General features: G+C 51.9%; 6 protein-coding genes across 7 annotated transcripts; 3 read left to right on the plus strand and 3 right to left on the minus strand.

Annotated features, from left to right (window-relative positions):
• The first annotated feature begins 974 nt into the window (after nt 1–974).
• Prap1 (proline rich acidic protein 1) lies at nt 975–3,983 on the plus strand. The gene is made up of 5 exons (XM_026381403.1): nt 975–982; nt 2,192–2,252; nt 3,117–3,160; nt 3,523–3,629; nt 3,760–3,983. The coding sequence occupies exons 1-5, from the start codon at nt 975–977 to the stop codon at nt 3,981–3,983; spliced, it is 444 nt and encodes a 147-aa protein (XP_026237188.1).
• A 5,861-nt stretch (nt 3,984–9,844) lies between these two features.
• Nucleotides 9,845–17,856, minus strand: Echs1 (enoyl-CoA hydratase, short chain 1). Its single transcript, XM_026381409.2, has 8 exons — nt 17,702–17,856; nt 16,038–16,235; nt 15,492–15,619; nt 14,831–14,930; nt 13,731–13,835; nt 13,227–13,346; nt 12,013–12,080; nt 9,845–10,338 (listed from the first exon to the last, which is right to left on the minus strand). Exons 1-8 carry the CDS (start codon nt 17,787–17,789, stop codon nt 10,273–10,275), a joined length of 873 nt encoding a protein of 290 aa, XP_026237194.2. The 5' UTR covers nt 17,790–17,856; the 3' UTR covers nt 9,845–10,272.
• Nucleotides 17,857–24,298: 6,442 nt separating this feature from the next.
• Nucleotides 24,299–32,797, plus strand: Paox (polyamine oxidase). 2 transcript variants are annotated; one of them, XM_026381411.2, is made up of 7 exons: nt 24,299–24,518; nt 24,998–25,484; nt 26,177–26,376; nt 28,235–28,487; nt 30,188–30,303; nt 31,024–31,181; nt 32,428–32,797. In XM_026381411.2, the coding sequence occupies exons 1-7, from the start codon at nt 24,338–24,340 to the stop codon at nt 32,569–32,571; spliced, it is 1,539 nt and encodes a 512-aa protein (XP_026237196.1). In that variant the 5' UTR covers nt 24,299–24,337; the 3' UTR covers nt 32,572–32,797. The 2 variants fall into 2 exon arrangements, with proteins under 2 accessions (XP_026237196.1, XP_026237197.1); XM_026381412.2 differs by having other exon boundaries at nt 30,191–30,303.
• A 2,106-nt stretch (nt 32,798–34,903) lies between these two features.
• Mtg1 (mitochondrial ribosome associated GTPase 1) lies at nt 34,904–45,150 on the plus strand. The gene is made up of 11 exons (XM_026381408.2): nt 34,904–35,112; nt 35,416–35,480; nt 37,243–37,347; nt 38,717–38,797; nt 39,160–39,216; nt 39,436–39,526; nt 40,831–40,892; nt 41,301–41,397; nt 41,767–41,848; nt 44,096–44,208; nt 44,565–45,150. Exons 1-11 carry the CDS (start codon nt 35,004–35,006, stop codon nt 44,753–44,755), a joined length of 1,053 nt encoding a protein of 350 aa, XP_026237193.2. The 5' UTR covers nt 34,904–35,003; the 3' UTR covers nt 44,756–45,150.
• A 2,447-nt stretch (nt 45,151–47,597) lies between these two features.
• Sprn (shadow of prion protein) lies at nt 47,598–49,096 on the minus strand. The gene is made up of 2 exons (XM_026381401.2): nt 49,071–49,096; nt 47,598–48,097 (listed from the first exon to the last, which is right to left on the minus strand). The coding sequence occupies exon 2, from the start codon at nt 48,066–48,068 to the stop codon at nt 47,598–47,600; it is 471 nt and encodes a 156-aa protein (XP_026237186.1). The 5' UTR covers nt 48,069–48,097; nt 49,071–49,096.
• A 5,504-nt stretch (nt 49,097–54,600) lies between these two features.
• On the minus strand, nt 54,601–55,536 carry LOC113176854 (olfactory receptor 226-like). Its single transcript, XM_026381404.1, has one exon. It carries the CDS (start codon nt 55,534–55,536, stop codon nt 54,601–54,603), a length of 936 nt encoding a protein of 311 aa, XP_026237189.1.
• Between the last annotated feature and the right edge of the window lie 12,250 nt (nt 55,537–67,786).

Consider the following 67,786-nt stretch of genomic DNA (forward strand, 5'->3'; position numbering starts at 1 on the left):
AGCAGGCCAGGTCAGAGTGGAAATTAGAAGTTTATTAAAGGACAGCAGAAAAGACTTCTCCCGGAGGAAGAAGGGGATCCAAGAGGTGGAATCCGTGGAAGTGCGGTTGTCTCCCCTTTTTATAGTTCTGGTGATGGAATGTAGGTGGGAAGGCCCGAGGGGTGGGACACAGGTGGGCCAAAGAAGTAATCTGGGCAGGAAGGACTTCTGAGTCAGCACCTTCAAGTTTGCTGGGGGCAGTTCATTAACACTTTTTTGGGATGGGCTCTGGCCTTGGGCTTTTCCTGGACTTCATTAACATTCCATGAGTTGTCCTGCATTTCCCTGAGTCATTCCCAGCATGGCCTCCATTTTAGATTTCACTTGGTATTAGACCCGATTTACCTAACTACACCGACTACCTAACTTTAAATCTGGCTTCGGCAGCTCAACCCCATGGCCACACTGCCCCAACGCTGTCCTGGCAGGCTGGACAGGGGCAATTTGAGGGCAGGGCTGGGACAATCCTCAGGTTGAAAGCTCCATCCAGCCACACTCTATCAGCTTGGGGTCCGTGCTTCTGGCCAGTACCCTCTCCTCCGGGTCACAAGGCCAAGGCCTGCCCATGCAGGACACCTTCCTGGTGTGTCCCAAGGAGAGAAGAGTGAGTGGGGGGATGAGGGCACTGGGTGGGATGACAAGGGTGCTCTAGCAGGCCATGCAGTGGGGGGGCCAGGTGGGTGACCTGGAGGTTTCTCAGGGAGTCATTTCCTTGGGAACACCTGGGTTCCAGGTTGGGGTGGGGCTGGGCAGCCAGGGGCCCAGCCCCTGGGGCAGTGAGATTGGGGGACCCTGACCTCTGGCCAGACACGCCCCGGCTGAGGAAGACATAGGCAATAAAGCTGCCTGTGTGGGAAGGGACCAGGAGGTGCCTGGACCTGTGGATCTGTGACTGCGGCTCCTCAGAGCACTCTACCCTGAGAAGGAGGCCCGGCATGAGGAGGTGAGGCTGCCCCTGAGCCCCAGCTGCTCTGCCCACCCACTCTGGCAGTGGCAGGTCTGGGCATGTGGTCAGGGCCATGGTGGCTGCAGGTTTTAGAAGCCCAGCTCAGAGACTGCCTGACTCTGAGGAAGGCCAGGGAGGGAGGGCCAGGGAGGGAGTCTCTGTCCACAGACTGTGGGGTGGGGCCATGTTGGGTGGCAGTTCTGAGAGGGCTGGCTCTTCCCAGATGGATGGGAACGGGCAGAGCCCTTCCCTAGGGCCCCCTGGACTTTGTCCATCTGATGCCCCCAGATGTTTACAAGAGTGCCTTGTCCCCTGGGGCCCCGACCCTGGGGAAAATCACCACAGGCGCCTTGGAAGGAAGGGTGACCTGAGGCTGTAAAGGCCCAAAAGAAGGGATGGGGTTCGAGAAGACCAGAGGCAGCTAGAGCTCAGGGCAGCAGGCCGCAGGGCCAGGGTCAGCCTGCAGGGGTCTGGTGCTGAGGACACGGTGCGTGTTCCTCCCACACTCAGCACAGGAATGGGCCTCTGTGTGTGTGTGTGTGTGGGGGGGGTCTTAGGAGTGGGCAGGGCAGCTGAACCCCACCAGGCCAGGTCCCAACCCTAAAGTGTTGAGTCACCCTGGGAGGAGAGCAAAGGTGTCTGGGAGGCTGCCATTCACACACACCACACAACACACAGACACACTTCACATGCAAACTGCACTCATGCAAACCACACACCATGCACACTGCCCACACCCTAAGCTCTCCTTCCTGCCTGGGGAGGGGGCTGTCTGCCCAGTGGCACAGCTGCAGGGCTGTAGCTGTGTGCTGGGGTCTCTGCATCTTATCAGCCAGGTTGTAGCCCTCATGGGTACTGGGAGCTTTCGATGCTCCTCTCACTCCCGATGTGTGTGTGTGTGCATATGTGTGTGTGCACGTGTGTGTGCAGGGTCCCTCTGAAGTTCTCAGTACTGCCCCTCTGCCCCACTGGTTGCATCCAGGGGTGGCCACCCTGGCCCAGGGCAAGCCTAGTGCCTGACTTCTCCAGCCCTTCTCTGTGAGATGGGACCCTACTTGTGGACCACTCCAGGACGCCAGCCAGTCCTCCTGAAGGCAGAAACCATCAGCCCCATTAGCTGCTCAGTAGGGTCCTGCCAGGGTGGGCTGAGGGCTTCCTGGTGGGCAGGTGCAGCCCTCTGCCTCACACTTTTTCCCTGGCCCCCAGGCTCTTCCTGGTCACCTGCCTGGTGCTGCTGCAGGAGGTCCTTGCAAACCCAGCACCCCAGGTACACATGCCTGCCCCCACCCACTGTCACCTCCTGCTCCCTACCAACCAGGATGTTGGCAAAGGCCCCCCCAAGCCCATGGGCACTGAGTAGGGCCTCAGGATGCAGAGGGTCAGGCACCTTCCACTGGGATATGACAGGCCATCCTCCATGACACCCAGTGTCTCCAGCTGGGGACGTGAACCTCCGTGGCACCTAGGAAGACCCCCCCCCCAGAGGCGGGCCCCTTTGGTGCTCACCTGGGTGGGGGCCAAGCTGCACTGTTCATGCTGATAACATGGTGGCCTGGGCTGGAAGTCATAGGCCTGCCCTGGGTCCAGGCCACTCAGCTTGTGTCCCAGAGCCATCAGGATGAGGGAGGCCCGCCCTTCCCGCCACTGCACGGCTGCCTTGGCCAGTCCCCCCTGGGTTCCCCTCTGCTTTGCTCTTCTCTCCCCACTTTGCCCCTCTGGGTGCTGGACCCAGGGGGCTGCCCCACAACCAGCCAAGGAGTGGGGTGTAGGATGAGCCCTAACTTGCCTTTGCAGAAATAGCCAGTGCCCCCAGGGCTGGTGGGTGAGTGGGACTGCTGAGCCAGGGTGAGGCTCACATCCCTGCCAGGTCATTTGTGGACAGGGAAGCTGGTCAGTCTAGGTGGACTGGTCATCTGGGGACAGGCTGGTGACTTCACTTCCCTTGCCCATAACCCTGAGATCCCAGGTGGCCGTGCTCTGGCTTTTAGTCCTCAGAGACGCTCACAGAGGGTGTTGAGCTGGCCGGCCTTTCCTGTAGCCCCAGGTGGACCTTGGAGCAGCCTCTGCACCATGTGTCCTTCAACCCAGCCCCCTGAATAGCAGTGCTCACACCTGTGACTCACTCTCTCAGGTCCCTATCAGGACCAAAGGCAAACATGAGCAGGACGTGGAGAGGTAAGAGTCCCCAGAAGCCCTACTCACTCACCCCTGAAGCCTGGACCTGTTGGACCCGGGGTGCACATGGTGGGTTGAGAGGAGTCCTGTCCTGGAGTTCTCCATGGGAGGCAATTCTCAGGGCCAAAAGGTATCCATCCATCAGCAACAAGCTCTGTGCCAGGAGCAGGGGACCCTGGGGGCTCTGGCCAGCTCCCCAACCCACTGGCCCCAGGCTGGCTCAGTCTTGGAACAGGATGGCTTCTCACCTCCCTGGCCCTTGAGGACCCAATGAGAGAGGGTTGACCAGCATCTTGGGGCTGGTGAGCACTCTCTTTGGTGGGCTGGCTACCTGCATGTGTACTGACTTAGCTTGTGGGCAGGGCCTGGGGCATCCAAGCTGTAGAGCCTCTGAAGAAGGATGGTCAGTTGGTGGGGCTGCCCTCAATGCCGAAGCTGAAGCTTGCAGCCTCCGAGGAGAAGCACCCAGGTAATCTGGGGCCAAGACCACACAGGGGGACCCCAAAGGGATAAGCTGGAGAACTTGCCAGTGGACAGGCCTGTGGAGGGAGGGCCTGGAGATAGGAACTGAGGCTACACCTCCATTGATCTGTCTCTAGGCCCCAAAGCATGGGTGCAGACTGAGGACATCCTGGGCCGTTTTCGGATCCCACAGCAGGGTCCTGAGCTGGATCTTGACAGTCTGTACCACCCTCCAGTGGAGGAGGTCCAGGGCAAAGAAAGGCCCTGGTCCCCAGTGCTGCTGCCTCGCCAGGTGCTCGAGGGACCAGAGGAAGACCTAGACCACATCCACCACCCTATGGAGGACTCCAGGGAACCCTGACTGCTCTCCCACCTCTGCCTGAAGTCCACCTGCTGCCTCTGCTAATCCTTCCCAGCTAGAAAAATAAATGCCTGCAAACAGAGGTGGAAGGCCACCTGTGTCCTTAGACCAGTGACGAGGGGGCCTGTTCCTTCCAGGAGGAGTGAGCTGTGTCTGCCCCTTCTGTGGCACATCAAGAGCCTTCCAGGCTGCACAACGGCCAGCTGACCCTGGCTCTGACTACTCTGGTCCCCCAGGCTCACCCCGTGCATGTGTGGTCGGGGTGAGGGGTATGACGGTAGTGAGTGGTGGGAACCAGCGGGGAGCACTGGACCAGCCTCAGCAGAAAAATGGAGTTTAATCTGAGCTCCCCACAGAAGGGGTCAGAAAGGAGAGGACTGGGGAGCAAGAAGATGGCATCAGTGGGCACTCAGGTGAACAGGTGCAGAAGCATGCTGGTGCACCAGTGGACAGATGGGCTCAGGAGTTAGGTGCACAGGTGCACAGGTACACAAGATACAGGGGCTCAGGTGAGTGGAGCAGGACACACTTTCTGACCAGATTTTCTGGGCAGCTGCCTAGCTGTATCTTGGGGGCCAATCCTCCTCAGGTCCTTGCTCAACAGACCAATGCTTGGCACGGGCACAGGCCACTTGGGTTCTCACGCACTGGATGCGTTGCGGTCTGGCAACCCTGCCCTGCAGGGAGAGGGAAGGACCAGGGCAAAGTCCCAAGTCACATTCTTGCTGGCTCTGGCAGCTAAGATGGAACTGAGGCAGCTCTCAGTCCTGGGTGCCCATCCTGCACACAGGGCAGTAGTTTGTCCAGGTGACCTCATGTGCCCTCAAGTTCTGTGTCTCCTCGCAGGTCTCTCCTCCCTTGAGGATACAAATGGTAGCCCTGAGGGCTCATGCCCACGCCTTGGCCTCAAACCCTGTGAGCAAGAGCCAGCCTCCCCACCTTGCGGATGAGCTGGCCATGGTGGAACAGTGAGCGAGCTTCAGGGTCTTGCCTGATAGGGCCGAGCAGGTCCTGCTTCGCCTTGGCGCACCTTCCCTGTTATCCTGGTACCCATTCAGTGGGGCACTCTGAATCCGCCTGTCCCTCCTCCTGGACCACTCCTGGCAGGACAGCATTCACAGAGGCTCCAAAGTCCTGCCTGAGTCTCAGGTGGGCAGAATTCCTGGGGCATGTGAGGGCTCAAGGCCCCAGGCTGACCCACGTCAGGCACAGGTGGTCAGTGGCCCTGAGGTCTGGTCTCCCCATGTTGACCGCTTCACCCTCCCTGGGTCTCATGGGTTACTGGGGCTGTCAGGCTCGAAGGCTGCCACTGGCCTAGGATGGTGTTGGTGGCTCAGTCTCTCTGTGGTCTTGCCTGAGCCAGGACCCCTTGTGGACACTTCTTTAAACTCCTGAGTGTGACCAGGAGACTCAGGATTGTGCTGTCATGGTGGGCAGGCCAGGTAGGCAGAAGGAAGCAACTGGCCAGCTCAATCCTGCAATTTTAGAGCCTGCGGGGAAGGTCAACCACCCCAATCAGGTGTGGCTCCTTGGGAGGTGCTCATCTTAGGTCACTTTCCTCTGTTCTCCAGATGTGGCTGGTCAACACATCTGGAGAACAGAGGAAGTGGTGGAGGGCTGAATTCTAGGAGGCACAGCTTGGGCTTCACTGAGTGCAATGGCCTAGTGGGGACCTGGGACACTGCCTATGGAACTGTGACCAGAGATGCTGCACAGGGGATCTGGCCTCAGCCAGCGGTGCCCTTCACTCATCCTCACACACCTGAGCTGATCCCCAGCCTGGGAGCCACATCCTGGTTCAACATCTTCGCTGAGTGGACTTGTGGCAGGGTGGCCTCTGCTCTCATGTGCCTCTGAAGTTTAGCTGGGCCCAACAGACAGCTGGTGGGCATAGGTACTCCCCAGAAGAGAATGGACCCAGACTTAAGTCTGATGTTAGTGGAAATCGGACACGAGAGTTGAGTATTGGCATCAGCCAAGACAATCCGTACATGAGAAACAGACCCAGAAAAGATGCTCCATACCAGTAACTGTCGGGGAATGCAAATTAGAACCTAAGGGATACAGAATTCATTTGTTCAACAGGATGGAACAAAGTCAGGCCACAATGAGCACCCAGGAAATGGAGCTGGATGCCCCCTCATGGTGGGAATGTGAACTAGCACAGCTACTGATGAATAGGGGTCCGGTAGGGGACATTGCTTGTAATCTGTTTTAGTCAGCTTTTTCCACTGCTGTGACTAAGGGGACCCAACCAGAACAATTGTAGGGGAGAAAAAGTTTATTTAGGGACTCATGGTTTCAGAGGTCTCAGTGCATAGACAGGGATCGAGGTGAGGCAGAACATCATGGCAGAAGAATAGTAGAGGGAATCAGAGAGACTCCACTCACCTGTTACAGATATATACCCCAAAGCCATGCCCCAATGCCCCCTCCTCCAGTCACACCCGACCTGCCTCAGTTTCCACTCAATTAATACCATCAGGTGATTAATTCACTTATTATGTTAAGACTCTCATAATCCAGTCACTTCTCCTCCAAATCTTCTTCCATTGTCTCACACGTGAGCTTTTGGAGGATACCTTACATCAAAACCCTAACACCAGGCCTCTCTACTCTATACCACCCTCACTGGCATCTGACATGATCACTTTTGGCCATCTTCCCTGCCAAGTGTCCAGGCCAGCCCTGACACTTGTCCTCCTGCTTAGGGACGAGCAAGGGGTCCTGGTCAAGAACCACCTGTGTCTGCAGCTTGGGGCTGGTGCAGAAGCCTCCACCCTACTCAAGTCACCCAGAGCCACTGAACCCACCTCCATCCTCCTGCTGGCCCTCTGCCAGCCCCCAGCCCCAGACCTCATTTCCCACTTCACAGCTGAGTCTGCATCAAGGGTGGGCAGGGGCCTGTTCTTTGGGGATCCAGTAGCTGCCTTGAGCTCAGGGGTAAGTCAGTGAGAAAGAGCAGAGTCTTCTGAAGGCTGACACTGACTGCACTTCCCCATCATTTTCATAAATCAGGGGAATTCTGGTCATCAGAGCCCCCCAGGTCTGCCAGACCCTTGATCCCTGGCTGGGGCCTGGTCTGGCTCTGCCCTAGAAAGGGCTGTTGGCGGGGCTCAGGGCACCGTCCACTCTCTGTCCCTGGAGTGGTCTTCACCAGGCTTACCGCACGGAGCTGAGGATGAGGATGCCATCTCCCTCAGGAGGAGCCCAGCCGAGCTGGGGCAGGAGCAGAGGCCAGGGTCCCTGAACCAGGGTGAACTCCAGACACAGAATGGACCCCATTTGCTTCCATCCCCTGAACTGAAGGTCCAGACACCAGCAGCCTTGGGCAAACAGGGACCCTGTCCACCCAAATGCCCCCTTTGTGTGACCTCAAGTCTCAACTGGACATGAGCTCAGCAGGGGTAGGGGTAGGGGTCTCCTCAGGAGCACGAACAGGGGCACACCTGGGCCGACTAGAACATACCCAGTTGCAACAACAGCAGAGGCCTTTTTCATAAAACTCAAATCTCTTATCTTTGCCAGGGCTTTCTATGCAGCGTACTTCAGGATTGGACATGATGGAGGGATGGGATCTGATGGAAGGGCGGAGCGGACTTGCCTAGCATGGACGAAGCCTGGGATTCTATCCTAGCACTGCAAAAAGCAACAACACTTAGGGTTCAAACGCTAAAAGTCAGATTGTGGAGCTGAACGCCCAGCATGTGTGAAAAATTAAATATTGGGGCTGGGGCTGGGGCTGGGCAGTAGCACACTTGCCTGGCATATGTGAGATACTGAGTTCGATTCTCAGCACCACGTATAAATAAATAAAGGTCTATCAACAACTAAAAAAATATTTAAAAAAAGAAAAATTAAACTATTATACTGTGAAACTGGAGTTCTCCCCAAAGTCTCATTGGTGAGGGGTGGAAATGCTGGAAGGAGGGGCCTAGAAAAAGGTCTTTGGAGAATTCGGTTGGAACCCTGACCTCTCCTGCTGCCTTTGCTTCCCAGCCGCATGAGGTGAGCAGCTGTGTTCCACCATGAGCTCCCCACCACGATGTACTGCCTGGCCATAGGCCCAAAGCAATGGGGTCAAGTGACCATGGACTGAAACCTCTGAAACCATGGACCAAAACAACCTTTTCCTGCTTACAAGTTGATCTCATGTATTTCGTCATAGCTATAAAAACCTAACACACAAATGAATGGATTTTCTCAGTTTTAAGGTTTTCCTGCTTGGATACTTCAAACTGATGTCTCCTCTACACACTTATTCCAGACTCTAGGATTGATGGTGGCCCAGCACAAACCTCCAGGTGTGTTCAGCTTTAGTCAATGAGCAAGTCCACATCCGGTGTCACCAGGGCCAATCTCCCTGGCTCCCTGCCCTCAGGGAAAGTCTGCTCTGCCCTGTTGGCCTGAATCAAATTCCCTTTGGCCCTATTTCTGTAAGTAAGCACATGCCAAAGAATTCAAGATCCTGAGGCTTATCAGCAACACATTATTCCTGTGTGAAGGGGGAACTGTGTGAGAATTCAGTGCTGCTGTGGGTGCGTCAACAGAACCCATGATGTGCTCCTTCCTCCTACATCAATTCCTGGTTGCAGCACACAAGAATACAGGCAGATGTGGGGGGATTGCAGAACTGATACCTGCAAGGGACATGGTCCCCACAGTGCATGCAGACATGCTGAGCTGAATAAATGAAGTTGAACAAGAGCTGTCATCTGAGGTGTGCGAAAGTTTAGTTCTCAGTGTGGGCGATCCTCCCCTTGTCCAACTTGGTCCTCACAGGCTCCTGGCTTATGCCAGCCCAAAACCATGACCATACTTCAGACCACCTTCCTACTCCTAGCCGTGGGCCAGTATATGGTGCTCTGACATGGTCACCAAGCTGGAGGGCATGTGCTTTCCCATGAAATGAGGGGCCCGAGGCCTAGTTCCCAATAGGACAGGCATCATTTGCTTTGGCCTAGATGCACACTGTGATGACCATGCTGGCCCCTGTGGCCTGGGGTGCATACTGGCTATTCAATAAACTGCAAGTGCTCCTTACCCTAGAGTCCCAGGCAGGTTTAGACCCCCTTCTCTTAGGCAAAGTCCTGTCCGGTGCATAGCCAGCACAGCCAGGCACCGAAGGGGTACCTGTGGGGGCTCATAACAGCACCAGCCTACATTGATTTTCCCTCAAAAGCCAAAGTCAGTGTGCATCAGCAGAGATGCAGATTTCTCAGCCTCTCCTTAGCAGGTCTCAGGATTCCCTAAGGCTTATGAGCCCCTGACCTGGGACAGCCGGTGTCATCTTAGGCCTCAGACCATATAGGATGGGAGGTCATCCAGGATGGTCAACTCTCAGAGACACTTGCTTGAGAACAGTTTGGAGAGCTTAGTGTTCCGGGAATAAAGAGGATGCTTGGCGGCAGGGGCAGCGGTTTCTAAAAACCAGGTCACCACACTGAGCTCTACTGGGTGCCAGAGACTGCACAGCAATTCAGGCCAAGGTCAATCCTCCCAGAATGTGCAGCCACCAGAGGAACCTTGATAGAAGCCCATCCCTCAGGGTAGCTCTCCCACCCCTGTGGACTAGGTCTCCATGCCTTGCATGGCAAGCAGCACCAAGCATGACAATACTTCCTAGATCAGCTTCTCTGTGCTTCAGGAACCAGCAGGTACTGGGCACAGAAAAATCTAAAGGAGGCTACAAACCCAAGTGTTCACAGAAGTCAGACACCTGGGATGTGGTATGGGGATTGCTTGCCTTATGGACTTCTGTTTTGTTTGAATGCTTTCATTTACAATGAAGAAAGTTAAAAACAAAACAAAACACTAATTTATAGAATATTCACCTTCTAGAGATTATTACAAGGCAGAACTAATTTGAAATAGTCACTTTAATCATGATTCTTTTCAAAAGTAGCAACAGCAGCACCTCCTTCTGAGCAGCCACATCCAGCAGCTGCAGGCACAGGACAGACGGTGCCTGCCTCCACCCCAACATAGCACAGTGCTGGCCAAGCAAGCACCTCAGCTCCTGAGGTGAAGAAAAGGCTGAACGTGTTGGAAGTTCCTCAACAGGACCTCTGACTTAGAAAATGTGCTCCAGTCAGAACACAGGTGACTGATCCTGCTAATCACTGGCTGGCTGTGCTGCGAAGGCTTGAGCAATGACCACAGTTCCATAGCCATCAGCAAGAACTCTATGTGGTCTCTGCTACCTTTTCAAGGAGGTGATCTATTTGCTTCTAAGCTGACAGCCTGCAGTTCCCTCTCCATGAAGATTGAGGCCCAGGAAGCTGGTTTCTCAGTGGTCTTTGAAACTGGCCTTCCTCTTCTCCACAAAGGCAGCCATGCCTTCTCTCCGGTCATCCTGCAAGAAAGGGAGGTCAGCAGAGGTGGTGCATGCACCTGTATCACCTGGCACCTGTGGGGGTCTCAGGGCTGCTCTTGCTGCTCTCTCCCTGTCTGCTGTCCATGCTCATGAGGCAGGGAGGGCGATTCTGCAGCAGGCCCACCTGCAGCCTGGGAAGAACAGAATTCCTTACCAACAGGCCTAGGCCTGGAGAGGAGGTTTATACCCCAGGCAACAGTCACTCAGGAACTGCCCATGTGAGTGTAGAGTAGTCACACCTCAGAAAGCCTCAGAGGTAACCTCTGGCCACCTTGGCCCACAAATAGCAGAGGCAGGGTCGGCAGGGTCTGTGTCCGCAGCATACGTGGGGCATTAAGCAGGACCACAGTGGAGCCCTGCACCTGTCTCTTCCTTTGCTGTGTGTACACACACACACACACACACACACACACACACACACACACACGTGCACCCACAGACACGCAAACACCTTCACTTTTTCCGTAAAAAAAGCCATTTCCAATCTAGTAGAAAGGAGACCATAGTCGATTCCGATGTGCCTGATTCACCTCTCCATGCTGAAAACCAAGCAACTGGCTCTGGCTCTGTGTTTGCACCTTTCCCTCCAGTCAGAGGTGCCTTGTTTCCAGTTGACCCAAGGAGTCAGTTCATGAGAAGAGGACCTTTTTTCCCTCCACCTCTCCCAGGAAACTGGTATGGAGAACCTGGAGATTATTTTCCACCGGCCCCACCACCCATTCCATTTCCAATGCAAAATGTCTATGCAGGGAGGGGTTTTCCTCATGACCTTCCCCCACGAGCTGGAATTCATCCCCCCACCCCCGCATTCTGAAAGTACAATGAGTTCCCTGAAGGTTCCTTCCACCTGCAAATAAGACTGTTACTCAACATCCAGAACCAAACAAGAAACCTGGTGTTGTTGCTCTCTCTTCAAAAGTAATTTGACTAATCTCTCATTTTTAGTTTTTAAGTAACTGATTTTACTTCAGTAATTGACTATACTTTGGCTCCAATTGAAGCTCAATGGAACTATAATTCTTAAGATAGTATTTTGTAAATAAAGATGGTTTAAGTAGGAATGGAAAAAAAGCCATTTCCAAAACCATTCTAAATCTTTCATAAAACACCTCGATATGACTTTCTGTTAACAAAAGAGGTGAATTACAATGGTAATTAGAAGACATTTTCCTTTAAATTACTGGCAAAAATCCTAGAAATGTTGCTTGAAAGTGCAGGATTAGAGTTATTACAATACATTTGAATCACATTCCAAATAAGTGGAATGATCCAGGGAAAATATGGGTGAAGTGAACTATATTTAATTTTTTAAACTTCCATTTCTTTTTGAGAAGGGGTCTCACTATATTGCCCAGCACTCCAGTGATCCTCCTGAGTAGCTGGGATGCAGGTGCCACCACCCACCTAGCTAGGAACTGCTGCTTAAGCTGTGCAACAGGAAGTGGCCTTGGAGCATTCCCATTCTTCTAACCTCCATACACTCTACTTTCTTGCTAAAAACATGGCCCAGTGATAGAACGAGTCTGGTCCAGCCAGAGGGTTCTAACAGTTCCGATCGAAAGGAAATGGTAATTAATCATAGAATCTGAAGAATTCCCAGCAGCTCCTGTAAGTGGAATACGCTCAACTCTCAGCAGAACACGGTTTACTCACGGTGGCGAAGGTCGAATAGAAGAGTTTCTTCTCCAACTTATTTCCTTCTGTTAATGTCATTTCAAAGGCTAGAAGAGAAACCCAGTGGTCATGAACTCAGAAGCTACATGTGGGAACACAGAGTGTCCATGGAGTGCTCGTGGACCCAATAGAAACCTGACTCAGTAGTGCCAGGAGGCCCAGCTCTGCGCAGGCCTCCCCTAGTACAGCTCATGCCTCCCTGTGCACATATGGCCCCAGCTGAACAAACTGCTCTCCCAGGTCTTTTGAATGTCTCTCAATGGTGGCAGAAGAAACTGAAGGAAAGCCAAAAGGACAAGTTGTCCAACTGTGGGCATCTGAGTGGCCGAGGAACCCAAAGCACAGAGACACGATGAGGAGGAAAACCAGGAGAGCGTGAGCAGACACCAGCAGTGTCGTATGCTCTGGGCCTCATCCAGGCCTTTCTTTTCAGTGGAGGACACAGGTGTGCTGCTGTCTAAACACCTGGAGAAAAGTGCCTTCAGCTGTGATCCTGCCCAAGGTCTCAGCTCCCCCAGACCCTCACATGGCTGCTCCTTGAACTAGCACATCTGCCTAAGGATAACAGCAACCCTGGAGGCGAGTTCTCTCTGGAGGTGGTATCAGGTTCCCAGAGGCTGGGGGACTTCCTGGGCCACATCTCCTGCGATGGGCTGACTCTAACAAGCCACTATAGTGAGCAGAGGCCATCTCACTCTGAATGCCAAGATGGACTGTCACATTCAGTTCAAGCAGTTCTGTGGAGGGCAGTCAGACTGCTTTGCCAGCAGAGACAGAACCAAGTGTCCAGACCAAGGAGAGTGTGAAGTCTGCCTGAGGCTCACATGGATGCTCTTGGGGTCAGCCTGTGCTGAGAGGAACCGTGCAGCCTGGGCTCAGGAGAAAACAGGACTTCCCAAAAGCCACAGACCAGCTGAGCATGGGGACCAGGCTCCTTTCTTGGCCTCTTCCTTCCATATCTGGCACTGTGTCACCATCACCTTCCAGGCCTGGCCCAGTTCTCGAGCCCTGGTACAAGGTACACTCAGAACATCTCCACAGCCTGAGAGACTAGGAGTCAGCACTCTAATGGCAGAATCACTGTCCTGAAACCCTTCTACTGCTGCCCAGGACAGGCTGATCTGTGCTGTGTGGAGCCTTACATCTGCGTTGCTACGGTCTGGGACCTTCCACTCTCTTCCTGCAGAACCTACCTGCATTCACAGATTCCTTGGCCATGGCTGCTATAATTTTGGAATTGCTGGCAATTTTTTCTGCACATTGGATGGCTTCTTCAACCAGTGTCTCAACAGGAAAAATCTTGCTCACAAGACCTACAACAAAAAAGGAGGTAAGTGAAGTGCAGATCTGGCACAAGGCCACTCTTCGAGTCCACAGATGCCCAGTCAGGCTGCCTATAGCATCAAACAGTAGAGAGAGGAGGAAGGTGAACTGTGGCCACCAATGGCAGGGAAAGGGCTGGCCTGCAAGGGTCTAGATTCCCACAGCCTACTTGGTTCTATAGGAAATGGGATGCTGTGCTATTCCTCCTCAACCTGAGAGTATGTTGTCACTCTCTCGAACATAGAATATTTCAAGATCTAAACCCCAAAATAGTCAACCTCCCAGATTCTCAGGATCTAAAAGCTCTGGTGCCAATTACCCCCAGGACACCTGGGCCAGTCTCTACCCAGCTCCCGAGGGTAGACCTGCATCACCTGCTTGCTTGGCATCCTGAGCTGAGATGCGGTCACCAGTGAGGACCATCTCCATTGCCAGGGACTTGCCGACTGCACGGGTAAGTCTTTGAGTGCCCCCTGCACCTGCAGGGATACAGACTGCGTATTGTTGCTGGCTACATGACACATGAGGTCAAAAAAAAAAGAGAGAGAGAAGAAACCACAGACGTGCTGCTTACCAGTTTATGCTGAAGATAAGGCCTAAGATGAGTTCTAGCCAGGGGTCAGGGAGAACCAAGTGGTCAGCAGGTGGAACAAAAAGGGCTCAGAACCTCAGGGCAGGCCCCTTTCCAAGCTCAGGCCCCCAATTTTAGGACAGTGTTGCAAAGCATATGTGGATTCTCCTCAGGTTTTCACCAACATTCTAGGAACTTCCAGCTTTCCCTCACTCCATGTGCTAGATCCTTAGCAATTGCTGCCCTATCCAAGACAGACCCTGAATATTCACGAACCTTGTAGCACAAAACCTCAGAAACTGCCTGGCTGAACCCAAAGGGCAGTGGAAGGCTCTTGGGAGTATGCCTGATCCCCCTGAGGTCTGCTCCCACCCCAGGTCCAGCAGTGGACCCCTGCACATAGACAGAGTTGCTCTTGGCCCAATACCCCAGCTCCCTCCTAGGCAGGGGACGATGGGGATCTAGACACCTGCATGTGCTGAACTTGGTAAAGCCACGTGACCTGCCTCAACCAATGACATGGGAATGGACAGGCTGGGGTCACACTGGTCAGACCTCCTGGCATCAGTGCAAGATCACGGTTTTCTCTCCAAGGTTTCTGACCTATAGGGATCCGCCTCAAGTATGGATCATAAGCAGGAAAGAATCACTGTGGCTGGGAGCCAGAGTCACGTGATCTGATGTCACCAGAAGTGGGATATGGTTGTAACCACAGGAACCAAGCTGTGTTCTGAGCTGTTATGTCCACTCTGTTCTTCATGTGCTGGTCCACAAATAGAGCACGAATCAGACCTGGGGCTGTCTTTCTGGGGCTTTTGGTTGGATGCAAGCTGTAGGCCCAAAGGCATGGCTATCCTTGAAGAATTACCTTCAGAGTGCCTGCTAAAGCTACTGTGTTCTCACCTGGGATGGTCCCCAGAAGGATTTCCGGCTGTCCAAACTGGGCTTTCTCGCCAGCGTAGATGATATCACACATCATAGCAAGCTCACAGCCCCCACCAAGCTGCAAGATAGTGTTCAGCAGTTTTTCCAGGGAAGTTCAGGCCGAAAACCAAAGTCTGCTTGCTCTGCTCATTGGGAGGGCAAACTCTTCTGCAAAGTGTGGACAGTAAGTATTCTCAGTTCTGAGGACACTGAGCTCTGCCATAGTGGCTCAAAAGCAGCCACAGAGGATGTGGATGTGGAGGATGTGGCACACATGGAAGGGGACTTCATTAAATTAACATCATGTGAAATGACCGTATGGCTTCCCCAATCCACGCCAGGGGCCCTGATACATCCAATAGAGGATGTGATGCCTTCGCAGGTACAGCATAAGTCTGATAACATTATATTAATACAGAAAAGTCCATTAACCCATTTGGAAAGAACCAGAAGCTGAGCATTCACAAAATGAAGTGGATGCAAAAGATTCCTATTCCTCATTCAGCATTACCAGCAGAAAGGGATTGCTAGCCTGCAAGCCACACACAAGGCCTTTCTAAGATAAGGATCCTGCATGCTCCCTCTCACAAGCAGAACCCATCAACCACCCCAGGAGCAGATCCTTGATGTCCACACTCACAGCATAACCATTGACAGCAGCAATGACTGGCTTCTTGACCCGAGTTAGATGGTCCCAGTGGCTCAAGAACTTGCTAGAGTAACAGTCCTGGAATGTCCGGCTCTGCATTTCCTTGATGTCAGCTCCAGCTAGGAGTGGAAAAGAGGCAGCAGAGATCCCACCAGTCCTATAAACCCCAAACCCACAAGTAGTTATCCCATGGACTATGTCAGGCTCTGGGAACAGCAAGGAGCAGCCAATACTGAGATGCCTATTGTGACCAGATAATGCAGAAAGGTCACAGAGCAGGCAACAGATGCCTGGTGGACTCAAGAGAAGGCAGTCTTGTTTATCAGCACTTAATCTGGCTGGTAAAGACCTGAGTTGCTCTGAATATGCTGCCTTCTGCTGATGAAACACACTTGAACGTCCAAGAGTACTGTTCATCTAAGCAGCTCATTTGGGTAGATCCTAAGACACCTGCCAACACCAAGAGGCCAGTCTGTCTTGCCATTTTCCACAGGCCATAGGCACCCCTCCCATCTGCCACCACTGCTGCCAGCACACCTGCAAATGCCTTATCTCCACCAGTGAGCACGATGGCGCCCACGGTGGGGTCTTCCTCAAAGGTCTCTAGTGCCTGGTTGAGTTCCTTCATCAAGCCGTCGCAAAGGGCGTTGAGTGCTTTGGGGCGGTTCAATCGGATCAACCCCACGTTGGTATTCTTCCCCTTTTTTTCTGTGATGATGTACTCAAAGTTAGCCCCTAGGGCAAGAGAGGAAAAGGAGATCTCTGTCACACAGGTGTCAAAGGTAGGGACACAGAGGTACTCAGCCTGCAGCCCCCACCACTCTGCTTGAATCCTTGAGTTAAAGAAAATCCCCAGCACAGAACACTGCTGTCCCCTCTGATATGCCTGGTCAGTCTTCCCTGGCATCAAGGAGAGGAAAATGCCTTTTCACAACGAATGCCCACCGGAGGACAGCAGGACAGGGCTCTGGTCATACAGGGTAGACAGGCTGGCAGGAGGAAGACAGAGACAAAGGACAGAGGGGCAGCTAGCTCAGACTTGGAGGGAGCAGTCAGGGACTCGAGAGGAAGGACAGCCTGATAAGGGGCATCTATATGTTGAGTGGTCAATCCTCTTACACAGAACCTGTCCCATGAACATGCAGGTGAATGACTAAAATATCATGGAGTAAGTGTCCTTTTGTGTGTGTGGTGCTGGGGATGGAAGCCAGGGTCTTGTGCATCTAAGTAAGTACTTAACTACTGAGCTGCACCTAGTCCTTGGGTGTGAATGTTGAGCAGCAATGTGTCTGCCATTAAGAAACACAGGAATTTCTGCCAACCGCAGGCTGGGGTGCTGAAGTGAACAGGCAAGAACTGGGGGTGCAGCCAACTACTATCCACCACTGGATAGTTAGTTGGACCCACAGGGTATGGGAGGAGCCCAGCATGGGGTATGGCCAAGAATTCCTTGCAATACTGGAGCAATGGTGTATGCAGGAGAGCACAGCCAAGGTGAAGGAGCAGGAGTAAAGGACAGGACTGTTCTTTCTACAGCCGGCTGTAGGAGGAACCTGAGTGTAAGCATGAGCCTTTCTGAGTGGATGAGATGAAGGGCAGGCTCAGGGAGGAATGGGTACTGAGACAAGCGAAGCCTGCATTTTCAAATTCCAGGCTGACCTGTTCAACAGGTGCTCTTAAGGCTACCTAAACACATGTGGAATTTCACAACCGACATTCAGGTGCCCAGTAGGCCACAGGTCTTGGTCTTCGGTCTAGGTACAGGAGTTGAGAAAACAGTATTGACCCACCCAGAGTCTGGACATGACCTGCAGGCACCGGGATCAGGAAAGTTAGGGTGAGGTAGCTGGGGTTAATCTGGGGGCCAAGATTTGGGAGGTGTGTGGGGATGGGTCCAAGAGAGGGGTAAAGAAGCCCCAGGTCAGGGGAAGGAGGGTGTCCGAGATCAAGTTGAGGGGTGTGGGTAGGGGTCAGGAGAGGGGCTCAGGGCTGGGACCGGGTCAGGAGTCCAGCCAGGGTCAAGCCGGGATGGGATCCAGTGTCTGGGGCAGAGGCCCGGGGTCAGGGGTGGTCTAGTCAGGCGGGGATCGGGAGTGAAGGTCGGGGGTGCGGGTCAGGGTCAGTCGGGGAAGTCCAAGATCCAGTGGAGGGTGCGGGCCGAGGGCGTCGGGGCGTCGCACCCCCTCCCGGCCCGCACTCACCCGAGGCGAAGGGCCGCAGCGCGGGGCAGCGGGCAGGGAGCTGCAGCTGGCGGCGGACACCCAGCAGTAAGACGCGGAGGGAGGCCATGGCGCCGAAACTGCCAGCTCCGCCCGCGGCCGCTGAACCCCGAGAGGCCAGCCGGAAGCGGAAGAGGCCGCGCCAGGCCGGGGCGGGGCGGGGCGAGCCGAGGCCCCGCCCCGTGGCGACCCGACGCGCGGGTCCTGGACGCCGGCTCCTGCCCGGCCTCGGGCTGCGCGGGGCGGGTCCTGGCTGCGGCCGCGGTCGGCCGGGCGCCGGGAGGCGGTGCGCTCGCCGGGCTCCGGGCCGCCGAGGCCCTCCCACTCTCCCCGCCCGGAGGCCCTCGGTCCCCGGGTCGCGCCGCGCGTCCCCGGGGCTCGGTGACGGCCGCTGCGAGACGCCCCCGGGTAGGCCCAGACCCAGCAGGCGCGCTCGCGGCGGAACCTGACCAGGGCACAGATGGGGTTTAAGGGAATTTAAAATTAATGGGATCTTTATTAGTTTACCTAATTCCGAATTATAGCTTTTAAATATCTAGAGTCTGACGGCCTTCGTTTCCTTTTTTTTTTTTTTTGGTACCGAGGCCTGACCTCGGGGCCCTTGACCACTGAGGCACATCTCTGGGGTTTTTAAGTGTCCATGAACCTTTGTTTTGTTCGTTTATTTATAGGCGGTGCTGAGAATGGAACCCAGGGCCTCGGGGGTGAGGCCAGCGCTCTGCCACTGAGCCCCAGCCCCAGCCCCCCTCCCCCCGCAGCCCTTTTCGTGTCTTATTTAGCGACAGGGTTTCACCGAGTGGCCGAGGGCCGTGAACTGAGATTCTCCTGCCTCACCCTCCTGAGCTGCTGGGAATTCAGGCCAGTGCCCTTCCGCCTGGCTCTTTCATCTGATTCTGGCATAGATTCTGCAAATGCTAGGGTGGAGAAAAGACAGCACCTTCAGATCACTTTTCAGAAAAGCAAGACTGCTATTTTCAAGAAAATAATTATATTCAATTATTTTGAAATAAATTTAAAAATTAAAAAATTTTGAATCTTCTTCTGAGGTAAAATTTAAGATCTTCATATTAACGGAAACCCATCATCCACATACTTTTACTAAGGGTGAGTAAATGTTAAGCCATGTGACAGACCCAAAATGAAATGACTCAAACATTGAAGAAGTTTTTCTAACAACCTAGGGCTGGTGTTGAGGGCAGGGCTACTGTCTTTTGTAAGGGAATTTAGGGACAAGAGCACAAATAGTAAAAGGGAAATATAAATTGGATTTAAGTAAAGCTAAAACCTTTTTTGTTTCAAAAGATAAGATAGTGAAAGACTCCCATAGAACGAGAGAAACATTTTACAAGTTTTATACCTGGTAAAAGTCTTGTGTCTAGAATGTGTAATGAACTCTCAAACCCAGTAATGAAAGAATACCCAACTAAAAAGGGCAAAGTATTGAACAGATATTTCTCCAATAAAGACACAAAAGTGTCTGAAAAGCCCACGAAAAGATGCTCAACATCATTTGTCACAGGTATGGTACAAGCCCAAGGCTTTCACATCTATTGGGCTGGCTATAATAAAGAGATGACAATGCGCAATGAGGGAGGATATGGAGAAGACAGAGCCCTCTACTGGCGAGTGGAAGGGTGCAGTCACTTTGCTCCTCTTTTTGCAGTGGTGGGAATGGAACCCAGGCCTTGCAGAAGCCTGGCAGGCCTCAACCACTGAGCCACACAAAAAGTGGAACAATCCAAATGCCCACCAATTCATGAATGTTTTGTACAATTGACACATTAAAATATACTAGAAGATACCCTGGGGGCCAAGGTGCAGTTGAATCATAGAATACTTGTCCAGTATCCACAAGACCCTGTGTTGGATCCCCCGCCCCCGCGAATATACACTGGAATACTGGGGATAAAAAGGAATGACGTACTAATACACACCACAGTGTGGGTGGACCTTGAAAGCATGTCAGTAAAAGAAGCCAGACAGGAAGACCTGATGTATGATCCTGCTTATGTGAAACATCCAGAACAAACAAAGCATACAGGAAGTGATCAGTGATTGAAAGGGGCTGGTGGGAGTAGGCCATGGGAGTGACTGCTGAAGATGGGAGTATTCTCTTTTATGGTGATGGGGACATTGTAAACTTGATCTTGGTCAGAGCTGCACAACTCCACACTGAAAATCATTGAACTGTATACTTGAATGGGCAAAGAATATGGCACATGAATTCTATGTCCATAAAACTATTTTTTTTTAAATGAAACAAACCTGATTTGGTTAAGCCGTCTGGGTAGTGTCACCCGTGAAGGCATCACCAAGGCCCTCAGTGTCAGGAGAAGCACATGACTTTGTCCCCATTGGTTGACACAAGGTGACCTTGTGTGCTAGAGCTGTTGGCCTAGACCAGGAGGATGCAGATTGGTGAGCTTTCTATTTCAGAGGATGTGGGGCTGGGTGAATGACCAAGGTGCAGGTCACAGTGTCTAGAGGATAAGAAGAACATTGATCATCCCCACCCTGCACCTCTTGGGGTCCATGGTGGTCTCATCCCCTGCATTGGAGTTGGTGTCCTCTCCATAGCCATAAGGGCACCTGTTCCAGGCCAGGTGCCCTTTCTCCTATCACCCTCACCCCATCAGATCTCCAGCCTAGCTGTGGGGTGTGTGTAAGTGGGACAGGGGGTTTCTACCCTTAGGCTGCTGTGGGGTTAACCAGAAGTGTTCCCAGGCAAGTGGTCCTTGTCTTCATGCTGCAGCTTCATGATTGACAGAGGAGTCTAGCGATTGAGCCAGAAATAAATTTGAACACTTCAGGTCATTCATGGCTGGATTCTTACTAGGAGGGTATGCCAGGAGGCTGGCCCCAAGACCAGGGGTGGTCAGGGCAGAATCTAGGCTTTTGGTGGGGAGGTTGAGATCCTTTATCATTCTGATCTTTAACTAGAGAAGGGCTGGCCAGGATGATGGACTGGGCTGAGAGGTATAAATTGGCTGATTTGACATTGAGGGGCTGCCTCAAGGGGAGGTGATGCGAGGCACCAGGGGACTGAGCATCACTTATACTTTGACTACTGCCCATTACTGATTGGCTTCCAACAAAGGCTGGCCAGTGGCAGACTGGATAGAGTCCAGAAAGCTGGAAACATGAGACAGGCATTACAGAATGGGACAAGGACTTTGCAACCTGAAAACATGGCAGCAGCCATGAAGCACTATCACAGACCCCAGGGTGGGCCAAAGATCTGATGTGGCCATCTGCCTGGAGCCATGAGACCAACACTAGTGTAGGACACACAGGAGTCCAACATGGCACACACAGTGTCCATACAGAGAGGGTGGGGAGCTGGGCCATGCTGCCTAACTAGCAGCTCAATTTCAGAAAGTCAGTTAAGGAATCAGCCCTCACTTTGGGCATATGCATGCGACCTAAGGCTTTTGCCAATTTGGATTTTAATCTGCTAAGGACAGAGGTTGGGCACTGGGTGTTCTGAACCATAGCAACACATGAGACCATTGGGTTTCAGCTCAGCTGGATCTTCAGCTCCCAGCTCAAGCCTGCAGACAACCTGTGTGTGGAGGGAGGTAGAGCTAGTGTTTTGCTTCAGGCAGCATTGCGTTGGGGAGAGGACCAAGTCCCCTCTAAGGGAGATCAACCCTACCTAGGAGAAACAAGTGACACTAGAGCTACAGTGGTCACACCCCAAACAGTCTTCTTCTCCTCCTTCTTTCAGTACTACGGATTAAACCCAGGGACTCACATGTGCTAGGCAAGTGCCATGCCACTCAGCTGTATCCTCAGCACTTTTTATGTTTTTGCTCTTTTTATGTTAAATTGCCCAGGCTGGCCTTGCACTTGCAATCTTCTTGCCTCAGCCTTTGGAGTAGCTTCCGTTACAGATGTGTGTCACGAGTCCAGCTTGTCTTCTGCTTCTAGTGGCCATTGGCTCTCTCCTTGTCAGTCTTCCCCAGGTAAAGCAAGGATGTGTCTTAAAAGGGGTGTGTGGGGTATGTCTGTACCTGCAGTTGGGAGGCCACTTTGCTGACCTGGGACCTGTCCCAGCGCTACTGTAGAATCTTAGCTACTTTTAAGAGAGTCTCTGGCACATCCTGGCACTGGGGTGAATCTGGTGAACAGTACACACTGTTCCCACTGCAAATATCATTGGTTCATTAAGTAGTTGAACTTCCAAGTTTAACTCCCAAGTCAGTCCCAGGGGTTGGGGTTGTGGCTCAGTGATAGAGCACTTGCCTAGCACATGTGAAGCACTGGGTTCGATTCTCAGCACCACAAACAAAAATAAAATAAAGATATTGTGCAACTAAAAATATTGAAAAAAAAATCAGCCCTATACCCATCCTAGTTCCTCTTCCTCCCTGCCATCTATGTGCAAACCCTTCAGTTCATTCCAAGTCCCTGTAGGACTGCAGAGGCTTCAGGGGTTGGGAGCAAGCTTTGGCCCTGCCCCAAGTCATAGGGTGGAGAGGAGGGGAGGTGGGCTGGGAGTGAGGAGGCAGTGGAAAACACTGACCTTTGAACAAGGGAATTGGTAGGGGCCTGACCCATCTCATAGTCAAAAATCCACATGTAACTTTTGACTTCCTCAAACTGAACTAATAATAATCTGCTTCTGATGGAAAACTTATAACATTGCAGCCAATTAACCCATATTATATATTGTATATATTATATATGATGAAAGCATACAAGAAGCATACTTGAGATGGCTTTTTACTGGGATAGGAAATTTACCAGAGACAAACTGCTCAGCAGAGACCTTGAATATCTGCATCCAAAAGCAACAAGGTTGCTGTGAAATTGTTAGTGCAGTAGACAAGACAGTCCCTTTCATGTAGTTAAGATTTACCTCTGCATTTCTGTTTACATTTCTTTGAATTGCAAATGGTTCCATGCTTGACCTGTATCTGTGTGAGTTTTGACAATTTTTAATTTTTTAAAAAATAGATTTGTGTATGGTTATGTTAGTAAATTATATAATAGGCACTTGTCTATATATACTTTGTGCCTTTATTTTATGCCTACATTTTTCTTCTTCTTCTTGGTATTTCTAGGCTATAAGGTTTATCTCTATGAGTTTTTTCAAATTGTGTTAACTCTTGAAAAATTAAAAAAAAATAATGAGAGAGAGAGAGAGAGAGAGAATATATCCAAATATAGGACCCTCCAAGCTCAAACTTCCATTGTTCAAGGGTCAGCTGCACTGTAACAAAGTCTACCACTGTCTGGACACCTGCGCTGGAGGTGGAGCATGTAGTTTCCCAGAATGCCACAGAAGCAATAGGAGGAGAGGGCAAACCCCAGCCTGGAATGGCCTGGGTCCCTGGCTGTCCTCACCCCAGAGAAACAGGCAGCTACAGATGACTGGAGGGGTGGGGGTGTTTCTTCCTAGGCCCTGGGCATGGCTGAAACTTGGTGCCCCTGGGTGTTCAGGGAAGTTCAAGGCCTCCAGCTCCTTGGACTGCAATGCAGTGGAGAACTACCCAATTGAATTGGGACCTTGGCTGAATACGCAGTCAACTTCCTTGGAGAGAAGCCCAGGAGGAGAGGAGAGACTAAGAGACTTTTCTCTATGTGTCCTTTGTTAATGTTGAACTTTGCCCTTAACCTTTATCACATCCTGTCTATGCACAGACATGTGACTTATAGAGGACCCTTACTTAGTGTGGTTTGACTTATCGTCTTTAGACTTTACAATGGTGTAAAAGCAACAGTAGAAGCTGAATTTTGAATTCTGATGTTTTCTTGGGCTAGGAGAATGTAGGACTATCTTGCTCTCTGAGAGCCACGATGCAGGGGATAAACAGCCAATGCTGTAGCATACTGCGCAGCTAAGCTATGATGTTCCTAGTTGAAGGAATTAAATGCATTTTAGGCTTGTGATATTTTCAGTTTACAATGGGATTATCAGGAGGTAACCCAGGTAAACAAGAAAGCGCGCGCACACACACATACACCGTCCCTGCCCGGGCTATCTCACAGCTTCCAGGGGAGATCTCTCAGCCTCACTCCAGGCACCCACAGACCCGTTCTTGGATTCCTAAACTGACTCCACGGTGCCCGTGAAAGGGGCCCTGGGTGACTGCGCTGGCTCCTTAGATGAACCAGGAAGTGCTTATCCGGCTAGACACTGGTGAGTTGCCGACACTCGCCCACACCTCTCGGCAGCGGGGGGTCACACTCCAAACCCCGTTCTCCTGCCCCCAGCTCCAGGCTCCGAATGACCCACCCATGTGCGCCGCTGAAACTGGCCAGCAGAAAGGCGCCCCTAGTGCCCAGTTCTCCAGGGTGGCAGGCGTAACTCGGAGGCTAGCGGAGGCAGGAGAGGCTAGGGTCACGCCGTGCGCTCTCCACCCGCTGACTTCGGCCCGGCCCCACTCACCCCCTCCCTTTGCTCCCCGCGGGGCCCCAGCCCTCAGGCTCCGCCTCATTCGGCCCCGCCCCGTCCTCAGGCCCCGCCTCATCAGGCCCCGCCCCGCTCTCAGGCCCCGCCCTCGACCGCCGCCTCCTCACCCGGCCTCACCCGGCCCTCAGGCCCCGCCCCCCCCGTTCTCGCCAAACCCGGCCCCCGGCGTCCGGTCCCGCGGCTGGACGCTCGCACGAGCCATGGCGTCAGGCGGCGATGGCGCGGAGGCCTCGGGCGGCCGGCGGGTGCTGGTGGTGGGCGGCGGCATCGCGGGGCTCGGGGCGGCGCAGAGGCTCTGCCGCCACCCTGCCGCCCAGCATCTGCGGGTCCTGGAAGCCACGGCCCGCGCCGGGGGTCGCATCCGCTCGGAACGCCGCTTCGGTAACCGCCTCGGACCCTTTCGCGGAACCCCTTCCTGATCCCCGCTCCGGAGCCCCGTCCACTTCACCAGGGCACCGGGGCGTCAGGCCGGTAGCCTCACCCGCACAGCCCAAGCTCTCTGGGCGCGAAACCGGACCCCAAGCTGGTCAGGAGGCGTCTGGCCAGGGGAAGGCAGCCTAGGGCCCCGCACCGTGCCGCTCCAGCCCAGGGTCGTTCAGGCACCCTCTTCCCCTCCAAGTCTTTCCTGTAAGTGCCCTGCGGAGGCAGGTGCAGGCCAGCACCTCTCCTGGGCCATCCCCTTAAGCCAGGTCTGTCCGAGTCCTGCCAATGGGAACTACCTGGCCCTCGAGGACAAAATCGATGGCTGTCATGGGAAGCGTGGCCCTTCAAGTTGGTCTTCAGAGCATGCTGGGGAAGGGGAGGGCTGGGGTGACCTTTCTGAAGAGGGGACCTCCAAATGGCATTTCCTCTGCCCCCAGGTGGCGTGGTGGAGGTGGGTGCACACTGGATCCATGGGCCCTCCCAGGGCAACCCTGTCTTCCAGCTGGCTGCTGAGTATGGTCTCCTAGGGGAGAAGGAGTTGTCCAAGGAGAACCAGCTGGTGGAGACAGGTGGGCATGTGGGCCTGCCTTCTGTGTGCTGTACTAGCTCCGGGGCACGTGTGAGCCTTGAGCTGGTGGCAGAGATGGCCAGTCTGTTTTATGGGCTGATAGACCAGACCCGGGAGTTCCTTCATGCAACTGAGACCCCAGTGCCCAGCGTTGGGGAGTACCTCAAGAAGGAGATCAGCCAGCAGGTAACCGGCTGGACAGAGAATGAGGAGACCAGGAAGCTCAAGTTGGCCATCCTGAACACCTTCTTCCACGTGGAGTGCTGCTTGAGTGGCACCCATAGCATGGACCTGGTGGCCCTTGCGCCCTTTGGAGAGTACACCGTGCTGCCAGGGCTGGATTGCACCTTCTCTGGGTATGGATGTGGCCCTGCCTCCCCAGAAAGCCCTCTGTACACCCCAGGGCCAAGGGGCTGGCTGGACTCTGTTCTCTGACTTTGAGAGGCAGAGGAGGTGGGGGAAGACTAGAGACATTTGCCCTTCCCATTCAGAAAAACCAGTCACTATTTTTCCTAGCTTTGTTTACTTAAGCAAAAGAGAGTTATTTTTCAAAAGCACAACTGGGAGAGGAAAGATATGTTGGAATGCCTTCTCTCTCCTGTCCCTGAGGCCTCTTAAGTACAAAGTGCTACCAGAGGGGCTTCAGCTGCAGAGTGCCAGGCAGGCCTCTCCCCTGTGACAGGGTGGCTTTGCAGGGCTGATCCACTGGACTCTCAGAAGTCAGCCCTGAGGCTTCTGCCCAGGAGATGGGCATTTGTGACTCAAGAAATGTGCAGACACAGAAGTCTTGGGTGGTTAGGAGGGAGCCCTGGTTCTCCATGCTTACCTGGACAGCTTTGTGTCCATTATCTCAGGAAGGTGGTGTTAACATTCCTGTGGCTGACAGGAAAACCACAGGAGCTGCTCCCCACTTCTGGGCAGACTCTGCACCTACCTCCCCATGCCTGGCTGGGAGTGGTGCTCCGTTTGACATCTGTGGGAGCTTGGAGGACTTATTTCCAGCAGACTTATGGTTCTCTTAAGCAATTCCGACATCTGTCTCTCCTAGGGGCTACCAGGAACTTACCAACTGCATCATGGCCTCCTTGCCGAAGGACGTGATGATTTTCAACAGGCCTGTGAAGACTATTCACTGGAACGGATCCTTCCGGGAGGGCACATTTCCTGGGGAGACCTTTCCTGTGTTGGTGGAGTGTGAGGATGGCAGCCGCCTTCCAGCACATCACGTCATTGTCACCGTTCCCTTAGGTAGAGTCCACTTTCAGTCCCAATACCCCTCCCTGGTACAATGGCCTCAGGCTGCATAGGCTCTGGGATGTTTGCTGGGCTGTGGGCTCCCATTCTTACTCTGATAATGTTTGGATAGACGGAAGGAACCACTCTCATGTTTGTAGCAATTGCCTGCCTTGGGTTAAGGGTTTCACAGTAAGAAAATGCAAGAAAAGTAAGCTCTGCTTGTTTGGTGGGGCGGGGGGGGGGGGATTGGAAAGGCTGGAACTGCGTTGTGAAGTTTCGCTTTCTAGGGGAGGAAAGGGCAGGAAGAATCTGATCTGCAGATTAGGTCCTGTGGGGATCCTTGGGCCCAAGGATCTGCCCAATTCCAGATCTGGTACTTTACACCTAAGTGTGTGAGCCAAAGTTGTTTGGCTATTTGATAGCAGTGGGGCTGGCTGAAGGTGGAGTGGCCAGCGTAATTGCTGTGGACTGGACTTGGGCTTTGTGTGTGTGTCAAACCCATGGATCTGTGTTTCTGTTGGGTCTTTTATTCCTTTAGTGCAGCTTCAGGAAGTGTCTGCCACTCCCTGCTGTTGGACAGCTTTGAACACGTAGGTGATGAGAGCAGTCACTTGATTGCCCAAGTCATGGCAAGTGCCAGAGCTGACTTGGGAGTCTAGGTTTGGTGGAGGGTGTGAGATGAAAGCCCTGAGGTGGCTGCAGCTGCCATGCTATGTGCCCGGGATGGACAAGATTGTGCTATTCTCACAAATGGAATCATACTGGGAATATTAGCATCTGCTCTGCTTCCCTTTTTTTAAAAAATATTTCTTTAGTTGTTGATGTACTTTTATTATTTATTTATTTATATGTGGTGCTGAGTATCGAATTCAGTGTCTTACAAATGCTAGGCAAGTGCTCTACCACTGAGCTATAGCCCCAGCCACAGCTTCCTTTGTTTTTAACGGAGCTTTCAGTGTCTCCAAATCAGCATGTGTGGATCTGTTATGAGTCCTTTTTGTTGAACACCAATGGCTTAATTCATGCACATCTGCAGTTCACGCTAACCAAGCTGCTAGGGCTGAACCCTGGGTGTGTGGTCAGTAGATCGACCTGACCCTTGTGTCCACATTGTCCACAAGGCAGTGCTCCAGGCTTATGTCTGCTTTTCACCACATGGTAGTTAATCGTAGTGATGGACGTGCAGTGGTCCTCACGCCTGCGTCACCAGTGTCTGTGTGCATTGGAGACTGAGTGGCTGGTCTGAAAGTAGATTCCAGCTGGGAGTTGCTGACTGAAGATCTGGACAGGGTGACCCCACCTGTGTCCCCATGACCACGCAAGGGAGCCCTGTCCCCATTCACTGCCTGTTGATGACCTTGCTGTTTGCTACTGGTTGTTCCTCCTTTCCTCGCTGACTTTGGGAAATTGGCTGGCCGTCACGTGCTGCATATGTTCCATCACCTCATTTGACTGTGCTGTTGTTTGTTGTTCATCCTCTTGTCTATCTCTGGACTGAAGTTACATTTTTGCCATGCAGACTAATTTTTATATAGCTTCTGATGTGGTATGGGCCTATATGTTTAACTGATCTCAAGCCACATGGCTTGTAGAGTGGAGAGACAGAAGGCTCAGGAATGAGCTTTCCTGCAAAGCAGTGTGTGGGTTCCCTCATGCAAACTGCTCCACATGACCAGTGGTGGCCACTGGGCCTGTAGTATTCCTTTAGAGTCCCAGTGGGCAGGGCCAGCCTCATCTCTGTGTCCCCAGGGTCCTGAATGAACATGTGGCATGTTTAGATGCCTCACTGTCATTCAGGCTGGGATCTTGTTGGCACAAATTCTAGTTTCAGAACTATGTGGTGTGAATCACGTCTAATTCTGAATTCCAGGTTTTCTCAAAGAACAACAGAATACCTTCTTTGATCCTCCACTGCCTGCTGAGAAAGCAGAAGCAATCAGGAAAATAGGCTTTGGGACCAACAACAAAATCTTCCTGGAGTTTGAGGAGCCCTTCTGGGAGCCCGACTGCCAGCTCATCCAGGTGGTATGGGAGGACACATCACCCCTTCAGGACACAGCTCCCTCAATGCAGGATGCTTGGTTCAAGAAGCTCATTGGCTTCTTGGTCCTGCCACCCTTCGGGTATGTCTATGTCCTAAGGGCTCTGAGGGAGGCTGGCCCATTCACTAGGTCTGTCTGCTTGAGAAAACAACACGTGGGGCTCACCGCCAGCCATTTCTGAGGGCTTAGTGGGTGGGTGGGGGGCCATGAGCCTTCAAGGGGCTGACTACTGACATCCTGGGCCTGACTCCTGCAGGGACAGATGGAGGTTAACTGCACACAGGTTATCAGTGTCTCAAAGGGCCAGAATGTGCTGGTGGATTGAAGGAATGTTTGATTCCATTGCACTTACTGGGATTCTGTAGGAAACTGGGACTTGTTGATGCAGAAGAAATTTGAAATAGGGGTCTGTTCATTTTTGGGGAGAGATGATACTTGAAGGGGATGTAGTTACTGAATACTTATAAGTAATGGATCAAGCACCATAGGGGAAGGCTTGACTTCATGGTCCAGCAGCATAACATATTTAGCTGGTGCTAATTCAGGAAGTAGCACCAGGCATGATCAGAGGGTGGGGCTCACACTTTTAGGGTGAGACAGAACAGGCAGTGTTCTGTGGTCTTGTGACAAAGAGAAGTTTATATTATACTCAAGGACCTTATTTCCAGCATGAAAGACTAGGGACCCAGATGGGAGCAGGAGGCGTGGCCTCTGAGCAGCCCTTCCACTATCCCCTCTCATTGAAGAGAAAACTTACTTTCAAGAGTTTGGAAACCAGTGTGGCAGGTGATGTGTGGCTCTCAGACTTGTGGCCAGGATCCCTTTATAAAGTGGTGAGGATCTCAAGAGCTTTCATCTATGGGGATCATGTCTGCACTTACCATGTGAGAAACTGAAACTCAGAAATTTAAAGGTATGTCTTATTTAAGATGACAGTAATAAACCTATTCCATAGCATTAGTAGCATTTCACAATTAAAAATAACTACATTTCTCAAACAAATTTGATGAGAAGGGTGGTGGAGTTTTCTTGTCTGCAGATCTCTTGGAGTCTGGCCCCAGAGTTGCTGGTTCTCAAAGCTGCTGCTGGGTTTACCCTGCAGTGGTGTTTTGTTTTGGTGGACAGGAAGAGGGCCGAGCTACACAGACTTGCAGCTGGAAGGAGGGAGTAGTGAGACACACCTTTCAGACAGCTGTACCACTCAACAGGTGGTGGTTCTTGAGGGCCAGGCATGGAGTCTGAGGCCATATCCAGGGACTTTGCACTTTGTTCCACTGAAGTCCATTCGTCTGTCTGGCACTTTGAATGGATCCTTCACCTATCTCTGATTTTGGTCATTCGGAAAATATTGGTTCTTGCAATCTTCCCAATGTTGACACATTTTGTTATATAATAAGAAAAAGTTTGGGGCTGGGCATGTGGCACAATGGTAGAAGGCTTGCCTAGCACCCGTGAAACCCTGTCACCACCAATCTCAGAAAAGTCTCTTGGTGAGGACCCCGAGTGAGCCAGCATAGTCAGCACTGTTTACTGCACATGTGTATGGCCATGCTCACAGCGCCCCTCATCTCGCGTCACGTCACTGCCAGTGCACATCTTTGCAAATGATGGCCGGAGCAGCAAACATCATCTTGGTGTTATGTAGTTACACGGACTCTTAAAGCGCTGTCCTGGAAAGCTCTGGGACACTGTGTGGGTGTGGTGGGGCCCACAGAGTGTGGGTCCTTGCAGAGGGACAGCAGAGCTGGGCTAGCTGTGGCTCTTCTATGGTCTCTTTCCAGCAGGTCTGTGCACGTGCTCTGCGGCTTCATTGCAGGCTTGGAGTCTGAGTTTATGGAGACTCTGTCTGATGAAGAAGTACTTCTCTCTCTAACCCAAGTGCTCCGGAGAGTGACAGGTGCTTAACTCGCCAAAGCAGATTTATTGCCTTGTGCTGTTGGGTAATCTGTAGGCAGGAAATTTACATTTCAGAACAGAGAACTAAATCAGCTCTTTGCATCTCCAGGACAGCCTTTGCTCCTCCTGGTGGAGTCAATAACATTCTTATCATGGAGGAGCTGAAATGCCTTTATAAACACTTACTACTTCTTTTTTCTAAAATCTGCCACCAAAATAAATGCTGTTTGTCCTTTAACAGAGACTTTCAGGTGAAGAAGCTGAGGCTCAGAAAAGTTGCTCAGGCAGCCAAGGGTCAGTTGGTTAGCAGGGCCTTTGGCTCAGTGGTGTTGCCTGTTGGCCCTGGCTGCGTTTGCAGCATTCAGCAGAGCAGCTGAGAAGGGAAGAGCCTCTTAGGAACAGTCTTGAAGCTGGACACAGTGATGCATGCTCTGTAGTCCCAGCAGCTCTAGAGTCTGTGGCAGGAGGATTGCAAGTTCAAGCAAGGCCAGCCTCAGCAACTTAGCAAGACTGTCTCAAAATAAAAAATGAAAAGGACTGAAGATTAAGCACCCCTGGTTCCATCCCCAGCACCAGGAAAAGGAAAGAAGGAAAGCACTTGGTGGCTCAGTTTTTCCCTAGCCAGTGTCTTTCACTTTAAATTCCTCAGTCTTTAGAATGAATACCAGTTTCAGACACATGATTGAGGGCTCCAGGTTGACATGCTACATCTCTGGTTCAGGAAACCCACAGCTGCCTGCGCCTAAGAGTGTGCTGAGGTCTTGCTGGCACAGTGCCCCATACACCCGGGGTTCCTACAGCTACGTGGCCGTGGGCAGCACTGGAGATGACATAGACCTGCTGGCCCAGCCTCTCCCTGTGGATGACTCCAGCACCCAGGTATGATGGCAGGCCCTGGTGGGGTACCAGCATCCCACTGCAGATCTAGTCCCTGTGAAGACCCAGAGGCACTGGAGTACGAGTGAGTGGTGGGTAGGGCTGGACCTCCAGACTCAGCCATTTTCTTTTTACAATTAAAAATTAATTTAAAAGTACATTGGTTATATCAAAACTATATATGCAAATAGCTTCAAGAGTCATAATTCTACAATACTGGCTAACAAAGTGAAACAAAAGTAGCTGATGGGCAACTCATCCCCTACCCAGACTATTCTTTCAAACAATTTTTTTTATTCTTTTTTGTGGTGCAGGGATAAACTCATAGTCCCATGCACGCTAAGCAAGTCTCTACCCCTAGCTACATCCTCAGCCCCTCAGCTGACTTGATCTCTAAATTTACTCTCTCTGTAAAGCACATGTTTATATTATCACTTTCAAAAAAAAAAAAAATTGTGGAGGGGCTGGGGCTGTAGCTCAGTGGCAGAGCACTTGCCTAGCATTTATGAGGCACTGGATTCAATCCTCAGCACTACATAAAAATAAATAAAATAGAGATATGCTGTCCATCTACAACTATAAAAAAAATATGGAAAACATCAAATGTATACAGAAGTGGGCAGAAGCATGCAGGGGCCTACCCTGTCCTCGGCAGCCTCCCGACCCATGGTTTCTGAGCATGGTCATACGCACATATATTATGTGTAACTCTAAACAATAAGGACACTCTTAATAAAAGTATGGTCAGGTGCAGCTCAATGTAGACCATTTGCCTGGTGTGCACGAGGCCCTGGGTTCTAATCCTAGCACTACAAAACCATAACCACAACAAAAAGCCCAGCAAACATATGTAGCTGTACTATTACCACACTAAAAAAGAAACACTCTTGAGCAGCATCCAGTACTCACCATTCAGTTTTCCAGTCATCTTATGATCTTTTTTCAGCTCGTTTATTGACCAAGTCACTTATTGGTCAACTTCTGCCCAGCTCATAGGCTCTAGCTTTTGTCTACTTCTCTATCTGCCTAGCTCTGGAGTCTCTCCTCATCCTCCTGGGGGACTCGGCAGTTCTGGTGAGGTCACTGTTTACTGCCTCACAGCTTGGCTTCTCCAGGTGCTATTCACACCTGCACAGTCCAGGCATGAGGTCTCCTGCCAGTCTTGGGAGTGAATAGTGAGCATGGGGCTCTGCTTTCTGTTTCTGTGTCAGCTGTCTCAATTGCATCCAACCCTGACCCTTTTCTGCAGCTCCAGATCCTGTTTGCAGGGGAAGCCACACATCGGACGTTTTACTCTACAACGCATGGGGCCCTGCTGTCTGGCTGGAGGGAGGCTGACCGCCTCATTGGTCTGTGGGACCTGCAGTCCCAGCAGCCCCGGCCCCGGCTCTGAGCTCGGTTTCAACCTGGGTTGCTCCCTTGGGGGATGCTGGGACCTGCCTTCTTTCAGTCTGGCTTGAGATTCCAGGACCTCACTGACAGTCCTTTTTGGATAACTGGGTCACCTCATTTCTTATGTCTGTCACTGGAACCTGCCAGGATTGAGCTTGGACTGATCTGGAAGTCACTGGATGCCACTGCTAGTGGGGATGCTATGTACATAAAGCAGTTAATGCCACCTCCTTTTGTCTAGAGTTGTCCTTGTACCTGGGGCTGCAGAAACTTCCACCTTTGTTCTTGCTGTGCTGTAGGCCAGGTTGGGGCCATGTCTCTGACCCTTTGGCCCCTAGTGTGTACTCTGTCCCTGGGTACCCTTGCTCCTGGCCCCTGATCCCTGGCATCTTAAGGTGCTCCCCAAGTTCCCATTGCTACAGTCTGGGACCACAGTGTGGTTGGCGAGCCACCCCACCTTACCCATCAAAGATGCTGCATCAGGCACCCTCTGCACGTGGGCTGGGCAAGGGCGAGAAACTGGAGAGATAGATGGTGCTTGAGGCACCCCATCCTCACCTGGGGGTCCCAAGTTTTTTGGAGGAGGGGAAGATGGGGGAGCAGGTTGGTCAAGCACAGCAGTAGGCGTGAGGAGGGTATTGGGGAGCTAGGCAGTACTGGCGAGGATCTGCTGGGTGCTTTCTATTTGGTCTCACTGCATCCTTATAGCAGCTCTGGGGGATAAGCCATGCTACTCCTGTTTCACAGCAGAAGAGACAGAAGCTCAGACTGAGTAACTACCCTGCACCAGAGCTCCATGGGCTCTTGACATTTCTCCTGGAGCATTATGGCCAGAGGGCAGGTGGGTATAGCTGGGGGGGCACTTTGTAGGGAGGCACAAGAACATCAGAAGTCTGCTCCCCACCCCCACAGGCTGGGGGGCTGCTGGAGGGCTTGTGTGTGGGAGCTCCTGGCCTAGGTACCTCAGGACAGTCTGTCCATCCCCATTTGGTTTCAGAATCTGGAAGGAAGGTCTCAAGGCCACACCCCTCTGGAGCTGCCAGGCTCATGCCCTTACCTCTGCAGCCCAGCCCAGCTCTGCCTGGCCCTTCCTTTCTCATACTTCATGTCTAGGTTTATCAGTCCTCCAGGGCGTGCCGTGACCCCTAGATGGCCCAGAGACTACTCAGGCTCCCCCCATAGCATGTCATATCCAGTGCTTTGTAGAGTCCTTGCTGCCTTGTGCTGCCTGAGGCGCCTGCCAATCAGACTGGTGTGGGAAACATTCAACAACACTTTGTTATAGTTTATGGTCCCAGGATATGAAAGTGCAGCTTTCTTCAAGGGCAAAGATCTTTGTTGTTGATTTTGAAGTTTCATCAGTTCACATGCCTTGAGGAAACATTTCTGTTTTCACAGACCCAGGCTGCCCTCTCTTTTTAGGAAAGAGAGGCTCTGAATGCCTCATTGGGAAGGGCTCTGCTGTGTACTGTGGGGACCCAGATCCAATCCAGGAGCAGCGCTGGGAGCTCAGTGTTAGAGGTTAAGCATCATAACATCATAACATGGTAATCTGAGAATGTGTAGTGTTTAGGACATTGTTTCAATGATGCCTTTGGAGGGAGGCTCTTGTAGCCCTTTTGGGGTGAGTGGTTTGGCCTGCTCACATGGGGGCAGCCTGGTCAGGCTCATCTTGTCCTGCAGCGACCACTGCAGTCTCATTGTATTAATGGGTTTCATTTAGCAAGGTTGCGGTCAGCGGTCGGTCAGCGTTTGGAAGCATTGTTACACTAAACTTGGAGTATTGAAAAAGAAGTGGAGCTGTTTAAGTGTATAAGGTAAGTTTAAAGTATGATAGCGTTTTAAAACAAGTCTGTAAGAAGGGGCCAAACATTGACACGAAGTTTTGCTATATATACTCAGAATATGCTTAAGGGGCAACTGGGATTTTCAGTTTTTAATTTTATGTTCTGCGGTGCTGGTGATAGAACTCGGGGCCTTGAGCATGCCAGGCAAGAGCTTCACCGCTGAGATGCATCCCAATCTCTGGATCTTTTTAAATCTAACTAGGGTTAATACGTGCCTTGATTGCTTAAGAAAAATCCCACAAGGGCTGGGGATGTGGCTCAGCGGTAGCGCGCTCGCCTGGCATGCGTGCGGCCCGGGTTCGATCCTCAGCACCACATACCAACAAAGATGTTGTGTCCGCCGAGAACTAAACAATAAATATTAAAAATCCTCTCTCTCTCTCTCACAAAACCCAGAACCTGAGCGAGAACCGCCCCGCCCCGCCCCGCCCAGGGGGCCCGCGGGTACGGGCTTCCTCACGGCCAGGACAGTGGTGTGCGCATGCGTAACCGCGCGGCTGCGCCTTGGAGCGCCGGAAGCGCGGCTGTGGCCGGGTCGCGGGACGGCGGAGGCTGTGCACCGAGAGCGCTTCCGGGACGCGATGCCATGCGGCTGTCCGCGGTCGCGCTGCGAGCCGCCGGAGCCGCCTGGCGCGAGTGCTTCCCCCTGCAGGGCCGCGACGTGGCCCGCTGGTTCCCGGGCCACATGGCCAAGGGTGAGGTCCGGCGGGAGGCGCGCTGTCCGGGCGCCGCTCGGCGCGGGAGAGCAGCGGGGCCGCTCCGGGCGCAGGGCTTCCCGCTGCGGGCTGGCAGCGCTGTCGCTCTTCTGTGGTCGTGTGCCCCGTCTCGGAGTCCCCAGTTGTACACCAAGTGTGGCCCTGTGCGGCCGGCTGAGGGACCTTGTGGGGACCCGACTCCACCAAGGGCGTTCACTCGGCGGTGTCCTCCCCGACTGGCCAACTAAAACTCTGCCCCTCCGAAGGTCACGGGCCCGCCCTTGGTGCTCTTGTGTTTTGCAGGGCTGAAGAAGATGCAGAGCAGTCTGAAACTGGTGGACTGTGTCATCGAGGTCCATGACGCCCGGATATCCTTTGCCCGCGCAGTCAGGAGCCAGACTGCATGAGACAGCCAGCAGGCAGTCCTGGTCTCCGCCCACTTTGCCTGGCCCTGGCCCTGGTCCCGTCAGCTGCCTGCAGCAGCCAGCGGCCCGACTTGTCCTTACTGTCAGTTAAATCAGCGCTTTTATATGTTAGAATTACCCGGAGGCTTTTAAACATGCTGGTTGCTAGGCCCCCTTTCAGATCCTAGTCTGTGTGGCCGGGTCCAGGCCACATGTGTTCTGAAGCTCCACCCCTGTGGTGTTGCTGCCCGAATGGGCCACTCGGGCTTTCCAGGGTACCCCGCATGGAAATTTCTAGGTAGGGTATGAAAGCTGAGATTAAAGGTTCCTGCCAACCCGGCTTCCCTCTTACCTGAGTGAATCACTGACAAGACATGGAGATGGTGCTCATTAATTTGGACTGCTCAGACCTGGTTTCCTCGCTTTTGAAAAAAGTGTGGAGGTTCTCCTGTGGTGGTGTTTGCCAGCTGTCACCAACCTGCCTGTGTAACCCCAGAAAAGCTGGGGATGCCAGCCCCATGGGCCTGTCCCTGTGGACCACCCAGGAATAGCCAGGTGCAAATGTGTGCCTGACCTCCACTGCCTGGAGTCTCTGGAAGCAGAAGTGGAGGATGACCATTTTCAGGGCTCAAAGGCTGGTTGGAACTTAAGTAACAAAATAGCAGGAATTTTTGCATTGGGCTGTAAATATATATCAATTTACTGACAGGCTGGTCAAAGGTGTTTACTGGCAATTATATGTCTGATTGTTCTTTATAACTTTTACCTTTTTTCAGTATTGGAGATTGAACCCAGGGCCTCACACATGCTAGGCAAGTGCTGTAATGGGCTACATTCCTGTTCCTATGTCTGATTATTTAAAAAATGAATAAAACCCGTAGTCATTATTTAGTGTGTGTGATGAGAGGACTTTTTTCCACCTTTCATCTCTAGACCATTCTGCTTTATCTAGGATATGGCAGGGAACCGGTATTGGATAGTAACATCCTGGGAGAGAGTGCTGGAGGCTGGTGGATGACTGAATGAGCAGAGACTTGGTCAGCGCTGAGGGAGGGTCCCTTTGTGTGGCAGGTAGCGGTTAGAGTGGAAGCCTCACTAGGGCATGTCAGAGGCCTCTGGACTCTCAGAGCTAGACTCCCTGGGAGAGACAAGTACTAGGAGAGCCAGGGGTCTCTACACAGTGAAGAAAGAAGCTGCTGCCTGCCTGTGTTAGTCTCACGTTCAGTCCCAGAGTCCCTGGCTGAGGGCAGTACTGAGAAGGCAGCATCTTCCTTGGGGATCTCTGGGAGAAGGCCTACCCTCCTGTAGGGTGGCAGCGACCCCCAAGTCCTTGGTGGCCATAGGTGGGTGGTACTTTGAGGTATTCTATGGGAGGTTCTCCCTGAGTGATCAGGTCATTGTTTTGAGCCCAGGTGCCTTGGCAGCTGAATAGTAACTTGCTTATAAAACCTCCCTCTGAACTGGTTTCCCATTTGGGAAGCTGAGTGAAGCCATTGCCTTGCTGACTGCCTGTCCTGGCTACTGCAGGAGGTACTGTCCTCAGCCTGAAGGGCAGAATCTGGGTTGGCTTGGCAGCCGCTAGGGTGGGAGAGTGGACTGGGCTGGCTCCTGATCTGAGATAGGGCTTTGTCCTCTGCCTTCAGCTCTTACTGACAGGAGGTAGATAAGGTAAAGTAGGTTGATGGGCTGGTAAAGCTTTGAGGAAATTTTGCCTTAATGTTGCCACATCCCACTTTCAGGTCGCAACCCTCTGTTTCAGGAGACCCTTGGACTAAAGCCTCACTTGCTGGTCCTCAATAAGATGGACTTGGCAGACCTCACAGAGCAGCGGGTGAGGGCCTTTCCAAAAGATGCCTGCAGAGCATGACACAGATGTTGCTGGACAGACTCAGAATCATCAGCCAGGCTCAGTGTTATCTCTCTAGGCGGGTTCTGCCTCAGAAACAGCTCTGCTTTTTTTTTTTTTTTTTTCCAGTTGGATACAATACCTTGATTTTATTTATTTATTTTTATGTGGTGCTGAGGATTGAGCTCAGGGCCTCCCATGTCCTAGGCGAGCGCTCTACCGCTGAGCCACAACCGCTGAGCCACAACCCAGCCCACATCTGTGCTTTTCAGGAGGACTTGACAACAGAACAAGAAAAGCAGAGGCACCACCTCCAGTAATATTTCCAGTCTCCATGTTTCCTTTTCCCCTGGTCCTTCTGTCCCCATTCTGCTTAGCTCTGGAGAAATCTGTTAGCTACTTTGGGCCTGCCTTCCCCACCCCCAGTCCTTCTACCCTCTAGATCACAGGGTGTACAGAAGGCAGCTGGCAGCGGAAAACCTGGGTTCAGGCTGGTGAGCATGGATGTCTGGGGGCATTGCAGCCATCACAGAGACCAGTGCTGCCCAGCACAGTGTGCTTGGCATCCTGATCTTGGATGTCTACTTGCAAATGCTCAGAATGGACACCATTTCCCCAGGAGGTGGCAGTGTGCCACTGGAGGCCGCCACAGCTGAGCCTTCCCTTAGGCCCTTCTGAAACCATGAATGCTGTGTCTACTTTGCCCCACGTGGTGGCCTCTGGCCAACAGTGATCACTGCAGCTGAGGAACTGACTTTCACATATTACCTAGTTCTAATTAAGTTTGAGAAGCTGCATGAGGCCAATGCCTGCAGCTCTGGACATCGCTAGTCTAGTCTGGAGGTCTGTGATGGCTGCAGCACACCCAGGTGTCCGCACTCACCAACCTGACCGTAGGTTTTCTGTGGTTGGCTGCCTTCAGCACACACAGTGATCTGGAAACTGGAAGGGCTGGGGGAGGTGTGGGAGGTCCAGTTTCTCCAGAGCCAAGCTGAATTGGGCACAGGTGGGAGGGTACTTTCTGTGTGACCAGGAAATGTGGAGGCTGGAAATGTTATTGGAGGTGCTGCTCCTGCTTTTCTTGCTCTGTGGTTGAGACCTTTGCTAAGTGGTGTCATGGTCTTAAATTCAAGGCAATTTTTAAAAAGTTGTTAGTAGCATGGAAATTTCCTTGCTGCAGCAGCAGCAGTGCCTTCATTTTCCTAGGTGACTGGCACATCCCAGTGGCCTGCAGAGCTGAGGTGGCTCTGAGCAACGGTGCTCCTGGCCAACTGTTCCTTGGAGCTCAGTCCTGGAGTTTGATTGTGCCACCCATATTTGCATTTAATATGTAAAATGGCAATATCTCTTTCAGAAAATTCAGCAGCACTTAGCAGGAGAAGGCCTAAAACATGTCATTTTTACAAACTGCATAAAGGATGAGAACATCAAGCAGGTAGGCCTTTTTCTGCTCTCATGTTTCTGCTTTGTAACATTATTTTATAAGAAGCAGTTTTGGGGAAGATCCTGGGGTTGGCTTCTGCTTTCCAGGGATGTGGGCAGTCAGCCAGAGTATAGCTGTCCTAGAAGCCCCCTGGGGAGCCACCTACTCCTCCCTAGAGTAGGGGTGGGGACAGTCTGCTTCTGGGTCTGTGATCAGGCAGGTCAGGCCTCCCTGTCAGCTGCTGGAGTCTGTGTGTGAGGTCCGGGTCTCCTGATGAGTGGCAGGGAGAGGGTCCCTGAGGCTGGTGTGTGGAGGTGGCTGCAGGGGGGTGCATTAGGGGATGTCAGGCTGAAATGAATGGCTTTTTGTTTCAGATAATCCCAAAGGTCATAGAACTGGTTGGGAGCAGCTACCGCTACCACCGATCAGAGGTTGGTGAGTGGGGCCCAGAGCTGGTAGTGGGCCAGCCCTTTCCTGCCTGTGAGAGGAGGGGGAGTGCCCTGGCAGGAGGCTTGGCCTTTCTCCTGGGTCTCTTCAGCCAGCAGGGCTGGGTGGCCCATCAGGTGGTAGGCCTCTGCCTGACCTCCTTCCTGGGCTGAGAGTCCACGGCCTGGGCAGGATGGGGCTGAGGGTCTTCCCTGCCCCTGTAGAACCTGGAGTACTGCATCCTGGTGGTTGGCGTTCCCAACGTGGGCAAGTCCTCCCTCATCAACTCCCTGAGGAGACAGCACCTCAGGACCGGTGAGCCTGCCCCCCTGCTGCTGAATTGGCCCTGATAAAGTATGGCCTGCTCGCTCATCACAGTGCCTTGACTGGCCATTTTAAAGTTTCATGCTGGATCTAACTGTATTGATTTTGTTGTTCATGTTAGTATTACAGTGTTTATTAACAAATCTCTTCACAGTATAAAATCTGAGAGCTTTAAGCCATGTTGAACCATTATTCCAGAGAGTAATTTTGGGCATTAATTGGAGAGTTCTTAGTTATCTGGTGATCTGTTTTTTTTTTTTTTTTTTTTTTGTGGGGGGGGAGGTTCACTGGGGCACTTTACCACTGAGCCACATCTTTATTCTTTTTTTTTTTGGTGCTGGGGATTGAACTCAGGGCTTTATGCGTGTGAGGCAAGCACTCTATCAACTGAGCTATATCCAAGCCCTCAGCCTTTTTTTAGTTTTTTGTTTTAAGACAGGGTCTTGCTATGTTGCTTAGGGCCTTGCTAAGTTACAGAGACTGGCCTTGAATTTACATTCTTCCTGCCTTAGCCTCTTGAGTTGCTGGGATGACAGGCCTGTGCCACCATGCCTGGCCAGTCATCTGTGTATTTTCCTCTGTCCTTTTGTGGTCAGTGGCATTAAGTGTGTTCCTAGTGCTATTCAGCTATCCTCACTGTCCCCAGACTTACAGCAAGACAGCTCCTGGTCCCCCCAGCCCCGCAGCCCTGGTCTGTGTCTGACCAGTCTGTGTCAGTGCAGCCCTCCTCTGACTGGCTCATGCGATCAGCAGTGCAGTGCCTGTGTGCACTGTGTTGGAGCTCCTGTCAAAACTCTTTCTTCCTGGGGCTCCGTGTCCTCTGCTGTGTCTCCGCCAAAGCTTATTTGGATTCTTGCTCCTCTTACTCCTGAGTTGGTTTGGCAGTGGGTAGAGCAGTCCTTGGGGCATGCCCTCAGCTGGGACCTGTGCAGTGGCCTTGGTATTCAGAGTCTGGGCAGGCTGGTCAGGCCTGCTGTGGGCTGTTGGAAGGTGGGCAAGTCCAGGAGTATGGGGCATGATGAGGGACAGCTCAGGTCTTGCTGTTGTGGGCCTTCCCAGCTCTGGGGAATGAGTCCTGGGCATTTGTCAAGCCTTGTGGCCCCTGCATCTGGCTTTTAAAAAGAGCCCCTGCGTGAGCTGTTGGGGCTAAATGTGGGTAATCATAGCCCTGGGAAGGTCGTTTGGCCTTTGGGGTTTTCATTCTGCTTGTCAAATGGGTTAGTTACACGTGTTTCTGACCGCGCGTTCTGTAGTTGTGTGTCTTGAACACATGAGAGCCCCCTTCTGTCTTACAGGAAAAGCTGCCAGGGTGGGTGGTGAGCCTGGGATCACCAGAGCTGTGATGTCCAGAGTCCAGGTGGGTCCTCTGTGGCCAGGCACAGGTGCTTGCCTGGTGCTGCTGAGCAACCTTGTCCTGCCCATGACCGTCCTTTCCCATACTCCACTGCATCTCCACCGGGTACTCACCTGTGCCAGGCACTGCCCTGTCCTGTTGCCCAGCCGCCAGGGCACCCCACTATCAGGAAAGAGCAGAGCCCACTCTCCACACGTTCCCTTTTGTTCTCCATGCGACCTAGTGCTCTTATTTATTCTCCAAATCGGGTGAATTAAAGCCTCTGGCCACCCCTGTGCTTGGTGAAAATGATGACCCTCTGGGGATGGGTTTGCTCCTGGGCCCTCCCATGGAGCCTCTGAGGCCTAGTGTGTGGGGCCAGCCCATCAGGAGGCTGCTGTGGGGGCCTTACTGTGAACTCTGTCTACATAGGTGTGTGAGCGGCCTCTGATATTCCTGATGGACACCCCTGGGGTGCTAGCTCCTCGGATTGGAAGTGTGGAGACGGGCCTGAAGCTGGCCCTGTGTGGTGAGCTAAGCCTGGTGCCCTCCCTCCTACCTCGAGTGCCCAACGCTGACCTTGTCACAGACCTTCAGCAGGAGTAGTTGTTCCACTTTTGCCCTGGCTGCTACTAGATGCTTCTCAAAGCTTAGCTCACGGCAAAGCCTGCTGGTTGCTATCTGACCCTGCCCAGTGAGAGTGACTTTCACTCTCCCCTTTGACAGATGTGGGCAGTCAGACCTTATAGCAAAGGCTTAGCCCAGTGGGAGGAAGGTCAGGATGACAGCTGTGTTCTGTGGAGAGTCTCTGTAGCAGCTGAGACTGGGAGGGGCACAAGCTTGTTGGGGACACAGATGCCAGCTGTTGGATGTGCTCACCTTTGCTGCCATCTTCCAGGAACCGTGCTGGACCACCTGGTCGGGGAGGAGACCATGGCCGACTACCTCCTCTACACTCTTAACCGACACCAGCTGTTTGGGTGAGTGGCAGTGAGGGCAGGGCAGGGTGGGCAGCCCCTGCTTGCTTGTCCTGGCCAGGTGCGGCTCTAGACACAGCACACAGATACTGTAGACGTGATAATCTGCACATTGTTAAAAATTGGGTAAGTCTGACATGAATGCACCTGAGACCATCCGATAATCAAGAAAACGGGCACTCCCATTGCCCATTGTGCTTTGTAGTCTTCCCTTCCTGCCCTCTGTGCCCAGGCAGCCCTCTGCTGTCTGTCACTAGAATTTTGCACAAACGAAAGATGCCTTTCTTTCAATTGGCTTGTTTGGAATTTATCTTTGTGTGATCTGCTAAGTGGTGCTCAGTGTTCAGACATTGCAGTACGTTTATCCAGTCACCTGTGGGTGGACACCATGTTGTTTGCAGATCTTGGCCAGAGATTTACTTTTATTTAATCTCCAGAGAGTCAGCTTTTGGTTTCATTGACGTTCTCTGTTATCTTTCTGTTTTTTACTTCACTGATTTCAGTCTTTGTTGTTTCTTCATTTATACTTTGCTGATTTTCCTTCCATCTGAACTGCTGATTGTTGAGAAGGGCATTGAAGTCTTCACCCCTCACACACCAGTCTGCTTCCCTGGGAGTCCTCTTGCACTGGCATTGTGCATTTTGAGGCTCTGTTGTAGGTGCAGTAGTGTGCAGGGTGTTGTGAAGTGCTTCTTCATCTTCAGAGAGCTCTCTGTTCTGGGCCCCTTGTCCACAGCACAGAATGCTAGGTTCTTTTGATTGGTATTATCATGGTATATCCTTGCCCACCATTCTACTTTGTGCATTTGTCTTTATAGTAAAAGTGCATTTCTTATAGGCTGTGTAGAGTTTGGCCTTGTTTTTATCCAATGTGGCGGTCTCTACGTTTCCTATTAGATATTTAGACTGTTTATGTTTTGTGTCATCGTTGATGGTTTGAATGTGTTATGCTGTTGGTTTTCTAGTTGTCCCATGAGTTTTGAGTCTTCTCTCCCTTTTCTGCCTCTTGACATCCAGCTCATCTCTTTGTCAGTCTGGTGCCTGTGGTCTTATGCTTCAGGTTTGCAGGGGTCTGAGGAGTCACAAGAGTCACCTGCAGCACTCAGGCAGCCCTTTTCCTCATCTGCTGAGCTTGCCACTGTCATCACACATTCCACCACTGCATGTTGGATAAGTCCTGCACACACTTTCCTTCTCTCCTGTTTGCATCAACAGTCATCTTTCAAGGAGACTCAGACTGTAAGAAGAGCACGTTATAGGCTTACCTAGCACATTGCTGTTCCAGGTGCTGCTTGTTTCTTGAGTCCATCTGGTCTTTCACTGTGTGTGAAGGACTTTCCTCAATCTTTACTGTGGGGCAGGTCTGCCTGGCCCCTCCCTCTGTGGGGTAGGTCTGCCTGCCCCTGTCTCAGGGCAGGGGTCTGCTGAGGTGTGTCCTTTTAGCTCCTGTGGTCTGTCTCCTTTCACCTCACAGGGAGATGCTTTCCCTGTGGGCAGATTTTTTGGTGGGAAGGGTGGCCCAGCCTCGTGCTGGTTTTCCTCTGGTGAGGGGTCTGCTTCCTGCCCTCCGGTTCTTTGTCTTCATATTCCTCTGGCTGCTTTGAGTGACTTCTCCTGGTCACTCCTTGAGCAGTATGTGGGCCCTGCTGTGCTCTTCTTCGTGTTTCTGTGCTTTAGTGTGTTGGTTTCCGGTCTGTGACTTCATGTGTTTGTTTCACTTGGCTAACTTCCAGTGTTATTTCTTCGGTGTTTCTTTTGCCTTCTTCCTGCTCACCAGGGCTTGGGTGCTAGCTGCTGGGCACTTGGCCTGTGTGCTGCTTGCTCTGAGATGCTGGGTCCTGTCTGGGTCCTCGCTGGGTTTTGGTCACTGTCTTCTGTGGTGTCTGGTCTGCTGTTCGTCCTATCTCATTGCTTCTCAGGACCCTCGAAGCTCAGATCCTGCCTTCTCTCATCATCTGTTCCTCGGCTCTTGTAACCACATGGCACGTGAATGTGAGTCTGTACATTCTGATACCTGCCACTTCTGGGTCCACTTCAATTTTTCTCTCATTTGGGATCTGACTTGCTTTGCAGGCTGGTCAGTGTTATTAGGTACCAGACTTTGGATCTCACCTTGTTGGGCCATGGATCTTTCTTTCCTGAAGGAATTCTTGAGCCTCGTCCTGGGATGCTCAGGAGCTTGGCCACCGGCTGCTCTGGGTTGTGGTCAGCAGGCCCCCAAGGTCTGATGTGGCTGTGGCCTGTGTGTAGGTACGTGCAGCACTATGGCCTGGACGGCGCCTCTGACGACATTGAGCATGTGCTGAAGAGAGTGGCCATGCGGCTGCGGAAGACCCGGAAGGTGAAAGTGCTTACAGGCACCGGTGAGTGAGGCTGTGCTGTGCCACTCAGGGTCTGTGTGTTCCCTGGCTGTCCCTAGAGGAGGGCAGGAGGAGGGAGGCGTGGGGGTTGGAACTTGCATGGGCAGTGGTGCTGTCCTGGGGTTGGGGATTGGGCAGAGGAGCTATTGAAGTATCTAGAGAGAAAGGAGCTTGTAGTCCAGGCTCCAGAGTGTGGGACTGGCCCTGTCCCCTGTCCTTGGGTGGTGCTGAGCGGACATTATGCTCTTCTCTATGAACAGGCCTGGCCTGAGCTTTACTCACTGATGCCCAATGTGACTGTCTTGGGGCTGGGCCATCCTTCTTGGAGGACCCTTTCTCATCAGACCCACTGTCTCTAGGGGATGTGAATGTTGTCCAGCCCAATTACTCTGCGGCAGCCCACGACTTCCTCCGGACCTTCCGCAGTGGGCTGTTTGGCCGGGTGATGCTGGACCGTGATGTTCTGCAGGACTGCCCCCCTGCCAACACAGACTCGGCACCTGCTGCGTGGCAGATGACTTCCCGGACCTCATGTGGACAGAGCGTTTGAGGCTTACGACTTCCCACTTTTTTCCAGAAGCAACCACGCTGGTCTCTTTGATTCAGGGCCCCACTTTCCCACTCACTGTGGCCTGGCCAGCCCTATGGAGCAAGCCTGCGTGACTGGCCTGGTGAGGCGGTTCCTGTTTAGTGTCTCTAGGGAGAGGCTAATGCTGTCTCGAGGAGCTAAAGCTGTAATCTGTAATGTTTAGAGTTCTGGATGAAAAGATCCCTCTCTTCTGGCTCTTTCATTGCACACCCATGCTACCTTGGGCCCACATATTGAAGTCCCTCTCACCAGTGAAAGCTGGAACAGGCAGGTCAGGAATGGGGCTCTCAATGTCCTATGGCCCTGCAGTGACCAAGAGTCTTATTCCCAGTGCAGGGGTTTATTTTGGTTAACTTTGTTATTAAATGAATACATAAACATGGATGGAGGTTCAGAGTAGTGGAACCCAAGGATTTCCTCCCCCTCAGTGCTCCGCTTTCAGGAGGCCACAGGCCCATGGCTCAGCTGTACAACAGGCCAGAGAGTCATGGATGGCCAACCCCTAGCCAAGGGGACAGTGGCCCTCTTCTTCAGGGGGGTCCAGAGGAGGTGCCGAGGACCCATCCCAGTGTTGTGTAGGGAATGTTGCTGTCAGCAGCCTGCATTCTAGAAGGCAGGGTGGTTGGGTTAGCGCAGACGGGAGGTGCTGGTGAGCCTGGACCTGGTGAATAGCTCTGACCTCATTGTCTGGTGGTGCCTAGCTTTCCCACAGCTGCCTGAGCATCTGCCAGTCTCTGATGCTCAGCTGACTCTCTCCATGCTGTGGGCAGCTGCTCCCAGGGGCTGGTCTTCCAGTGGTGCCTCCCACTGCAACTGCCACATGATTGACCCATTCTGAGGGTGCCGCCTTAGCATTGTCTGTGTCTTGCTGAGGAGGTATTCAAGGGCCCTTGGCTGTGCGAAAAGCTAAACACACTTGAGGTGAGGCTGGTGTGAAGCAAGCATTGAAAAATGTTTTCGTTGCCTCTGGAACCTTTTGACACTCATGCGCTCTGGTGTGCCAGGGTCTGGTCCGGTGCAGCCCATCAGGGAGGCATCTGAGAAGCCAAGAGGGCTTTGGTGGGTCTCCCTGTACCAAACTGGATGATGGAGGGATCTCATCTGCTTTTGAGAGATCGGCGGGCTTGGCCTTGGCTTGCTGGTCTTAGGTGGCATCCAGCTTGGTCTGGAAGGTATGGAGGAGCATCGGGGCTGGCTGTGCCCTGAGCAATGGCAGTGTGGATGACAGGATGCAAGGAGTAGTGTCCTGTGACTGCTTGGCCCAGGTCTTGACAGTTGCCTTAAAACCTATCCCCAAACCAGAGCCTTGTGCTGGATGGAGAGATGCTGGTCTCAGCATTGTTCTGGCTAAGCCCAAAGGCTTTTTGGTCCCGAGGGTGAGGGCAAGTCCTGGAAAGAGATTGTCTCTGGGTGAGGGTCTCACAAGAGCACCTGGGAGCTGGCCTCAGGTGCTTAGAGATAGACATCTTGGCAGAGCTGGGAACCCCTGAACTGGGCTCATGGGCACTGTGCTGGTGGGCCCTGGAGACACAAGGGGCCAGTCTATGCATGAGGTGTTTGGGAGTTGGAGGCCATCCTTGGAAGGACTGCCAGCATCTTGAGGCTGTTCTGGGTACCCCTCCCCTCAAGATGTCCATGTTTAGATAGCCCTTGGTGGAGTAAGGAGCTCAACTTTCTGTCCTGAGCCCAGGCTTGCTCTTGTCTGACTATACCTGCTGGAGCCTTGGCCCCACTGCTTTGTTCAGCCTTCCTCCAAAGACCTGCAGGTGGCCCTGGGTCTGATGAACCATGATCTCTCCTATCTGTCCTCGGCCACTGTGCCACAACCTTACTGAGGACCCTCTGCCTCCACCTGGTCCATCTGCTCTGAGGGAGGGACTGCCCAGTAGGAGATGCTGCTGCTCACCAGAAGTGTAGGGACCACTTACAGCACAGGGGGACTCCATAGTGGGATTGGCAGCTGCTGTCCCCTGAGTGATCACTGGATGTGAACTTAAATTACAAGAGAATGGAATTCTCTTGAATGTGGGTTTTCCCCCAGAATGAGTCTCAAGATGAGTTAAATGATCCTTAGGGCCCACTGGCTCTAAGGTGGAGACCATCACCTGGCAGAGGGGTTTGTGGGAAGTCTGCCAGGCAGAGAGGGGTGCTGCCGTGGCCTCCCAGGGCATGTTCTGCTGGGAGCTCTGAGAACCACAGTGGGCATCTTCTGGAATGGATGGCTTTCCTCCCCAAAACATTACTGTGCTGTGAAATCTTCAGGACCTGCCCTAGGCAAGTGGTTAGCACCTGACGTTTCTCACTGCAGCCTAGTTGAATGTTCCTCACTCGCTGATATTCTGCTCCTGTGGGAAGTCCATTCCAGCTGCTCTGGTGGGAAGCCCTTGGTCCTCGATCCTCAGGGCTTTGGTGGCAGAGTGGAACCTTTCTGAAGGTGGCCTCTGCCTGGTTGGTCAACACTGTCTACACTCTTCTGTCCAGGGAAGGCCAGGGAACAGGAGTGGCCTGAAAGCCTGGTCTTGACACCTCCCAGCCTGCAGGCCTGAGCAGGAGCCACAGCTAATTGCCTCTCTCAGGGGACCCTGAAATCCTGGAGCTGGGGGTGCTGCTGATTCCCTGGTAGGGTGGGGAGATGGGGAGGCTGGGACAGTCTTAGGTGGAGGGTGGGGTCCTCCAGGGCCTGAGGACTGTGGGCAGTGGAGGGAAGAAGTGTTCAAATGCTGTTGGCCTCTGGGACAGCCTGAGGGGCCTATGGAGAAGGCTGGGCTGGGGGCCAGGATATGGATCCCAAGCCCAGTTGTGCCTAGGGCTGGAGCAGCCCCAGGGTGCCCAGGGCTCCAAGGGCACCACCCAGCAGCAGGCAGAGGCACAGGTGGTGGGTGGACTCTGCACCAGAAGTCCAGGTCCAGTAGCTGTATTCACCCCTGCCTGTCCCGTTGCCGCCGGGTGCCCAGTCCTCGTCGTCCTCCCGGCCACCCTCCTTTGGCCCTGTGGCCCTTCTCCAGCCTGGGCCCCCAGCCAAGCTGGCAGCTGCCCCTGCTGCAGCCCCTGCTGCAGCCCCTGCTGCTGCCACGCGCAGAGTTGAGCCGGCTCCGCTGTAGCGGGGCGCAGGCCTCACACGCACCCTGGAGGCCCCACGTGCTCCACCGCGCAGGCCTCCCCGGGCGCTGCCCCGGGCTCCTCCACGGCCACCTTTGGCTGCACCGCTGTCGCAGAGGAAAGCTGCAGCCAGTAGCAGAGCCCAGCAAGTTGCAGCTGTCCAGTTCATCTTCATTGGCAAAACTGCAGAAGGGACTTCAGCTTCTGCAAGAAGGGCACAAGGGCATGGGGCAGAGATGAGGTGGCAGGGAACTTAGGGCCTGGGGACAGGTCTGGAATTAGGGTCTGGGACCAGTGGGCTCGGGGTCTGGATACAGGAACGTGAGAGCTTGGAGACGTGGGAGGCTCAGGGTCTGAGGAGATACAGGTCAGGCTGTTGGGTGAGGGGGTTCAGGGCCTGAGGCCACAGAGGTTTGTGATCTAGGGACCAGGAGGGGTTAGGGGATTCAGGGCTTGCTGACAGTGGTGAAGTGGCTCAAGTCCGGGGAGGATCGGGTTCAGGATCTGGGAACGGGGGCTCAGAGCCTGAGGACAGATGGAGCTGCTGTTGTGACGATCTGGGAGCTTACCACTTGTGGTGAGGCTGGACTGGGCTGTGTGTGTGTGTGTGTGTGTGTGTGTGTGTGTGTGTGTGTGTTCAGGCCTGGGAAGGGTATGGGGTGGGCTGGGAGGGATTCACACGGCAGGACTGTTAGGTGCCTGGGGTGAGATGGGGCAAGAATTGGGGGGTGCTGAGCGCCTGTGGTGGGGGTGCTCAGGCCTAGCGGTAGGGGCTTCATATCCCCGGCCTTGCGCAGCCATGTTGGGGGTGTTGGAGGGGGTCGTGACTGAAGGATGCCAAACACTCAGGTCAGCGTCTGTGACCCGACCTGGCATCCCCGATCTCGGATCTCCGGAGCCTGAGAACCAGTGGCCGCGGCGAAATGGGTGCGGGGTTGGTAACGCCGCTGGGACTGCGCCCGGGAAGGCCCCGACCCCAGAAATTTCCCTTCCTGTCCCCGCCCCGCGCCCCACCCTTCCAGCCGAGGCCCAGCAGTGGGGGAGGGGAACCGGACAGGGATGGGCCCACCCAGCTCTGCGCCGGGGGTCTGGGCGGCGGTTCCATCCTCTCCAGGACGGCGCAGTCAACCCCCTCCAGCCTCTCCCGTCCGCTCCCGCAACCCCCGCTCGGACTTACCCGCTGCGGGCCGGGGTCGGAACTTCTGCCCAGATGCTGCTCCGGGCCGCCGCCGAGTGGGAAGGCGGGCGGGGGCGAAGACCCTCTGCCACCCCGGCGCGGCTGGATGTGCCGAGGCCTTGGCGAGGACTGAGGGCGGCAGCGGCGGCGGCTCAGCCCCGGGAGACCGGAGGGGAAGGGAGGAGAGAAGGCAGGCTCGGAGGAGGGCGCAGCCCCTCTTGTGGTCCGGCCCCCATGGTCGCCGCGCCCCCTCCTCCTTCCTTCTCCTCCCCGCCTCCCTCCCCAGCGCCTCACTTGCCCACAAAAGACCCTCTTGTGCCCCTCACCCGGCGTCTCTGTTGGCGTCTTACCCAGCGGGACACACCAGCCCCCTCCCTCCGTGCCCTCCCCACCTGCCCACTTCGTCCATGCCCATTCCCCAGGGCTTCTCCCCAGCCCATCCACGCTCCTCCTTCCGGTCTTCCACATTATTATCCCCACCTGAGTGGACAGCCCAGCCACCGGGGCCACAAAAATGTGCCAGGAGGAGAGGAGGGGATGCCTGCCCAGGGTCCCACCGGCAACAGGCTCCCTTCCCAGGTCTGTGAGACTTGCTCAGGGGCCCTGGGATGTGCCCCTGGCCATAATTTGGGACTCATGGTCATCCTGTTGTTCTTGCAGTGCCACTGAAGATGCTGCCAGGCACCCTGTGCTCCAGCGGGAGTACCCTGATGGCACTAGATGAACTGGCCAGGCTCCCGGGACCACTTCTGGGAGTGCTCTCCTGGGGAGCCAGCCATGGGGTCTGTCTGTTGCTGTGCCCTCCCTGGCCCTTGGAGGGGCATATGACCTCTGCTCCAAAAAGCATGCAGTTTCCTGGCCACAGGGTCTGCAGCCTGAGTTCTAGGAGACCCACAGAAGCTGAAGTGGAGCCTATTGCAGATGGGGCGAGGAAGGGAGCTGGTCAAGGTGACCCAGTTTTATTTGCCCCAGCAGATCCAGGTCAGTGAGGGGAACTTCTCTTCCCATTGAAGCCAGTTAGATTTGGGTTTCTGTCACCTGCAGTGAGGAGGAGCCCAGCCCGGTGCCTGGCTCCCTGCCCTTCATTCTCAGGGCCCCACTCAAGTACATAGAGTTCCCAGGAAGCCTCCCATCGCTTTATGGCAACAGCATAAATGACAACCAGAACCTCTCAGACATTCAAAGAGCACTGCAACACACAGGAGCCAGACCAAGATAAAGAGACGGAACAGTGGAACAAGAAGTTTGAGGAATCCCAGGGAAACTTCAAAACAGACATTAAAGGATACATAATCTCAAAGGCTTAGAATGACCGGCAGATACAATATTTATAAAATAAGAATAGGTTGGTGTGAAAAAAGAATAAAAGAAACTTTTCAATCTTAATTTGTTGAAAAAAAAAAAAGAGAGAACAGAGGGATTGAGTCATAAAGCTAAGGAAATCTCAGGCAAAAGACGGAATATGAGAGGAGAGGGCTCTGACCCCTGACAGTTGTGCAAGGGTGAACATGGAGGCAGGAGGGTTAGTGACCCAGCAGGAAATGCACGGGAGAGGTCTTCTCACCTCCTCTTATCTGAAGATTGTAGGATGGTCTCGGGATATGTAGGGAGGCAAGGAAAACACTTGGACTACTTTGAGTGTGAACATGAAAGTTCTTAATGGAATGCTAGCAAAACGTGCATGGTGGTGCGGCAGGAAGCTTGCCAGCACCCAGTGGGACTCAGGTCTTGCCTCAAGACATGCCAGCGACTTCATTCCTCAGTGGGTAGAGGGAGAGACTCTCTTAATTTTCTCAAAAGAGGAAGACAAAGCTTTGGATTTCAACCAACACTCATTTGTGGTGGGGGTGAGGGGAGAAAGGCCAAGAAAGTGAGTCAAGGAAATAAATTTTCTTTATTCTGCTGTGTTTCAGAACCACAGCAAACACCCTCCTCAGTGGTGGGGCTGTACCTGCACTCCTTTGAGAACACAAATGAGAATGGCCTTGCTTTCACCACTTTTGTGTGAGACAGGACTGGCAGGGCCACCTACAAGACGGCAGTATTTGGAGTGGGTGAAGTCAGCAGTGGCAGGACACTTGCTGCTGCCCACTGGTGCTGACTTCCCACCTGCAATAGGGGCCACAAAGCACTGGAGGGCCCCTGAGACCCACGCAGAGGGCTCTGGGCATTCCAGGGGGTCTCTGTTCCCCCTAGGAAGAGGGTCTGTGCGGAGATTGAACAACCTTTCCGTGTCCTTCTGTCCTGCCTGGACATGGTGCCCAGGGTGCTGCCATCATCTGATGGCCACAGGGTGCTGTTGGCAGAGTGAGGGTGGTGGGTGGATTTCTGGGTCCCGCTTGTCGCGGCTGCTCCATCGCCTGTGCTGGGCACACCTGGCCTCCTGACTCTGCTTGTTAAAGTAGTTATCAACTGGATATTCTGTGTCAGCAAAACTGCATCTTAGACTTGAGTAAATGCACTAGCTTTTCTCCCCAGAATGAGAAAGCAGTCAGCAGTGCAATTAGCATTCTACAATGCAGATGACATTGTTCGAGAACACAAAGGGAGACCTGCTTGCATGGAGGCATGAACGCGGATAGGACAGCTCAGGACTGTGGAAGTGATGATTCTTCACCCACAAGTTAATTCATTCAAAGAGATACCAACAAAAATTCCTGCCCATTTTTTTAATTAGAGCATTATTTTGGTATGATTTTTAAAGGAACCTGCTGTCGGTTAAACTGCACCCCTGTAAAATTCATATGCTGACTCCCAAACCCTGGTGGCTGTATTTGGAGACAGGACCTTTAAGGAAATAATTAAGTTTATTTTTATTTATTTATTTATTTATTTATTTTTTAGAGAGAGTGAGAGAGGAGAGAGAGGGAGAAAGAGAGAGAGAGAGAGAGAGAGAGAGAGAGAGAGAGAGAGAGAGAGAAATTTTTAACATTTTATTTCTTAGTGTTCGGCGGACACAACATCTTTGTTGGTATGTGGTGCTGAGGATCGAACCCGGGCCGCACGCATGCCAGGCGAGCGCGCTACCGCTTGAGCCACATCCCCAGCCCAATTAAGTTTATTTATGGTCATAAGGAGCTGCCCTGATCCAAAGGACTGGTATCATTAAGAAGGGAAGATCAGACATGCACAGAAGGATGACCATATGAGGACACAGGGAGGAGAGGAGGTGCTGTCCACAAGTCACAGAGATAGGCTTCAGAAGGAACCATTCCTGCCAAATTATGAATCATTCCTGCTAAATTTCTATCGTATAAGCTGTTTGTGGCACTTTGTTTTGGTACTAAAACTAATATAGACCCAAGAGATCATAAACCCTGGATAGAACATAAAGGCCTAAAATAACTAAGATAATTTTTAGAAAGAAGATCAAAGAGGACTCACTATATCAGATATTGAGGCATCACAGAAAGTCATGGTGAGGAAGCATCCTGGGCAAGGGCCAGGCAGACCAGCACAGGGAACTAGGGCATGGGTGACCGTTCCTTCCAGCTGCTCTCCCATACCTTGATCATACATTCCTTCATCTGCATCCCCTGAAGTCCTTTTCATAAGCTGCATGTGTAAGCAAATGTTTCCTGAGATCTGTAAGCTCCTTTAATAAAATAATCCAACCTGACGAGGGGTTGTGGCATGCCAGTTTATAGCCAGTTTGTCAGAAGTGCAGATAAAACACCCAAGGATTAAAACCGGCATGGTCAGGTCCTCAAGTCTGAGTCATGGGGGGAACTGAGCTACCTCCAGGTGAACAGTGTAGGACTGAGCCGAATAGAGGACACCCAGCAGTGTCTGCTGCAAGACTGTTGCTGAGTGTGTGGGGACCCCTGCTTGGCCTCAAAAGTCTTCTGTGTTGGCTACTGAGCAGGAGCTGGAGAAATTTGAGTTTATATTATCTACTCAGAAAACATAAAAAGGACAAAATGAAAATTCTGGAAGTGAAAACAGAAGATTGGACATGGCTAGAGAGATGGAAGATCAGAAGAAATATCCAGAGGAGAGCATAGGATCAGGGTGGGAGCAGAGGGACACTGAAAAGGTCTGGTACATGACTCTGGAACCAGAGGAAGAGGAGAAAGGGCATATGGTAGAGGCAGTGTTCAAGGAAATGCTTTCCAAAATGGACAAGAGGGCAAATCATGAGCTTTGGAAGCATCCAAACCAAGAGCAACAGAAACAGAGAAGCAACCCAGGAGAGACGCTGGAGGTCAAAATGAAAAATATCTTAAGGCTTCCAGAAGCAGAGGAAACCCAAGTCACCTGCAAAAAGAATAACAATAAAACTGACACTGAGCCTTCAACAGAGCCACATGGAGAAAGAAGCATGGCAGGCAGCCAGGAGCTGAGAGGCAATGATTCCTGTATCAGGAAAATGCCCACAGGAGACTCACGTCACTGTATTAGTGTCAGACAAAGTAGAATTTAAGCCTTAAACATTAAGGCAGGGAGCTGTTTAGAGGCAGAGTAGTATCTCCTAATGATAAAGGTTAAATTGACCAAGATGATAAAATGACCCTAAATTTGTATGCATTTTGACATACTTTAAAATGCACAAAGCAACATGATGAGAAAGATGATGTTTATAGCACAAAACTTTTGCATAGATTTAACTCTCACACAGACCACGGGATACATCTGTCACATATACACACTGACAAGGCACACCTCCTGGTGCCATTACTAAGGAAATGGGGCAGGAGTGGAAGCCACGTGCAAGAGGTCTTGCCCTGACAGCACTGGGCAGGGAGTGCATGGTTTACCAAGTTCCATGATCCTGAGAAGAAAGAGGGCAGAAAACTCAGGCATGGGCATGTTACCTGGTCACAAAACCTACCAGGCATCAAGCAGGAGGATGCCCTTGTTTCTGGGGAATGGTGTCACCTGTGTGTTGGGGTGCTGCTGAGACCTGTGGCCTGGGGATCCTTGGTGCCCACTCTGAGCCTTCTGAAGTTCTCATGGGAAGAGGGCAATCCATGTAGGCGTGGGGGTAAGGGATGCAGGGCTTAGGAGAGGGAGAGGGGGCTGGCTACCACCAAAGCAGACCCCAGTGGTCAGGGGAATGGCACTAGAAAGGCACTACCTCTGACTCTGCACTGAGCTTTTCAGGCTGAGTGGCTGCCAAGTTCCTGATCTTGCTGGGAGAGGTCCTGGGAGCTAGGGAGCCATTCCTGCTCCAGTGCTGATCTCCCAGGGAGAAGCCTGGGGAGCTGGGAGCTGTCCCCTGTTCAGTGCTGATCTCACTGGGAAAAGCCTGGAGAACTGGTAGCTGTCCATTGTTCAGTGCTGATCTCCTGGGCAGCAGTGTCCAGGGCCTGGACATAAGTCTTTAGGTCTCAGTCACCTCCTATGCTCATTCAGACGTCCACTTGAGGCCACTGTGTCCTGGGCAGCTCTAATCCAGGGTGGGATGGGGGAGGAGAGGAAGGAAGTTCTGCTGCCAGTTGAGACAGCGGGCCTGGTCTTGGTGGTGAGGCAGTGTCTGCAAGCAGGGCAGAGTGGTCAGCAGTTCCAGAGTGCATCCTGCCACTGGTCCTCAGGAGGGGTCAGGGACGTGGAGGAGTTTGGTCAGGGCCTCCCTAATGTCACGGTTTCGCAGGCAGTAGATTATGGGGTTGAGCAGGGGAGTGACAACCGAGTAGACCACAGACACCAACTTGTTGAGGTTGAAGGAGCTGATGGCGTGAGGCCGGGCGTACATGAAGATGGTGGTGGTGTAGAAGATGACAACCACCACCAGATGTGAGGCGCAGGTGGAGAAAGCCTTCTGGCGGCTGCCTCTCCCTGGAATCCTTAGCACTGTGGCCAGGATGTGGGCATAGGAGACCACAGTCACCAGCAGGGAGGTGGCAAGCACAGCCAGGGCTGCCACAAAGTCCAGTGTTTCGATGGTGGTGGTATCTGAACAGGACAGCTGCAGCAGGGGTGAGATGTCACAAAAGAAGTGATTGAGGACATTGGGGCCACAAAATCTGAGGCGGGAGATGAGAGTTATGGACACAAAGGAGGCCAGGAAGCCACCAAGCCAGGCACTGAGCGCCAGGTACAGGCAGAGCCTCCAGCCCATGAGGGCTGGGTAGTGTAGTGGGTGGCAGATGGCCAGGTACCTGTCACAGGCCATGGTAGACAGAAGGAAGCACTCAGAGGAGCCTAGTGAAAGGAAGAGGAACAGCTGGGTGAGGCAGCCGGAGAAGGAGATGATCCCTACTCCTGCCAGGAGGCTGACCAGCAGCTTGGGGACGGTGACTGTGGTGTAGAAAGTCTCCAGCACTGACAGGTTGGCCAGGAAAAAGTACATAGGTGTGTGCAGTTGGTGGCTGGCCCTGATGGTGCCCACGATGACCAGGTTCTCCAGGACTGTCATCACATAGATGGTAAGGAATGACCCAAACAGCAATCCTTGCAGGTGGTGCAGCTCAGGGAAGCCCAGCAAGATGAATTCTGCTACCCAGGTGTTGTTGGGGTTGCTCATGGCCCTTTCCGGAAGGGGAGGTCACTTCTGAGCACCCTGGAACAGTGACACTAAGCTGTGGCATGTGATAGGGCCAGGCTTACTTCTACACTGGTGAGAGCAGCTGTGAGCGTTGCACTCCTTCTGGGGGTCTCAGAGGCAGGGCTTCCCTCCCCCACCCCCTTTTGGCTGCCCAAGGACTGAGGGACTAGCAGAAGACATCATGACCACAGCATGCCTTTGGGACCCACTGCAGCCAACCTCACCTCTCAGCTCAGCTTGCACACCTACCCAGGGCTAACAACTATCAGTGGCCACAGGGCCTGTACACACCCGTCTGAGCAGAGGCACTCCTCACAAACATGCCCTCAGGCATATATCCTCTCCTGCCTCAACATACAGAATGGAGTCAAGGGAGTGCACTCCCAGGTGAAATCTACATCAGATGCACACCCCAAGATGCACATACACACAGACTTTGGAGGTGTACACACACATGGCCATGCCAGAACACACACAGCATCAGGAAGACTTATTTTGCCTGGTGTGCCCTGGGGCACTTCCCTATCTTCCCTGCTGGTTCATGCTGCTTTCTGTGGCCAGGGGACCCTCGTGCTTCAGGAAAGACAGGGAGAGAGGATACTACTTTCATTAACTGCAGGGCAACCTGAGGGTGAATAGAACTTGGGGGCTGTAGAGAGGTGGGAGTGAGTCCCCACCTCAAGGTTCCCATTGGCCTGGCCTGGAGCCTGTGCTTTCTGAGCTTGCCAAGTGGCTGTGGGGAACGGGTGGAAGATGTCCTCTCCCAGCCTCAAACGGGATGTGCAGTTTGGGAACTTTTGTTAGGACACCCTGCAGGTAGGTGCCTGAGGGCAGATGGGCTGATTGCATGGAGGAGGTGGCCTGAGATACAGGCTGAGGAAGGGTCCCACTGGCCTGCCAGGCGCTCCTGGCCCTGCCTTGCGGCTGCTCCTCAAGGCTTCTCCTCTCCTCGCTTGTACTTGGGTCCCTTCTGGGCTGATGGTGCGGAGGGAATGCGAGGTCCTTGGCCCCTCTGCGTGCTCAGCTTCTACTTCTGCAATTCGCCCTCCGCAGAAGGGCTCCACCAAGGTGAATTCCCCAAAGGCGCCGAGGGCTAAGGCAGACGCCAGACTCCCGCTGGGGCGAATGGCTAGCTCTGCGGATCACTGCGGCCCACCCAGGCAGGGGCGCAGCGGGGCCAGAGATCCTCTGGCGGAGGAGCCAGAGCACTGGCCCCTAAGTCTCAGCACCCGGTTAGTGAGATGGGTCAGGAAGCTGCGAGGGGCCTGCAAGGGTCTGTGGGCCCGCCTTGGACTTGCAGGCTGAAGGCGCACGTCTTAGGCCTGAACGCGCACGCAGACTGAGCCCAGGGCTTAGTGCCTGGGACTGGCCTTGGCTGCTTCGGGGCTGGACCGCTCCGGGTCCGGTTCCTGCGGCTAGGGCCAGCTAGCCCGCCGGTGGCAGCTGGGGGTCGCCGGAAAAATGTTGCGCTCACGGGGCCTTCCTGGGCGTTGCCTCAAGATCAGGGTCCGGGCTAGGAAAGCACAGTCCCCGCCTTGTCTTCGTGAAGCTCGGACAGGGTCTGGGAGAGGCTGGGGGTGGGGGCGGGGGGCCTACAGCCTCTGGCTCCACGGGGACTTTATTTGGCTCCTCAGGGGCCTCGCCCTCCTCCCAGTCTTCTTTCTGCTCCCTAACTTGGGGGACTCTTAATTGCTCTCCAGGCAATTTGTGGAGGGAGCCGGGAGGTGCGCTGCTGGGAGTCAGCCCAGAAGAGGTCTCCAGGGGAGTCTGCTCTTGGGTGCCCGCGGGACGCCATCCTGGGGAGGCCCCAGCCTGATTATCGCCGAACCTGGATTCCCACCCTCTCCGACAGGCCAGGTGGCCACAAGCTCAGTCTTTGCTAAGCCGTGTTTCCCTGTGCGGGCTTGCATTTCCCTGCTTCTCACGGGTGTTTCCTAGAGATGTGAGCTTCTGCTTCTGTGAGGTGCCCCATCTTTTGTCCATTTCTTCCAATGGTGTCCTCTTTTACTTGATTTGTAGGAGCTCTTATTTTTAAAAATCACTTTCTTTTTTTTTTTTAAGAGAGAGTGATAGAGGGAGAGAGAGAGAATTTTTTTTTAATATTTATTTTTTAGTTCTCGGCGGACACAACATTGTTGTTTGTATGTGGTGCTGAGGATCGAACCCGGGTCGCACGCATGCCAGACGAGCGCTACCGCTTGAGCCACATCCCCAGCCCCCTAAAAATCACTTTCTAAATATCCCTTTGAGGTGTAATTTATGCTGTGTGTTGAGTTTGATGGATTTTGACCAAAGTGCACGTGCGTGCGTGGAAATCACGCTCATCAAGGTAACTCCTTGGCTGAGAGATGTCCTGATGCCCTTTCCTAGCCATCCCTGGTCGCTTGTGATTCTTTTCCTTGCAGATTAGCTTCATTTGCTCTGGAAGGCAATGTAACTAGAGCCACAGGCTTCCTGCCAGGCATGCTTCCGAGGCTCTGGATGTGGGGACCCTCTGCATGGCTGCGGGGTTTTCTTTGCAACCTCTACTTTCTCCTTTATTTGTTCCCAACATCTGGAGATGCCTGGCTTTCTTTCATTCATCCCATATCAATTCATGCCTGCACAGAGGCCTGAAGACTCACTTGGGACCTTTGCAGGTTCACCTTGATCATTTCCATCTCTTGGCGTTGTTGTCCTTCACTGCCTGATGTGCAGTGTCTTAAAAGCCTCTTTTTCATTTTCTGCTACTCCATTTTGGCTGAAAGTGGATGTCTTTAAATAGTTTTAGAATATTTTGTTTGACAGGTCATTATTTAAACATGTTAAAAAATATCCAGATATGGGGGCATTCAGATTTTTGTTGTTAATTTTAAATTTAATTTTGTTGTAGTTAGAATGTATGCAGTTATTTCAACCTTCCAACTTTACTAGCCCTGCCCTATGTGTATCATACATGCACCTGCAAAGCATGTGGGTCCTGTGACTGCTGAGCAGAGCACTTGTGTGGGTTGATGTCCCCTGGTGTGGGGTCCTTGTGCCCCTCCTTCTGGACTCTTGCACTCACTGGGCATCAGGTTGTTACTTATGTGTTTTTTCTTTCCCTTTCCTCCTCTGTCTGGGAGTCCAGTTACATTTACTGTAGCCTGCTTGTATCTGCCACAGGGCAGTGAGGCTGGGTGTACATCTGAGTCTTTAGAACAACCTCCATCTTGTTATCAGTTTCTCAGAGCTATTATTTTCAGTGTCTAATGTCAGTTTAGCTGTGGCTGTGACATTTCATTGCTTTCTGTGTCCTCGATTCTCAGGCATTTGGGAGTGATCCTGGAGAGATGTCCCCTCCCAGCCTGGCTGCTTCCTGCACAGGTGAAGGGCCCGTGACTGCACCTTGGATACACCTATCCAGGGCCCTCATTGCAACTATCTCCTTTTCCAAACTCACACACCAAGCTGACCTTCTCCTGACCTAAGTTGCCCTAAGACCAGGCGCCTGAGGGCTAGAGGCCACCCCACAGCCCAGAGCCCACTGAAATGACCCCAGTGACCCAAACTTCTGTTGACTCAATCCTTTGCTGACCCTGGGGGACCTGCTGATCCTGCTACCCTGTGGCACTTGTCCCTCCCCAAACTCCATGGGCTCTGGCCCTTCCCCTCCTCCTGCCTCCTGCCCCTTCCTGTCCTTCCTGTTGCTGGCTGACTGGTCTGCTGTGACCTTGAGCACCAACTCTCTTCCTGATGTCGTTTCTGTGTCTGCAGTCTTACTGTACCTCACTCTAGCCCATCCAGTGAAGTTTTAGCCAACACATTGTGTTTTCATTTTAGAATTTCCAAATTGTTTCTTTTATATAATTCCCCTTTCTCTCATTATACCCGTGTGTTCCTTTAATGCATGATCATATTTGTGATGGAAATTTGAAGATGTTTGATGTCTAGTTCTGATGTTGTTGTCACTGGGGGTTTGCTTCTCTTGATAGACTTTCTTCCTGCTCCTGGATCTTATAGTTTTGCTCCTTTGTGTATGTAATAAATCGTGCATGGCTTCAGGTCATGGGCTCTGTGTTACTGTGTGTGTGAGTGTTCTATCTTCTGTTTTGGTAGACAATTAGCTCAAGAAGAGACACTGTGACCCTTTAGTCTTCTTTCTAAGCTTGATACAGCAAGTCTAGATCCACAGTGCTTGCCCCAAGGGGTCTAGGTCTTGGGGGGCCAAGAGTCCTTGCTAAAAGCACCAGGTTCTCCACAATTCCTGTCTGCCCTGGCCAGCTGGAGGTGGGACATGCCAGGCCATAATGGCCATTTGTAGCTCTAGACAGGTGCTGTCCTTGAAAATGTTCCTCTGTTTCTGGCCACTACTTCCTGTCTTCCTGTGGAGTCTGTCCTGTGCATGTGTGGCTTCCTGGAGGGCTTCTGCAGCTTCTGCAGCTCCCCTTCCCCTACCCTGCTTGAAGTCTTCCCTACAGAGTACAGGTTAACAATTCTGTTGCCACCCTGAATGTTGTTAACAAGAGGGACATCAATCATTTTACCCCACAAGGGTAAAAGTCAGGGAGGAGCTGCCAGGCTGAGGGGCAGGAAAGGCTAGTGCCATCAGGCTCACACCCAGGCCTATGCCAGCCCCTTCAGCCTCCAAACCCTGGCAGCCAGGGACTATGTGACACACGCTGCCTGGTGAGTTCCAAGGGCTGAATCCAGGATCGAGGACAGTAGATAGGTCCCAGCCTCTGTGGGCCAAGGACAACTTGGGGTCACCAGTTATGTCAAAGTGCGACCTTGAACTTGGAGTCACATGATGCTAGACTTCTACTGTCTGGAAGAAGTAAAAACACACAAACAGTCCCTTCTAGAGGAAGTCAGTGTCAGAGTGAGTGGAATCATTCCCTCAAGTAATCCTTCCAACAGTGTTCAACACACGGAGATGTCCCAGGAAGAAATAAGAGCTGGTGGAAGAGCACGCATCAGGCTTATCAGGAAGCAGCCTTCAAAGCAGCTCTGTCCATGAAACCCATTAAAAGGGGCCAGCAGAAAGCCAGAGGGCATGGAAGGCTGGACTTCAATCAAGGTGACCCAGGTGGTATTCACAGAGTGCTCACCCAGCAGCAGCATGCACATTTTTTTTTTTTTTTTTGTACCAGGGATTGAACCCAGGGGCCCTTAACCACTGAGCCACATCCCCAGCCTTTTTATATTTTATTTAGAAATAGGGTCCCACTAAGTTGTTGAGGCTGGCTTTGAACTTGTGATCCTCCTGCCTCAGCCTCCGGAGCTGCTGGGGTTACAAGTGTTTGCCACCAGGCTTCGCTAGCACACACATTCTTTTCTGGTGCATGTGGGACATTGATTAAGATAGACTTATTTTTTAGGCCATGAAAGAAATCACAAACTTAAATAACTCAAAATGACACATGGTATGCTTTCTGACCACAATATAATTAAAATAAAAATCAACAAAAGAGAGATATTTCTGGAAAATGTCCTAATACTCAGACAATATATTTCTACATAGTCCATTAGTCAAAGAAGAAATAAGGGAAATTAGAAAATATTTGAGGGCTAGAAGTGTGGCTCAGTGGTGGAGCACTTGCCTGGCAAGTGTAAGGCTTTGGTTTTAATCCTCAGCACTGAAAAAAAGAACAGAAGTATTAGAAATGCTGAAGTGCTACAAGAAATTAAACACGTAGTCGGCAGTAGGTTGGCAAGGCACAATTGTGCTTCTGCAGAAGGGCACCCAAAGGGAATCTGATGAGCAAGCACACCTGGGCAGGCAGTCTGCCAATATTAAGGAAGCACTGCCCCTTGCTCCTGACAGGAAGAGGGACAATCTACATGATTAGCTAATTTAAAATTGGGGCAGGCATGGAAAAGGGCTATAGTTGTGATTGGGCCTGTTAGGGAATTTAAAAATGGCTCTGTGGTGACCACAAGATTCCCTAACTTAAGACAGCTCCATTATACACATGAAACTTACGTTGCAGTAAACATGCCTGTGTTGCATTACAGGTTTAGCTTTGATAGAGAAGAAAACATAAATCTTACAGAAGGAAGAAAGGGAGGAAGAAATAAAGTGAAAAAAAAAAAAAGGATCCAAAATGAACTTGAAAACACAACACATCAAAAATCACAAGGTGCTGCTAAAGCAGTACTTAGAAATAACACCACAGACTGTATTAGAACAAGAAAAAGGTCCTAAATCAGTGACTCAGCCTCCACCTGAAAGAGCTGAGATATAGTGACCAGTGAAGCCCGAAATGAGGAAAACAAGGGAGTCGTGGAGATCAGAGCAGAAATCAGTAGAATAGAAAATGGGAAAGGCAACACATAAAACCAGTAAAACCACAAGCCGCAGAGACAAGCTTACAGACCTGTGAGCACACACACTGGCCTGCACACTTGGGTCCCTGTGCAATCACCCCGTGCCTGTGCCGTTCTTCCCCACTGGTACTGGCACCTAGTAAGAGCTGCCAGCACACCTTGGAGGAGCAGCTTCCAGGGTGGAGCAGGAAGCACAGGATGGGCTTGGAGCGTGTCTAACCCAGGGTGCTAGGAAATGTTAAGCAGAAGCAAAACCAGCAATGGGGTGTCAGGGGCCAGAAACACCAGGGAGCAGTGGCAGAAGGAGAACAGTTGGAGCAGGAAAACAAAGCAGGCCAAACACCTTCTCGTGTTTCCCACCAGGTATCTGTGGTGAAGAGTCAAGTCTTGATACAGCCAAATTTCCATCTTTTATGGTTCATGAGCAGCTCTTGGCTGCCTTGAGTTTGGAATTGTAAGGTCCTTGTGTTAGACCCTGATGCAAAAACAAAACAAAACAAAACAAAAAAACCCAAAATAACAACAAAAAACCCCCCACTGATTCCAGTTGAAATCAAATTAAAGCAAGCTTATAATTTCGACCAGCCAGGCTATCTCTCCCGAAAACCATGGGAACAGAAGACAGCCCTGCAGCTCTCTAGGAACACAGCTTTATAGCCCAGAAATTCACAAAAAGGGGGTGTCTTGAGGACTTACAGATAACAAAACTTTGACAAGCATCGTAACACAAAGGCTAGTTGATATTTTAGCTGGCCCTGACATCAGAATTTATGTGGGTCATCACAGCTTCAGAGAGGGTCCTTATCTGGCCAGGGAAAGCCAGACATGGGTGAGTTCAAGGCAGAGCAGGCCTTCCCAGCTTAGAAATCCCAGTAATTTATAGTAAAGCCGAAATCAGCTTTTCATGCCTTTGTGGTGAGATGGCTCCCATCTTCAGAGGGAATGAGGCTGGGTTTATCACTTGCTTAGCATCTGGATGGCCGTCTTAAGTGACAGCAGCCATATAAGGACAATTCGGCCTTCCTGCCCAAGGGTGTGCCTGAGAAAGGTCCACCACTGCTCACAGCAGCCCCACCCTTCACGGCCTGCACCCGAGGCCCCGAGCCTGCCCGCTCTCTCGACGGTGGAGAAATGCCTTTGTTTGTCAGCTCTGACAGTAAGTTCTCCTGCTGTGACTGCGGGTCTCCCGGTTCCTTGCTTTCCTTTCAGGAATGACATCCACCTACACTTTCGTGAAGTGTCTTCAGGGTCCTTCTTTCTTAGCTTTCTCCTCCTTATTTTTCAAACAATCGAGGTGGAACTCCATAACATAGCATCAATGATTCAATGCGCACGCTTCTGTGGAGCCGAGTCCGTCCACCAGGTCCGGAGACCACTGCCACAGCGTCCGGCCCTCCCGTGGGCCTGTGCTCTCTGGAAAGCACGCAGTTGCCCTCTGCCCCGTGGATTTGCTGCTCTGCTTCTTCTGGGAACCTACTTGGGGGTTTGCGGCCTCGTGGGCGCCTGGGCGCTCCTTTCCCTCCGAGTTGAGAAGCTCACTTCCAGGTTTTGCTGGTGCGTCCCGAAGTGCTGACGGGCAGTGGGCTGCCACCTTTCCGCGGCGGTGAGCGTCCACGCGGGGCCACGCCCAGGAGTGGAGTTTCCTGGTCCTGTGGTGACTGCGCCTCCCTCGAGGAACTCACCCTGGTTCTCCGGAGGCGTGGCCCTCCGGCGGCCACCAGCAGCTCGCAGGGCTCTGCCTCCCCCGCTGCCAGCCGTGCACGCTTTCCACTAGGACCCACCGCTGTCCTCGCGGGTGTGGGGCCTCCCGGGGTTTTTTATTTTACTTTTTTTCTGTTTTGGGGCACTGGGAGTGGCCTCCGCGGCCTGGCACGAGTAGGCACTGGGGTGCCCTGTCTCCCTAGCGGCGCTGCTGTCGGTGGTCTTGATACGTGCTGGGAAAATGCCTGTGAGGTGCTTGGCGGTGCTTGGATTGGGCTGCTTCTCTTTTTGTTGTTGAGTTTAGAAGCCCTTTATACACTCTGGATATTGGAGCCTCATCAGTAGGTGGGCTCTCCCCGCAGCCTGGAAGAAGTCGGCCCTTCCTGCGCCTTGACTTTAGCCCAGGGACACCTGGCGCTTTGGCCAGCAGACCCAGGACACAGCCTGCTGTGCTCGGTGGGGGTCTCTGATTCAGCCGCCAGAGGGCGCTCGTGCACCAGGCCTCCTGGAGCCAGCTTCCTATTCCTGTCCCTGGGCAGAGCCCTCTTGGGCTCTTTCCTGGTCTTTGCAGGTGCCTGTCTGTCCCCAGGTGTCAAGACGACCAACACCACAGCCGTTAGTTAGGGAGATAGACCAAGCTACAGCGAGGGCGGGGTGTGGCTCAGCGGCACAGCGCTTGCCTAGCTCGTGCCAGGCCGCAGGACATCCTCAGTGCCCCGAAAAAGAAAAAAATAAAGAAAAAACCCAGTGAGGCCCCATCCGCGAGGATGGCGGTAAGTCTACACTGACTCGGATGATCTGCCCACTCCCTTTCCCGGTGAGCTCGAGGGCCAGGGCTGCCGGGGTGGCAGTGCAGCGACATCCAGGACAACTAATGAGTTGTCGTGAGTGAGCTGCGAAGCTTTGAGTTCTGCTCCTCATCCTTTGATTATGATAGTTCTCAGCATTATGAACCAGCAAACAGGAACTTTATAAAAACATGAGATGTTTTTCTCCTGTTGTTAATGTTCAATTCCACTTTCCCGAGAATGTCACAGTTTTCTTGGAAGTTCTGTTTTCAGTTAATAGATAATTTGCTGTGTTCTGCACTTGTTGTTTTAAACTTCCCTTTGCCCTATTTCTTTACAAGGTCTGTCTTTAGAAAATCATCCACAAGCACAGGATAGAGCCAGAAAACCAAATGAAGTCACTCACGGCAGTCAGTGTGCCTCACTGTGAACTCCAAACTTCTCCTTTAAAACATTTAGTAGTGAAAGTACCATAGCAGGGAGTTCTGGTGCTGGTGTGGTAGGTGGTGGCATAGTGATGACAGGTGGCATACACTGCTGATTCATGCTCTTTAGCAAGCAAACAGGTTAGGTGGATCACAGTGAATCATCAGCCAGGGAAAAAGCAACAATATGGGTAAGATCCATCCTTGAAGATTTATTCTGCAAACCAAGAAGAAGGAGAAGCATCATGTAGAAACTGAACTCACTGTTGGAATGCTTTGCTTTGCCCTTGTGTTTTTAAGAATGAATTTGTTGGGCTGGGATTGTGGCTCAGCAATCGAGCGCTCGTCTAGCACGTGCAAGGCCCTGGGTTCGATCCTCAGCATCACATAAAAATAAATAAATGAAGGTTGTGTCCAACTACTTCTAAAAAATAAATATTAAAAAAAGAATGCATTTGTTCATTCAGTTCTTGGTGCAAGGCATTTACATCCTTTCCCAATGGGAAAGCAGATGCAGACAACAGTGAATTTTTTATAACAGACAAATTTCCACAGGAGTCATTATGTGGTCATGGAGTGATGCAAAATCTGTGCTTTTCTGAACCACAGAAGCCACAAGGCTTCTTGATGTCCCTCAAGCCACGACTCTGGTGCTTCTAGAGGGTCTAAGCTTTGTAAGATTTGTTGATCTGTAAAAGTTTATTCTTGTAAGTGAGATGTAACATTTTTCATGTAACTATTTATTTGTTGTGCAGTTTGTAATGAAGTAGCCAAGGCAGCAGCTGGGTGGCAGGGATGGCAGGTGTGACTATAATAGCAACAATTGCAACTTTCCATGTTGCAATGAATCCTTTTTGTTTAACAGTTTGTAGGTACATCCATTAAGGAAACCTTGTTATGCTAATGAAGTGTAAGACTGATGGGCAGGCATCTAACCATTATCTCCTTACTTGAGGATAAATATAGCAAATGTATTTACTGTGGTAGGGCAACTCCTCAAATAGCAAGGAGTTATGCAAGTATGTTTTACTACTAATGATATTTTATGGGCCAAGAGGTAATTAATATATGTATTAGAAATATTAATTGTTTGGACTAAAACTAAAATATATGGTTTGGGAGTATAAACTATGGTGAATGTTTCAGATTCATCCCAATGCCAAACCCATTATAATTTATAGAGTTCCCATGTGCACATCATTATCAGTGTTACATGTTAGCAACCAAGAACTTAAACTATAAAAATACAAAGGCACATGGGAACACTCTAAATACAATGGGTTTGGAGATCATTGCCAAGAAAAGATTTTCAGGTGTTTTTGCAGCTTGGGTATTCTCTAATACCTTTTTATAAACATGATTTTGTACAGCTGTTAACTTATGATCATTTTGATTTAAAAAATTTAAAGTGAATAATGCTTGCTTTAATTGTTCATGTGGTGAATGAGTCTATTCCCTTTTTTATTTAAAACACATGTTTTTAAGATTTTGGGGCCCACGTTTGATTATGGCTTGTCCTTGAAGATTATAAGGAATACCATGTATAAGGATAATATTCCATTGAGTACAGAAATTAGAAAATGCTTTAGATGTATAGGCTGTACCATTATCTGTTTTTATTATTTTAGGTTGTCCTAAGAAGGCAAAGGCTGATAGCAAATGTTTTCTTATTGTTTTAAAATTCTCAGAAGTTTGTACTATAGCAAAGATTATAGTAGAGAAGGTATCAATGGTCACATGTATATCTTCACATTTTCCAAAGGGAGTGTATTGGGTTTCAGTTCCAATATTCTGACAAGCCTTTAGCATGTCTTCTATAATCCTGGGTGGCATTCTCATAAGCAAGAGTAAGCACAAGCATGTTGGCAACTTCAGAATTTTCTATTTGCCTTTCAATAGCATTTTGGTCTATTAACAAAATCTATGTAGGGTTTAGAGGCTTCTTGATGAATCTGGGAAACGGAGCCTGTAGGAGTCTTCATGTGGGGCACTTTATCCCACACTTTCATGGCAGCCTGAGAGGATTACAAGCTGCATGTGAATCATTAATTGGTTGAGCCCCAGTACTAGAATTTCCTTGACCACTAAGCTGGTTGAAAGAAATAAGAATGCCATTATTCAAATTGTCAATGCCATTATGACCTTCATCTTTCCATTCCTGTAATTGTAGCCTGTTCTGAGCAGTGCAAGGCTGGCTTTCATCAGGGCCACCCAGTCCCGGGGACTCCTTCATACACACGGGCAAGTTCCTCTGTTAAACTCCAGTAACATGACTTTGTATGTCATTTTATTCCATTGACTTTTGTGATTCCTTAAAAGTGCAAATGGCAGCCTATTATGTTGAGGATTATGATTATTTGTCCTCAAAACTGGGAAAGCTTTAATAATTTCTCCTGCTTGTTTAGCTTCCTCAATACGTCTTTGCATAGCTGGTACCTTAGTCTTACGGAATCTTTGCTAGAGAAATGGAAGGTAAAGAAAGAGGAGCAGGAGGGGACAGTTTTCAAAGGTATGCTCTCCCCTTTTTGAAGGTTCTTTTTATTTTGAGCTTGTGGAGGTAGTTTGTCTAGAAGGGGAAGGTTGGAGGATAACATTTATAAATTTTGAATAGGTTGAAAATAGCTTCACAGCATAGATTCCAAGTAGTTAAATGCTTGAGACTAACTGGCCCGATAGACATTCTAAGACATTCATCCCTGTGTTTCTGCATCTAAGCTACCAACGTCTGGATACCGCGGCATTGTTCTCTAATGACAGTTAAGAGTTTTGATGTATCTCATAAAGGAGCTGATTTATCTCTTCATCATCTTTGATGTATATCTTCCTTTTTTTTTTTTTTTTTAAATTAAGCTTCTTAACTGAAAAGCATGCCCTTTAACCTCAGGAGAAATGGAAAGTAGTTCCTTAACAATGGAGCATCTACGTTCATCAAACAAACTCTTCTCAAGTTCAAGAGTCAAATAGACCTCAACACAATAATATTGGGTGACTTTAACACACCCTCTTTCATCACTAGATAGATCTTCC

This window comes from Urocitellus parryii, chromosome 5, assembly GCF_045843805.1.
Source record: "Urocitellus parryii isolate mUroPar1 chromosome 5, mUroPar1.hap1, whole genome shotgun sequence".
Classification (NCBI taxonomy): Eukaryota; Metazoa; Chordata; class Mammalia; order Rodentia; family Sciuridae; genus Urocitellus; species Urocitellus parryii.

Coding starts and splice junctions, on each gene's coding strand:
- Prap1 (XM_026381403.1), top strand. Junction 3,161..3,522: donor CATGAGCAGGACGTGGAGAG/GTAAGAGTCCCC, acceptor GCTTGTGGGCAG/GGCCTGGGGCATCCAAGCTG. Junction 3,630..3,759: donor CTCCGAGGAGAAGCACCCAG/GTAATCTGGGGC, acceptor ATCTGTCTCTAG/GCCCCAAAGCATGGGTGCAG.
- Echs1 (XM_026381409.2), bottom strand. CDS start 17,789: ATGGCCTCCCTCCGCGTCTTACTGCTGGGTGTCCGCCGCCAGCTGCAG. Junction 16,236..17,701: donor GCTGCGGCCCTTCGCCTCGG/GTGAGTGCGGGC, acceptor CTCTTGCCCTAG/GGGCTAACTTTGAGTACATC. Junction 14,931..15,491: donor CTGCTGTCAATGGTTATGCT/GTGAGTGTGGAC, acceptor ACTATCTTGCAG/CTTGGTGGGGGCTGTGAGCT.
- Paox (XM_026381411.2), top strand. CDS start 24,338: ATGGCGTCAGGCGGCGATGGCGCGGAGGCCTCGGGCGGCCGGCGGGTG. Junction 30,304..31,023: donor AGTGCTCCGGAGAGTGACAG/GTGCTTAACTCG, acceptor TCTCTGGTTCAG/GAAACCCACAGCTGCCTGCG. Junction 31,182..32,427: donor TGGATGACTCCAGCACCCAG/GTATGATGGCAG, acceptor CCTTTTCTGCAG/CTCCAGATCCTGTTTGCAGG.
- Mtg1 (XM_026381408.2), top strand. CDS start 35,004: ATGCGGCTGTCCGCGGTCGCGCTGCGAGCCGCCGGAGCCGCCTGGCGC. Junction 38,798..39,159: donor AGGATGAGAACATCAAGCAG/GTAGGCCTTTTT, acceptor TTTTTGTTTCAG/ATAATCCCAAAGGTCATAGA. Junction 40,893..41,300: donor CTGTGATGTCCAGAGTCCAG/GTGGGTCCTCTG, acceptor CTGTCTACATAG/GTGTGTGAGCGGCCTCTGAT.
- Sprn (XM_026381401.2), bottom strand. CDS start 48,068: ATGAAGATGAACTGGACAGCTGCAACTTGCTGGGCTCTGCTACTGGCT.
- LOC113176854 (XM_026381404.1), bottom strand. CDS start 55,536: ATGAGCAACCCCAACAACACCTGGGTAGCAGAATTCATCTTGCTGGGC.